The 72,089-nt window shown below is 40.7% G+C and overlaps 1 protein-coding gene across 3 annotated transcripts; it reads left to right on the forward strand.

The window, feature by feature from the left end:
- The first annotated feature begins 29,634 nt into the window (after window positions 1-29,634).
- LOC147431656 (cytochrome P450 724B1-like) lies at window positions 29,635-60,525 on the forward strand. Of its 3 annotated transcripts, XM_086494173.1 has the most exons (9): window positions 29,639-30,028; window positions 30,135-30,456; window positions 30,525-30,677; window positions 44,492-44,743; window positions 44,911-45,000; window positions 45,190-45,268; window positions 59,069-59,175; window positions 59,359-59,495; window positions 59,924-60,525. In XM_086494173.1, the coding sequence occupies exons 1-9, from the start codon at window positions 29,751-29,753 to the stop codon at window positions 60,027-60,029; spliced, it is 1,524 nt and encodes a 507-aa protein (XP_086350299.1). In that variant the 5' UTR covers window positions 29,639-29,750; the 3' UTR covers window positions 60,030-60,525. The 3 variants fall into 3 exon arrangements, with proteins under 3 accessions (XP_086350300.1, XP_086350301.1, XP_086350299.1); XM_086494175.1 differs by lacking the exon at window positions 59,359-59,495 and having other exon boundaries at window positions 29,637-30,028; XM_086494174.1 differs by lacking the exons at window positions 59,069-59,175; window positions 59,359-59,495; window positions 59,924-60,525 and adding an exon at window positions 58,656-59,037 and having other exon boundaries at window positions 29,635-30,028.
- The last annotated feature ends 11,564 nt before the right edge of the window (window positions 60,526-72,089 follow it).

Below are 72,089 nucleotides of genomic sequence, written 5' to 3' on the forward strand. Positions count from 1 at the left end.
AGTACTATGCTAAGTTAGCAAAAAGGTACTATGGTCCCTTCCAGATTCTTAGGCCAATCAATGAGATGGCCTATCAACTCAAGTTGCCCAACCATTGGCTCATACACAATGCTTTTCGTGTGAGCCTATTAAAGCCTTACAAAGGAGAGCCACCTCAAGAACCAGCTATTGAAGACCCACCGGAGATCGAGGACCAAGAAGAGGTGCTGCAACCCGAGTCCATTCTCCAACATGAAGACAAGGTACTAATAGGCGGTAAGACTATCTGACGGTATCTTATTAAGTTTAAGAATTATCCTTTTGAAGATGCTAGATGGATGCAAGGCATAGAATCAAAGGATAACCTAAACCTTGTCAATGCTTACAATGCTTCTGTTACCATATACATGTGGTAGTGATGTGTGTGAACACACTAGGACCGCCGGGGCATTTTTTCCCTCTTTAGGAGGTTTTTTCCCCCGTGCATTGTATATACGCCCATCACTCTAGGGCTATCTATCTTTCCATTGCACACTAAGGAATACACTCTCCATTGTGTACCTTGAGCTTCCTTCGTCTTCTCCAAGCTGTGTGTGTTTCTCTGCAACCCTAATTCCAACAATTGGTATCAGAGCAGGTCACGTCCTCCCGGGCTTAGTCGCCAGCTGCTCCAGCACACGCCTGCTCACTTTCTCCGATTTCAATGAGCTTTGGCGAGCGTTCGCAGGTCGATAAATATTTTGGGCGAGCTCGGTCTGCTCAGAATTTTGATTTGGGCTCATTTCGGCCTCCGTTTCCACTACGGGCAGTACTGCACAGGCTATTTCGTCATTTTGTGCAGATTTTCTGTCAGTGCCGTTTTCTGCATAACAGGTGCCTTATAGTCTTCTACGGTTTGTGCTATATAGCACAAGTTGTTCCCGCTCCATTTCTCCTATTTTCGGGCAGTTTTCACATCAGGTGCAGCATTTACCATGGCTGACAACAACAACACAGATGTGTTCAAGATGTTTGCTGCTGAGGACAGGTTGGATGGGGACAACTACCCTATGTGGGCTTATATGATGCAACACGTTCTTGTGTCAAAAGGTGTCTGGAACATTGTGCAGGGCATTGATGTACGTCCTGGTTCTGAAGATGTAGGCGATATTGAGGATGTTGCAGGTCTTGCTGCAAGGATTGCGGCTGTTAGAGTTGTTTTGCCTACAGCAGAACAAGCTCGTTGGGATGTTAAGGATGCGCAGGCTCATGCATTGATTGCGTTGTCTGTGAAGCGCACCATTATTCCTCACATCCGTTCAGCAAAATCTGCAAAACAGGCTTGGGATATTCTAGCAGGTCTTTATGCAAGCCGCAATGAGGCTAAAATTGCTTTGCTGCGTAAAGAGCTAGAGTCGAAGATTATGCATGAGGAAGATGATATGGACACTTTCCTTGCTAGTGTCAAGGATATCAATGAGCAACTCATTTCTGCAGGTGAAGTCATTTCTGACAGTTCCCTTGTGCAGACTGTTCTTGATGCCTTACCAGATTCCTACCAGACTTTTGCTAGTACTTGGAGACTGATGACCCAAGGAAATCCTGAAGTTGTCAAGTTTGATGCATTATGCACATTGCTGTTGCAAGAGTCACTTTCTAGAAAAAACAGGACTAGGCAGCGTGCAGTTGAACAGGCTTTTATTGCTTCTCAAAGAAAGGGTGGTAACAGTAATGCAGCCACTTCTTATGGTTCTGCTGCGAGTGGCAAAAATTTTGTTCCTAATGCTTCTGCTGGCAGCACTTCGTCTGGCAATTCTGGTGATAAGGGCAAAAAGAAGATGCGTTGCCATTATTGTAAAGCCAATGATCACTTGATCAAGTCGTGTCCTAAGTTGAAGGCCAAAGAGGCTAAGAAGAAAGAGGGTGGTTCCACTGCAAATGCTGGTTCCACTACAAATGCAGCCATTGTTGAGTCTTCTGTGAAAGGAGATTGTGATGCTGATGTTGATGCAGAATGGGCTTTTAGCGCAGAGTGCACTTACAATCCTGCTGTCCATGATGCATGCTTGTCAGTTGCTGCAGATTCACATGTGTGGTATTTCGACAGTGGTGCTACAAAGCACATTACCTCACATCGTGAATTGTTTACCTCTCTCGAGTCTGTCCCTCATGGGAATTCAGTCACTTGTGCCAACAACGCCTCTTATCCAGTTCAGGGAGTTGGAAAGATTGTGCTCACTGCTGCTAATGGCAGTTCCTTCACACTTGTTAATGCACTTTATGTACCTGGGATCAAGAAGAATCTCTTGTCTGTATCCGCACTTGCTAGACTTGGACTTGTAGTCAAATTTGTGGATGACAGATGTACAGTTCATGATCTCAGTTTTGGTGATGAAATTGTTGCATCTGGGCTTTTGTGCCGTGGGCTGTATAAGCTCACTTTGTATGACAAGTGTGGACAAAATTTTGCAAATGCTGTTGCAGATTCAAGGGCTATTTCAGATGCAAAACTTTGGCATGCACGTTTTGGTCATCTGAATTTTGCCAGTTTGCTGCGTTTGCAGAAATCTGATATGGTTGCTTCTTTGCCGCCTCTTGAAGCACCTATCAAACATGTTTGTGAAGGCTGTATTCTGGGTAAAATGCAGCGTTCTAAGTTTCCAAAGGATGGTTCAGTTAGGGCCACATGCAGGTTGCAGCTTGTGCATAGTGACGTTTGTGGGCCCATGCAAACTCCGTCCTTGGGCAATTACCTGTACTTCGTGACTTTCATTGATGATTACTCCAGGCATGCGTGGGTATTTCCGCTTAAAGCGAAGTCCGAAGTTTTTATGTGCTTCAAACAATTTTTGGCTATGGCTGAAAATGTCTCAAAATGTACTATGGGCACCCTCCGTTCCGATCGAGGGGGGGAGTATATGTCTCATGAATTTAATGCATTTCTGGCTAGTCGTGGGATAAAACACCAATGTACAGTGCCTTATACACCTCAGAAAAATGGTGTTGCTGAGAGGAAAAACAGGTCACTAACGGAAATGGCACGATGTATGGTCAAAAGTCAAGCTTTGCCGCATTCTTTTTGGCTTGAGGCCATCATGTGTGCCACTTATGTACTTAACAGGTGTCCTACGAAAGCTTTGCAGTCTATTACTCCATATGAAGCATGGCATGATAGAAAACCTTCTATTGAGCACATGCGTGTTTTTGGCTGTTTGGCATATGCTTTGGTGCCACAAGTGCAGCGCAGAAAATTGGATGATAAGGCTGTCAAATGTATTTTTGTTGGTTATAGTGCTGAAAGCAAAGGTTACAGGTTGTATCATCCGCAAACAAAACGTATTTTGGTTTCACGGGATGTAGTGTTTGTGGAAGATTCTGTTCAACCCTTGCTGTCATGTACTAGAGACAGTAATGTAAGCTCACAGGACATTTATGACACTTTGTTGCCTCTTTTCAGTGGTGGAAATACGAATGTAAGTTCCAATGAGGCAAATGTACAGCCTATGGGGGTTTCTGAAAATGTTTTAGAACAGCCTATTACTGATGCAGATGTACATGATGTACTTGATGAGGAAAGGGCTGAAAATGAGCAGGCTAGAGGTATGCCAAAATGGCTGGTGCACACTTTACGTGATAGTAAATTGGATGCACCTTTATCTAGTCGTACTCGTTCAGGCTCTCGCCATGCATCTTATGCATCAGATTGTTATGCTTTGGCTGTGTCTAGTTTACATGATGTTGAGGAGCCTCTGTCTTTTGATGAAGCACAGAATTCAGAAAATTGGATTGCTGCCATGAAATCAGAATATGATGCACTTATAGAGAATGACACATGGACTTTATGTGATTTGCCTCCTGGCAAAAAGGCCATTGGTACGAAGTGGGTTTACAAGTTGAAACGCAAGCCGGATGGTGAGATCGATCGCCATAAGGCTCGACTTGTTGCAAAGGGTTATGCACAACAAAAAGGCATAGATTATGAAGAGACTTTTGCTCCCACTTGTCGTATGACTACTGTGCGCTTTCTATGTGCATTGGCAGCTCATTTTGGTTGGGATGTACATCAATCAGACATTGTTACTGCTTTCTTGAATGGTGACATATTTGAGGAAGTTTATGTAACGCAGCCTCGCGGTTTTGTCATAAAAGGACAAGAGGACAAAGTGTGCAAATGTAAGAAGGCTTTGTATGGGTTGAAGCAATCTCCTCGTGCTTGGTATGAGAAAGCTGACACTCATTTGGTTAAACGACGCTTTCGTAACAGTCCAACAGAAAGCACATTGTATGTAAAGCGTGAGGATGATGTATTTCTCATTGTGGTTCTTTATGTTGATGATTTGCTGATCACTGGACCAAATGAGAGACATATTGCTGAATTTAAGGCTGATTTGAATGCTACTTTCAAGATGAAAGATTTGGGGCTGTTGCATCATTACTTGGGTATACAGTTTAAGCAGTGTGATGGTGGTATTGCCTTGTGTCAGAAAAGTTACATAGAGACATTGCTATGTAAGTTTGGACTTGAGGATTGCAAACCTATTGCCACTCCCATGGAAACAGGTTTGAAGTTGAGTCTACATGATGCTGGCGATCCTGCTGATGTCACTCTTTACCAAACTGCTGTTGGCTGCCTCATTTATGTATGCAACACGAGGCCAGATATTCAGTTTGCAGTCTCGCAGGTCAGCAGATTTATGCATAGCCCAGGGTCTAAGCATTGGCAGGCTGTCAAGAGGATTTTCCCCTACCTTAGTGGCACTTTACATCTTGGCTTGTTTTATCCCAAGGGGGGATCATTGCCGCCAGACTTACATGCTTTTTCGGACTCAGATTGGGCTGGTTGTTTTGACACGCGAGTGTCCACAAGTGGTTTTTGTTTCATGCTTGGCAGTTCATGTATATCATGGTTGAGCAAGAAGCAACCTACTGTGGCCACTTCGAGTTGTGAGGCTGAGTACAGGGCAGTCTTCACAGCTACGGTTGAGTGTGTATGGCTCAGACGCCTTATGGCTGACTTGGGTGTTGGACAGGACACTGCCAACACTATCTACACTGACAGTCAGAGCGCATTGGCAGTTGCGAGGAACCCAGTTTTTCATGCTCGCACAAAGCACATTGAGGTGCATTACCACTATGTCAGGGAGAGGCTCTCAGCAGGAGAGATCAGCTTGGCTTATGTGCCAACACAGGACAACCTTGCAGATCTTTTCACAAAGGCATTGTCTCGTGAGAAGCTTGAAGCTTTCCGCAAAGCTTTGGGCTTACTCCCCTTTGTGGACTGATCCTGTCCTCAGGGCTGGCACTTCCCTTTACTCATGTGCCAGCTCTCGTTCACCGCATCACTCCAGGGGGGATTTGTTACCATATACATGTGGTAGTGATGTGTGTGAACACACTAGGACCGCCGGGGCATTTTTTCCCTCTTTAGGAGGTTTTTTCCCCCGTGCATTGTATATACGCCCATCACTCTAGGGCTATCTATCTTTCCATTGCACACTAAGGAATACACTCTCCATTGTGTACCTTGAGCTTCCTTCGTCTTCTCCAAGCTGTGTGTGTTTCTCTGCAACCCTAATTCCAACAGCTTCCCTACAGGAAGCAAATGTACAAATGTTTAAAATGAACAAAGTTTTTGTCTTATAAGACTCTCTTTTTCTTTATTGTGCACAAAAATGAAGTAGTATGCAAGGCAAACAATCAAAGGATAACCTAAACCTTGTCAATGCTTACAATGCTTCCCTAGAGGAAGCAAATGTACAAATGTTTGAAATGAACAAAGTTTTTGTCTTATAAGACTCTCTTTTTCTTTATTGTGCACAAAAATGAAATAGTATGCATGCTTAGATCAAGTTTGTCACTCTACTATGGAAGACTGATAGGACTAATGTGTAGACGTGCTTGCGGCACCTTAGGCTCTCAAACGCCAAATGGACTAGTCATCCATTCTCGAATGATGTCGTAGGGTAACATAGGAATCCTCTACCCGCTACGAAAACGACTAATGAATCTGCTTTATCTTATCTACCCCATAGTCGAGGACGACTATGATTTCAAGAGAGAGGTAATGTCATAATAATCAATATCTAAATGTCCTAAATGATTTTCTCATGTTAAACTGATCATTTAATATGGGGAAGTGCGAGGGGAGAAAACGCTAGAATATTGGTTAACCTAGCAGACCGGCCATAGTAGGGATCCAAAGGAGGGAAAATAGGGATCCAAAGGGGGGGCCATCTGCAAAAGAGCTATGTGCAACAATGGGCTCAAAAGAACCTAAGGTTCAGCCCATTAAGACTTCCAAAATGCTAAGGTTCCAAAATTCAAAGGTTGTGTCCAAAGGTCAAACATTAGGGGAATTGGATGCTTGTATGTGTCCCAAAAATTCTTTGTCAAGCCCTACATAGGAGGAGCGAGCCCAAGAAGTAGGTGATGAGAGAGAAACACCCACACACACTCACAAGTTTCATTTGTACATAAGGGGAAAGAGGGACACATGTTAGCTCCCTAGGCCAGATGCCCACAAGGTGTACTCAAATCCTATTGGATGGCGTTGGAGTTGGACCAATGAGAATTAGGATAGAGTAAATATAGTTTAATTACTTTAAAAACACTTAGCAAAAGAACCAATAGGAATTAAGCTCTCTAGAAGACTATTGGACAGTCTCCCAAGGGGACCAATGAGCATTCAACAGCCCAATGGCTTTCTTGATTCCTATTGGCCAAGAGGCAAAGTGGTCCAATGAGAGTTTAGTTGAATTAAATAATTACCTAAAGCTCTCACAAAAGGGGAAAGGGGGACACATGTCAGAAGGCTATCACTTATGTTGCTCAATTTCCATTGGCTTAGGCCGGGGAGGTCCAATAGGGATGTAGCATGAGTGATTAGCAAGGGGGGTCGACAAGAGAGAGAGAGGGGGATGAATTTTGCAAGGCATTATCACACACACACACTCACACAATCTCATGTGTGAAGCAAAGAAGACTCTCTCTCCTTCTCAAGCTTTAATGAAAAGCTTACCACCTACTCCAAGCTTGTGAGAAGGGAGGCCTACACCAACAACTCTTGGCTTTGTGATGCAAATCCAACCAAGAGCCAAGCTTCAATGCATTCTCATCTCCTCTACCATGATAATTACTAAGCTAAGATATGCTAATATGAGTGATTATGTGAGGAGGTGTACATCTTTCTCGTAAGAATACTCCTTCTTCCTCTCAATCTACTCTCATACCCCGCTAGCTCTCACCATCTTCGAAGGTGTGTGAGGTCTTGGGTCTGAGACCGTGAGGGAATTGATGTTGTGTTTGATAAGTTTTTTGCTTAGTGCATGAAGTTTCCATCTTCATTGCACTAGCTAGTATTGAAGGAACACAAAGAATTGTATTGTAAAATGTCTCTCTTGATGGGAGAAACCATAATACAAAGCCTTTTGGAGGGGGGACCGGCTCCATAAAAATATGGTCCTCAACTATTGTCAATTGCTTAATTTCTCTCTCTTTTGAAGTATTGTTCATGATATCTAAATAGGTGTTATGCTTTTTGTTACAATATTTTTCCACTATCCAGATTTCATTGTGAAAGTTATCCTTAGGTTTACAAGTAGAGGTTTTCTTACTCATTTAGATTTGGTTCACTTTTTGCACTCTCAAGTAATTGGGTAGCACTTTCCAGACCCCATTATTAGTTTGTGATGACCATTGTAGACAACTTTAGACTGGGGTCATGCACATCAAGCCACTTCACTGGGATATTTCATTGTATTGATGCATATGCCTAAAGTTTCTTTTCTCTTTGCAAACAACAAACTTCCTCCTATGAAACCCTTTTCTTTGGAAACTAGGGACCATTGAGACCTTGTTATGATGTGTATCCACAAAGTATGTATGATGTATCCTAACTGTGGAAGGTACAAACAAGACGATAGAGTTTGTGGGGTTATTTTTATAAAAGGGTCATCGATGTATGATAGTGTAGGGAGTTTGGATTTTATTACAGTTATTGTATATTACCAATTGAAACTCAACTAAAGCATCCTTTGCCACTAACTATTTTGTTTGTTTCCTAAAAGTTTTGACATTTTGCATGGAGTGGACAATGTAAATCATAAATAAAATCTTTAGGTGTTTGAAGGTTTATTGGTATTGCATTTGGAGTTATTTATTTTCAAAAAAGGCATCAAAATCTCAAAACTAAGTGTTGCCTCTGTTTTAAGTTGTTGCATATGTGCAATATTTTTCATGTTTTTTCATCTCATTATGTGAAAATGTTGAAATTTTATGGCTTATGTACACATAAACGAGTAGACTTGTGCGGCTCTTTATGCATGTCTACGAGTGATCAAGAACTAAGATTTTGTTACAAATTTAAGAGTTTCAATGGTATTAATAGTGTGCTCTTTTGGTTTGCACCAACATATAGATCACATACTATAGTTGCTATGTTGATTCAATTCCCTATACACTTCGATTGTCATGAAAAGCTGATGTTATGATGTTTCTTGGATGGGGTTAAAATATTGTATCAATAGATTTCATGTCAAAGAAGGCATCGGACAATATCTACGTTTAGCTGGATGCTTCACCATCCATTGTTCCTTATCTATGGTAGGATCTAAGTATATCCTTTGTAAAATTTTCAACTTGATGTTAAAACTAAAAATTTCCTCATTTAGATCCACCTGGTTGGAGAGGCCCACTTAGTACGCATGATGTAGTACACATTACTGAAAGCTTTGAAGTTGTTAGGTAAGGAACATCAGTGATTATATGTTTTTTATTGAACTTATTGTAATTAGCCAGTTGGCTTGCATGAATCACTATTATCGTGATAACATTTTAATGGAAGTGCGTGAGTTTTTCGGAGGACTCCAAGGATACTTTCATATCAGTGTGGATTTGAATCGTAATATAGGTTCAACTTGCATATGGTTTTGCGAGCTCAGAGATCGCTTGCCGGCCAATGCAGAATACTCTTATAGGGATAGATATGAAATTGGAGGATTGTATTGCACCCTGTATGAGGGGCGTCGTTGTTTTGGTGGGAGCGTTCTTTGTGTGGGTCCATGGGTTCTATGAGTATCAAATGCAACATCCCACAGGCTGTTTTTTTGAAGTTGCAGTTATTTTGTTAGAGTTAAGATTTAGTGGCTTTCAAAAAACTTTTTCTTTAGAGACGAATATTAGGTTATGATTACAAAGACTACTTACAGTAATGGAAGTGGATTGTTGTTTTTCTTTTAGTCTTCCTTCCCCGTCTCTCTCTCTCTCTCTCTCTCTCTCTCTCTCTAAAGTTTAAAAAACCATGTTCTTATTCTACTCTCCCTCTCTCTCTCTCTCTCTCTCTCTCTCTCTCTCTCTCTCTCTCCCCCCCATGTGTAGCCTTTTAAGTTTATGTTCTACAGTTGTTATGTTCATTCAATTCTCTATGCACTTTCTATTCTCGCATAAAGTCAATGTGATTTAAGTTGATAACATAAAGCATTATTGCACATAATAAAGCATTTAAGATATAGTTGTCCTACCTTGAATTGGATACATAAAGAATACTTACACATGTTATCGTAGAAGGGGAGAGGGGGGGTTACACAAAATTGAATGATATATATATATATATATATATATATATATATATATATATATATATATATGTATGTATGTATGTATGTATGTATGTATAGAATTTACTAGAATTATGCAAGGTGGAGCTTCACTTTACTATTCTAAAAGAATAGAATCCAAGAGAAGTCAAGCCATGCAAGGATGTGAAATGAAAGGTGAAATAACAAGTGAAAGGGTTACGACGGCTTTCTAAAACAATAATAAAGTGATAAAATCATTAGGTTAAGTTCAACTGGAAATTTAGTGTTCGGGAAAGGAATGCCTCAGCATAGCCTTGAGCCAATTGAAATTCGAGACTAGCTGGTTGCAAACCATGGTAAAAGGAAGAAAAACCTATGAAATATGTGAGAAAATAGTTTGAAACAATAATGCAAATTTGAAAATTTTGACAGTATTTCCAGTTTGCTTCTTTGTGAGGAGGAAACTCGACCAATGGCCGTTTAATAAAAGGGACTTTCCCAAATATTGACTAGAATTTAGTTATAGAATGTAAGAAAAGTCAAGCCATGTGAGCACTACAAGACGTCGCGCAAAAATCGGTGCAGGTACCGACGAAATAAAGTTACTTTTTAAACTAAAAAGCGCTGAAGTAGGCCTTGAAAGAGACGCCGGTATCGTAGCGTGGGTATGACCATCGGTATATGTCTCCTCGAAATAAACCTTGAAATAAACGTCGGAGTAGACAACATAATACACACCGGTATTTGTATAGTATATTTCGACGCTCATATCGTTGCCCCCACTGATGCTCATACCGTTGCCTGTACCAAGGACCAAACCAACAAATTTCTTTTAGGCAGAGAGGGCTGGGAACTAATGCTGCATGTACTCCAGCAAAAGAAAACATCCCTCTTTGCCCAAAGGAAGAGTGCACAAGCAACCGCACTCCACCTACAAGCTTCCACTAAAGAGCGAGTGTATGGCAATTAGCAAAATTATAAGAATAACATAACCTATTAACATAATTAAAACATGAGTTGAAAACTATAAAACCATAAACATAACATGTTTACCATACCATAACCATTACCATAACTTGCTTGTCATATCATAACCATAACAGCAATACCATTATTGCACAACCATAACCATAACCATAACCATAACCATCAAATGATTGTTATACCATCATAGCAAAACCATAATCTTAAGTTGACTGTCAAACCTTAACCATAACATCTGTGCCATACCATAAACATAACCATAAACCATAAACATAAGCACTACAAAAGTGTACATATGCAAACAATCACTGAGTGAGAAGACCCTCATGGTAATGCCTCCCAATCGACATCCTCTCCCTCCTCCTGCAGCAGCTGGGTCAAAATGGCCACAAGTCCATGCTTATACCCATACTTCTCCTCTTGGCGTGTCGAAAAGCGCTTCACGACAACTTCTTGCAAAATTATGGTTTAATCATTAGATAAATCTTTAAATAACATATATATTATCAATAACTTAAAGCATACATATAATACTTATAGATTCATGTCGAAGCATATCGTAGCCTCCACTCCCAAGATGTGACGCTCCAGCAGACTCCAAACGTGCTCTGGCTGCATCTCTCTGCTGCTGCTGAAATCTATCAGGATTGTCTTGTGTCTCTCGTGCAATCCTCGTCCACTCCTCTACGTCCAACCATGCCGGCTTGGGACTGCCCTCATCGTACCTGTCTCTCACCTCTAACCGGTGTGACATTGTGGACTTCGCCACGCTCAAAATCCAGTTGTTCGAGACTTGATCGTACCCCTCTGCCGGCCTGTACTCTCTCTAAATGGCGTTGACGATATAATTCTTTCTCTCAGCATTGAGGCTATCCCAAATCTCCATCTCACAGAGTAACCAAACTGAATCGTATAGAGCTGTCGAATCCTCTGTTGCATGGCCTTTCTGACCCTATCTGCCACAATAGCCCATCCCTTCTCCTAGGATCATGCTCGTGTGATCCCCAAGGTGTACGTGGTGTGCCCATTGGTGAACTATCTACTAAAGAGAGTGGTGGACTCTCTCTTGGTGGTGTGGACGTATCAGTAGAATCGCTACCACAGCAACCACCGCCTCCAGAACGACGCCTACCTCATCTCGAGGATAAACCATCCGTCGGTGTATGGGGCACACGAGTCCTAGGCGTAGGGGGCACACTAGACTGAGGTGTGGGGTGGCTTGGTGTAGGGACCACACTAGTCCCGGGTGTAGGGTAGGCTGTAGTAGGTCTAGAGGGACCTGCACCCCAAAGGTGCTGTGCCATCACGATCTGCTCTGGTGTGAATTGAGACAAAAACGAGCCCATGTGCTCCGGTTACATGCTGGCTCATCGTCATCGGCCATGGCTAATCATACACAAACAACACCCACAAAATACGTTAGTTGTCGTAAGAAATGCTTAATTAATACAAATAGCAAATCTATGAAATTGCTCGTTTGAAAATCGTCTTCTCTGGGATGAAGTTGGAGCAATATCTACTTGTGGACTTTGACCTTCAATTTCTAGACCATGAGATTGATAACGCAGGTCTTGTACTTGCTCTATCGGAAAGAGACCGTGATTACGTATGTGTCGGTCGCAGATTTTTTGTTTTCAAAAGATCTGATGCTTGCAATGTGCACAAGGACACGCCATCCTATCGTCCATACTTTATCTACCAATGATGCAACAAATAATTAAAACACTCTAGTTATTATAACTACACACTACTTAGTACATGACAAGCTTTAACAACCTCACATTCTCTAGCCAGGCCCGATCCCGGCACACCTCCGTCTACAGGTGCATGGAGATTAGGACCACAGGGTAATAATCTCGTCTTTATTGGTCAATGATTATATATTAAAGTTATTGAAGTCTGTGTGCACTTTTGAAGTCCGATTGAATTTTTTAAACTGTTTTCTGCTAGCTCTAACAACCTCACATTATCTAGCCAGGCCTGATCCCCGCACACCTCGGTCTAGAGAGGTGCACAGAGATTAGGACCACAGGGTAATAATCTCGTCTTTCTTGGTCAATGACTATATATTAAGGTTCTTGAAGTCTGTGTGCACTTTTGAAGTCCGATTGCATTTTTTCTACTATTAATTTGACACTAGCTCTAACATAACCTATAATCTAACATAACCTATAACATAAACCTAACCTAACTTATAACCTAAACCTAACATATAACCTAACCTAACCGAAGTCCGTTTGCGTTTTTAAAAGTATACGAGTCATCTTCGAAGTTCAATTGCATTTTCTTTGCTAATAATTTGACGCTAGCTCTAACCTAACCTATAATCGTTATGCCTAATCTATAATCTAACCTAACCTGAAACCTATACCTAACCTAACTTAATGTAACTTAACTTATAACCTAAACCTAACCGAAGTCTGTTTGCATTTTTAGAAGTACACGAGTCATCTTGTGTGTCTGTTTGTATTTTTTTGACTGTTATGCCGTCGATAGCTCTAACCTAACCTATAATCTCACCTAACCTATAACCTAAACCTAACCTAACTTAACATAAAAACAGCACAATGGTGAGGCATTTAGCAAAATGACAAGCCATACAGCTTTCCCACAATGCATACGCGACGTGAGCAAGGTATATGGCTTGCCAATTTGACAAACGGCTCACCATTGTGTTGTTTTTAGAGTTGCAAAGCGATTTTATGGCTTGAAAACCGCTCGCAGACATATAGACAACACAATGGCGAGTCGTTGGTAATATTGCACGCCATAGAGCTTGCCCACAATAAATATGACTTGTGGGAAAGCTTTATGGCTTGCCGTATTGCCAAACGGATCTCCAATGTGTTGTTTTTAGGGGCACGAGGAAATTTTAGCGCTTGAAAATTGCTCGCAAAACATATAGACAAGACAATGGCCAACCGTTGGCAAGACGACAAGCCATAGAGTTTTCCACAATGTATATGCATTGTGGGCAAGCTCTATGGCTTTCTGTTTTGCCAAACTGATCTCTATTGTGTTGTTTTTAGGGTTGCTTAGCTATTTTAGGACTTGAAAACCGCTTGCAGTCCTAAAAACAACACAAAGGCAAGCTTTTTGGCAATACGGAAAGCCACAGAGCTTTCCGTCAATGCATATGCCTTGTGGGTAAGCTTTATGGCTTGCCGTGCCAAACGGATTGCCATTGTGTTGTTTTTAAGGACACGAAGCAATTTTAGCGCTTGAAAATTGCTTGCAAACACATAGACAACACCATGGCGAGTTGTTTGGAAATATGGCAAGCCATAAAGATTGCCCACAATGCATATGCATTGTAAGCAAGATCTATGGCTTGCCGTATTGCCAAAAGGCTTGCCATTGTGTTGTTTTTAGGACCGCTTAGCTATTTTAGGATTTGAAAACCGCTTGCAGACATATAGAAAACACAATGGCGAGCCGTTTGGCAATTAGTACGTCAAGTCATAGAGCTTGCCCACAATGCATATGCATTGTGGGCAAGCTCTATGGCTTGCCGTATTGCCAAACGGCTCGCCATGGTGTTATTTTCAGGATCGCTTAGCTATTCTAGGACTTGAAAACCGCTTGTGGACTATATATAAACAACACAATGGGGAGCCGTTCGCAATATGGAAAGCCATAGAACTTGCCCACAATGCTTATGTGTTGTGGGTAAGCTTTATGGCTTGCCGTATTGAAGAACGGATCGCCATGGTGTTGTTTTTAATATGCGCTGTGGGTAAGCTTTATGGCTTGTCGTATTGTTGAACTAGCTTAACCTAACCTAACCTATTAATGTAGCTTAACCTAACGTAGATTAACTTAACCTAACCTAACATATAAGATAACCTAACCTAACTTAACGTAGCTTAACCTAACATAACCTAATACAACTTAACATAACGTAGCTTAACTTAATCTAACCTAACGTATAAGATAACCTAACCTAACCTAACGTATAACCTAACCTAACAATGTAGCATAGCTTAACTTAACCAAACGTATAAGATAACCTAACCCAACCTAATCTAGCTTAACTTATAACCTAAAATTAACTTAAAACATAAACCCCATTAACTGCATAATTTCAAAAACGACATAATTCAATACAGAATTTCTTCAAAGCAAGATTTTTTCATAAATCAAAATAAATTTTTTTCATAATTTAAAATGAAATCTCACATCACAAACCATAATTTCTTTTAAAGAATTGAAAGTTTAATGCATTCAAAGTTCAAAGCATGAAATTTTCTTTTCTTAATATACAAAGTAATTTAAATAAATTTAATATGCATTTAAAGGTTTGACACTCACATTCGTCCTATTTGAGCAATGAAAGTTGTTGTAAAAGTCTTCGAACCTACAAAAATGCACACACAAACACAAAGTTAAACCCTAAATCCTAAATTTACAAGTAAACATGAAAACAATCTCACCTTAGTGTTATGCGCTAACCCACAAGCAAGATTAGCACTTCCGACGGCTTCTTTCGCACCAGATCTATGAGGGATGGGGAAGAAGTGAGCTTGAGAAAACGTGCAAGAACAACAGAAATGTGTAGAGAAAGGTCGCGGCTTTGATTTTTGCAGGTGCCATCAGTACAGATATTAGTACGAACGTCGGTACAACCGTCGAGATAGGGGTCGGAATGTCAATTTGCGCTGTCGTCGGAATAGACTCTGAAGAAGTGTCGAAAATTTGAAAATCAATTTAAAAAAAAAGCTTAGCTCCCTCCATAAATACACACACATATACCGACGCTCGTCTGTGACACCGGTAATGTGGCGTCAAAATTCAAGTGACCTTTTGTAGTGGAGGCTGTGGAATGAAATGTGAAATAAAAACAACTCATCATTATATATATGTGTGTGTGTGAATATAGATATATGTGTGTGTGTGTGTGTGTGTGAATGTATATATAATTTACTAGAATTATGCAAGGTGAAGCTTCACTTTAACATTCTAAAACAATAAAACTCAAGAAAAGTCAAGACATGTTTGATGTGAAATGAAAGGTGAAATAAAAATATCCACTTATTATTTTATAACTAAAATAGCATTTAAGGTAAGTCACAATCATCACCGAAAACATTGAAAGTATGCCTAACCTAACTCCCTCTAAGGCTTCTTTTAAAAAGCCAAGAAAAGAGGTTGACTCTACTATTTGCTTTTGAAGGAAACTTTACTTTTCTTTTTGAAAGCCAATTGAAGGCTTCTTTTACAAAGCTAAACAAGGTGAAAATTCACTATGGCCTGCGTAAGGCTATCGATAAGAAATTCCTAATAAAAATCTTCTTTGAGAAAAATAAAAAGTGACGCTATTATTTTTAAACATGTAGTGTCACAATACAATATTATGTTTTTTTCAAAAAATGTGCAACAATGAACTATTTACATTACAATATATTTCAAAGGCATAGAAAATAATATTTGACACAAAACGCAATGCTCCTCTTTAAAAACAGAGGTACACAAATGTCAACATTCTCTCAAAACGTCCTATAAAAAATAATTTAAAATTATCACTAGCTTATCATGTGGCATTAATCGACAAGCTTTCTCCAATGGTCCAGATTTGCACCAAAAAATCCACCCTCACTAAGGACTCCTTGTGTAGTTTAAACAAGTAAAAGGGTCACGACGGCTTTCCAAAACAATAAGAAAGTGATAAAATTATTAGGTTGAACTAAACTGGTATCAGTGTTTCGGAAAGGATTGCCTCAGCTTAGTCTTGAGCCGATTGAACATCGAGACTAGCTAATTGGAAACCATGGTAAACGGAAGAAAAACCGATGAAATATGTAAGAAAGTCGTCCAAAAATTTTACAAATCTCAAAGTTTCTGCTAGTATTTTTTATTTTCTCCTTTGTAAGGAAGAAACTCGATTAACAGCCGCTTAATAAAAGAGACTTTTTCGAACGTTAACACTGACTGAAATCAAGCTATAAAATGCAAGAAATGTAAATCTATGTGAAGTTGTGAAATAAAAATAACTAATTAATATATATACTAGTATGTGACCCGCGCGTTGCTACGGCCATGAAACATCACCTCTATTCTTATAGGGCTATTTTCTCTTCCAAGTGGAACACTATATATATATATATATATATATATATATATATATATATAGAGAGAGAGAGAGAGAGAGAGAGAGAGAGAGAGAGAGAGAGAGAGATTCTTCCTTTTGGTGTACCTCGATCTAGAAATGCTACCAAGTTTGATTATAGAGTTAAGATAAGTTATCATGGTGTGAAGAGATGAATGCTAAGAGAAGTCAATGTAATAATAAAACTTTTTTTTAAAATGGAGTAAGTTCTAGAATTGGTTTCAATGATAGGAACACAATTGGATTCATTGTCTCTGTTTCACTCTCTTACTTGCTTCTATCTTTTCATCTTTCTTATGAGCAAGGCATGGTAGTAGTGCACATCATAACTACTTAGGGTTGACGAAAGTGCTACCAAGTCGAGGAGTACAAATTGGGTAAGCTAGCAAGCTTTTAAAGATGAGGGCCCATAATTGCTACTACAATGTGTAGTTATAAAACTTTTCATATCTACTAGTAGAGTTATGAAAAGATTAGGGCTCAAACTTTCCAATGTACCAAGAAAGCTTCCAGTTTCAAAGAGATGAGTTGGATTTTTTGAAATATTAAGAATGTGATTGACCCTTCGAGTCTATGTTGCTCTCTAGATGCCTTGCTTGCATCTCTATCTATGTTTTGTGCACAAGCATAGAAATGTTTTACATTTTCACATAATACAATAATGTATAAGTACCTTAGTACAATAAGATGCACACTAATTGTTCATGTTGCGAGAGTTTTGGCCATTATGCTAAAATGAAGGATGTGGTGCAAAATTGAGGTTGTGACCTTAAATCATCCATGTCATTGATCTCTATCTTCCTCTCTCCCCAAATTATAAAAGCATGTTCCTTGTTGAGAGAGAAGATTGTATTCAATCATTTACATGCTTGAGCATATTACCTTATACACAATCTATATCATACCAATCATTTGGCTTAGCTCTTGCTACCTTAAATGTGAGTGCATACATTGAGGCAGTGTAGGAGAGCCTCTTCTCGTATACACATTATGTCCCTTGAAAATTTGAGAGTATAGATACCATACCTACTTGAGTGCTCAGTTTTTTATCACATGAAATTTCTTATCTTAAATTTTAGCATGGATCATGGCCTACATTTCTTTGTCTCCGAGAAACTTTATGGATTTAATTTGTTAGTTTCCACCATTATATCCACGGTCTTCAAGCATGCTACCTAGAGTATTTGGTCCCATAGGTCAATCTAACGTTTAAGAACGATGACTCTCTCTCTCTCCCCCAAACTTTGAGGTCATTGTGTTTGTTTCTACAATATTACAAATCTCACCCCCTCTCCCTCCTTGAGAAAGTATGCAATCATGTTAGCACTTGCATTCAAGAATCGAGACTCGTTAACTATATTTTTTAGGCCTCTTTTCCTCTTCTTCTTCTTCTTCTTCTTCTTCTCTCTCTCTCTCTCTCTCTCTCTCTCTCTCTCTCTCAAAACTCATTTGATACTCAATTATTTTTTTTGGTGGTGTTAAACATTTTGTGTGTATTTGTGTTTGTGTTTGTGTGTGTGCGTGCACGTGTGTCATATTTAAGCTATGCAGTAGGATGACTCCTTGTCATGAGTGTTTGGAGAAGGTTTGACTAAGTTAGCTGTTGAGAGTCTAGATTAACGGGTCTCAAACCACGTTAATAGGAAGTAAAACGGGTAATAATAGTCAAAAAATGCTCTAAAATTGTAGATTTAGAGATTATTAGTACTTTTGGTTTGCATATTAATGGAAAGGAGATGTGCATTGTAGATACATCAACAAAGTTAAGGCCATTTTGGCTACAAAAGGACAGGTGCCAAAAGGTTCTTGAGGACTTGAGAGAGAGAGAGAGAGAGAGAGAGAGAGAGAGAGAGGTAGGCATGTCGCCTAGTCAAGAGAGACACACATGTGTCCACTGCTATTTGTTGATACACTGGTTTGCGAGCATCTTCTTTGATTGACACTATGCAAGGGTAGAAGGGAAGGGTTACGTGTGGAGAAGTCAAGAGTTTAGAGAAAAAATTATATAAATAAAGAAGTTATCGAATATTCTAACATCATAGAAAAAATCTCAAATTATTTCAAAGATTTGAAGCATCTGATAAAATTGGAATGACACAGAGATGACTCACATAAGTTAAGCTCTCTCTCTCTCTCTCTTTCTCTCTCTCTCTCTCTCTCTCTCTCTCTCTCTCTCTCTCTATATATATATATATATATATATATATATATATATATATATATGTGTGTGTGTGTGTGTGTGTGTGTGTGTGTGTGTGTGTGTGTATACATGCTTACTCGCTTACACACACGCACACATACATATATGTGTGTGTGTGCATGCACATACATAACATTTAAGGAGAATCTCTCTCTCTCTCTCTCTCTCTCTCTCTCTCTCTCTCTCTCTCTCTCAAATTTTGAAGTAATTGTGATTGTTTCTACGATATTAAAAATTTCACCCCCTCTCCCTCCTTGAGAAAGTATGCGAGCATGTAAACACTTGCCTTCAAGAATCAAGACTCTTTGGCTATATTTTTTAGGTCTCTCTCTTGTTCTTCTTCTTCTCTCTCTTTCTCTCTGTCATCTTTCCCTCTCAAAACGCATTTGATAGTATTTGTCACTCGATTATTTATTTTGGTGATGTTGAAAATTGTGTGTGTGTGTGTGTGGGCGTGCGTCTGTGTCTTATTTAAGCTATGCAACATGATAGATTCTTGCAAGCAGTGTTTGTAGAAGGTTTTCCGCAGCTTAGGGGTTGAGAGTCTATATGAAGCAGTTTTAACCGTGTTAATAGGGAGTAGACTGGGTATAAATAGTCAAAAAATGCTCTAAAATTGTAAATTTTAGAGAGTATTAGTACTTTTGGTGTATGGAAAGGAGTTGTGCATTGTAGATACATCAACAAAGTGAAGTCTATTATGGTTGCAAAAGGGAAGGCGCCAAAAGGTTCTCGAGGGCTTGGGGGAGGGAGGGAGAGAGAGAGAGAGGGGGGGGGGGGGGGGGGGGGGGACACATTGCCTAATCAAGGGAGACACACATGGGCCATTGCTACTTGTTGATACACTAGATTACGAGCTTCTTCTGTGAGCCGACGCCCTTCCAAGCGGGTATGGCATTTCCTAGGGGAAAATCGTCGGGTTTCAAAGGCAGTTTAGTGAGGTGAGCGATAAGTTACCTGGAGGAGGCAACTCCAAAGGGAGGACTGAAGCAAGTCCCGCAGTACCTGGGCCTCAGAACAGAGGTACTTGGTCGCTGTCACGCCCACCTAAATGGGTCTCTCAAGGGAAAAGTCATCGCCCTAAGAGTGTAGATAATTCTGGCCTCCCGAGTCCAGAGGAAACTAGTGACAAAAGCGTCTGCCTTCGGTTTCTCGGGGCATAGTCCTGGTCATTCTTCTTGTTCACTTTTTACGGTGGACAAGGGGAGCGGCCGGGCTTGCCTCGCCCGAATCCGAAAACAAAAAATTACGAGCTTCTTCTCTCATCAAAACTATGCAAGGGTAGAGGGGGAGGGTTACGTGTGGAGAATCCAAGAGTTTAGGAAACTTTTCATGTCAATAAATAACTTATAGAATATTTTGACATGATAGAAAAAGTCTCAAATTATTTCAAAGATTTGTAGCATCCGATAAAATTGGAATGATACAAAGATGACTCACATAAGTTGCTCTCTCTCTCTCTCTCTCTCTCTCTCTCTCTCTACTCCTCCTCCCTATAGATATTCACTTTTGTTGAAGACTTGTTTTGTAACTTTTAATGTCTCTTTAGATTGTTCCTACACCCTTGAACATTTTGTTCTCTCTTTCTCTCTCCTCCTAAGTCATTTGTTGGGCACTAAAAATTTGTCCTCCCTCTCTCTCTCTCTCTCTCTCTCTCTCTCTCTCTCTTTGATTTTTGATTGGTACCCTTGCCTACCAAAGTTTAAAGAATTTATAGATTTTTAAGATAGCCCACATGCTCTCTTAAAAATAAAAAGAACAAAATCCAAGATTGGTAAAAGGTCCATCAACTGGGCAATGAGGGTTGGTCTTTGTCGGGCATTTAATCCATTTTCTACAGGTGAAAAACTTTAGTTACACTTTTAAAAATACAATAATGCCACAAATAATATCTTGAAAATTTGAAGGGTGCTTGAGCTCAACAGTAAAATCTTTTTCTCCCTCTCCCTCTCTCTCTCTCTCTCTCTCTCTCTCTCTCTCTCTTATGTATGTGCACGTGTATGCACACACATGCAATGTGATGGTCTCTCTCTCTCTCTCTCTCTCTCTCTCTCTCTCTCTCTCTCTCATGGTCAATAACGTGGATAATGACCCCTACATTTGCATGTCATGCATATCCTTAAAGTGAGACAGCCCAAGTCGACATTAGGCAAGCTTTTTCTTTTTCTCATCTCTTTAAAGAAATACACAATTCCAAAAAAATATCAATATTGGTCTTGGAAAAAGCCCCTTAAAAATACATTAATGCCAAAAAAATAATATCTTGAAAATTTGAAGGGCGCATAAGCTCAACCGTAAAATCTTTCTTCCTCTCTCTCAAGTGTGGTAGATTGGTTATGCCATTTTTCTCTTGAATAACATGTCTTGAGTTCAACTCCTCGTCGGCTAGATCTTTAAGGTCTCTTGGGATAGTTTCCTACGACGTTAAAACTCTCTTCTTCTCGGGTGTGTGGGTGTGTGTGTGTGTGTGTGCTAATAAAAAGAGGAAAATGGTATAACCTTTCTATCACCCAAGTGTGGTAGATTGGTTATGCCATTTTTCTCTTGAATAACATGTCTTGAGTTCAACTCCTCGTCGGCTAGATCTTTAAGGTCTCTTGGGATAGTTTCCTACAACGTTAAAACACTCTTCTTCTCGGGTGTGTGGGTGTGTGTGTGCTAATAAAAAAGAAAATGGTATAACCTTTCTATCACCCAAGTGTGGTAGATTGGTTATGCCATTTTTCTCTTGAATAACATGTCTTGAGTTGAACTCCTCGTCGGCTAGATCTTTAAGGTCTCTTAGGATAGTTTCCTACGACGTTAAAATTCTCTTCTTCTTCTTCTTCTTCTTCTTCTTCTTCTGTGTGTATGTGTGTGTGTGTGTGTGTGAATAACTTGGATAACGACCCTTGCATTTGCATGTCATGCATGTCCTCAAAGCGAGACAGTCTCAAGTTATGCGAGCTTTTTTCTTTTTCTCAAGCTATTTAAAGAAATACATACTTCCAAATTTTTTTTAAAATATCAATATTGGTCTTGGAAAAAGCTCCTTGGAAAAGATAAAGCCAAATATATCTTCAAAAATTACATTTTCATTAAATAGCAAAATTTTCACTAAAATTCCTCCTTTTATATTATATCTTCAAAAAGTAAATGCGCATAAAGTAACAAAACCTAAACTAAAGTTATCCCTTTTTTGTTATCTGCAATCAAACCAAAAGATTCATTTTATGTAGAATAGAAAGTCTTTTGACTTCTATACATATATAATGGAGCTTAAATTTTTTGAGGATGGAGAAGGCCTCCACGTGTCAAGTGTAGACGAGAGAGCAGTTTTTGAATTTGATTCCATCATCATTCCACGAGTCGGCGACCTCTGGAATCTGTGCTTGAACTTCCTTACCTGCAGCAGCTACTCCTGCGCGTGTCCGTGCTATGTGTAAAAGAGAGAGAGAGAGAGAGCGCATCTACTGTTGCTGCGCTGCAGGCAAGGTGGTGCAAGTATTCACGCGGCACTTTCATCTTCCCCGATGCACAGCCGTTTCCCTACACGTCATTCGATGTGTGTGTGTGTGTGTGTGTGTGTGTGTGTGTGTGTGTGTGAGAGAGAGAGAGAGAGAGAGAGAGAGAGAGAGAGAGAGAGAGAGAGAGAATGTGTGGGACTGTCTGTGTGTCACAGTGTGTGTATGCGAACCTCCAGACACACAGACAGTCCCACACGTTGTCGAGAAATTTGCGGTCTTGCTAGGAAAGCACCGGGCTTATGGCTGTGAGAGTTTGTGAGAGAACTCGACAAAAACTATATGAAGGAGTTAAACCATAGATGCCATGAAGACTAGGGTTTGGAAAGAAGTACAATCAAAGAAGCCCACCCATTCTCTCTTGCACTCACACGCACAAAGAAAGAACACAAAAGAAAATGTCAAAATAACACAAAGATGAAAACATCAAGGCTATGGTCATATCGTATCATGGGTAATATGAAAGGGTTAACAGATGAGTTAATGGCATTCAATCTTGGCTGCCCAAATAGGCTACGAATTGTTCTTTGGAATTGTAGTTTTGTGCTTACCATAATATATATGTTTTGTCTAGTGATTGGGATTAATTGTGTGTACAAATCCTCTTGGTTCATAGCAAGATAACTACGCTTACGTCAAAAGAAAAGTTATAGTCTATGAGAGGAAGTATGATGGGATCCGGTGATAGAAGTATTTCATTGAGCCTTTCTGGGCCAAAGAGAAACACTATATGTTATTGAAAGTGTATTTTACGGCTAATCCATACGTTAATTCTAATAGATTGTACAGAGTGAAAGCGATAGAAATTATCATCATGTGGGTTATTCAGTATGTGAGAAATGTAGATATGAGAGAAGTGAAGAGATGAGAAGTTTCCCTCCCAAGCCCTATTCTTGCCCGTAAGCAATAAGGATACTGCGGGGAGAGATGTACCTGTAGCAAAGAGAACCTAGAGAGGATGAATTACTAAGAATGAGAGAGATAGGTTTGGTTAAGGAGATGAGATTAGATACATATATATATGTTGGATTAGAGATGAAAATGAAAACAACAAGAAATCAAGAAAACATCAATGTAGAACACATCTTACTTGAAACCCTTCGGCACCATTATTGATGGGAGAGAGAAGAAGAGGGGAGAATTCAACGTTGATTGATACGCCAAGTACAACACCTTCTTTGATTAGAGTTGATCCTCCAAGGATGGTGTACAAGAATGGCTAGTTTTCCTCTAGGAGAAAGTGTAGGCTTGGGCTTATGTTAATGGGGCTAAGTACAATTAGGCATTACTACTCACTCCCTCAAGAATTCCTCTCATCAATGGCTTGAATGCTTGAGTTCCTTCCAAGGAAGAAGAGGTCCCCTTTTATAGGTGAAGGGAACCCACAAGGGTTTACACAAGAAGAGAGGAGCCAGTGTGAACAGGAATTGGAAAAGTTGGAAATGAGCTGTCCCTGCATGATGTGGGCAGACTGGGGTCCAGTATTTTGATCATATCTCCTCAACCATAGCTCCAAATAAAAAAGTAAAAATATGGGCAGAAACTTCAGCTCATTAGCTACGATATTCATTTTAAAATCATTTTCCAATTCGGATTGGAACCTTGTGTAAAAAATTCATCAAAATAGGGTCCATTTCTGGCAGCAAAAGTCTTCATGTGGTCCCCTTAGCGTAGACTTTCATTTGATTCCAAAGGACACCTCATGCCATATGAAAGCATGACATTGCTCCTTGACAAAATTTTGTAATCATGCTTGCAATAATGTATTAAAATAAGTGTATCTTTGAAATCATGCCACCTAGTGTCCCACTAGGATTTGATTCCCTCTTAGTAGCTATTTAAAAAGAAATATAAGAAAAATATGAAAAATACATAGAATATATATAGATTGGAAATTACTCTAGATATAGGATCTAGATAGGGTGTGAGATAATAATGAGATGGTAGAAAGAAAGAATCAATGCTTTTTGCCCCAAGTTAAAGAGGTGGAGCTATTGACACTTTTCCCATAGTATTTTTTGATGGTAAAGTAAGAATACATTACCCTTGAGATAAATAATAAGATGAGATAGAAAGCTTATTTTTATACTTACATATGCATATGTACATTATAGGAAATATAATTATGTATCTAAAAAGTTACAAGATAACTCTTGTAGCATGTGTTCCCACTATGTACATGTCACAGCACGACAACGTGCATGTCCGTTTGTGTCTGTGTTTGTGTCTGTGTGTGTTTGAACTGCGTCATTATTAAGTGTTTTAAGCGAGCTTGACAGGAGTCAAGTCTGCAGAGCTGTCCGTCGGCGTGTCCATTGTGTCAAAGAGAGAAGCGACTGGCCACTGCACACACACACACACACAAACACACACACAGAGAATCCACTTGGTTACTCATTAATCATTATCCACCGCACCCTGACAGTGTGAGAAAGAGAGTATTCGACTCTTCGAAGGCTGTGTGTGTGAGTGTGTATGAGAGAGAGAGAGAGAGAGAGAGAGAGAGAGAGAGAGAGAGAGAGAGAGAGAGACTTCTGACTCTGGATCTATTATATTATAGGGAAAATTACCAAAATATCCCTCTAATTTGTTGAAATTTCCAAAATACCCCTCAAATTTGAAAATTTCTCAAAATATCCCCCATATTTTGTCATAATTTCCCAAAATGCCCTTCAAATTTTCCAAAATTCCCAAAATACCTCTGGTTGTGAGATTAAATATCTCCAAAGCTTCAAAAAATGATGGAGCTCTCATCTGTACTATATATAATGGAGCTTAAAAATTTAGAGGAAGAAGAAGGTCTCCACTTGTTGGCTCTCACAAATTTGCACCTTCGAATGGAATAGGAACTTGCACTGAGTTATTTTGGATACAGACTTTTCACATGGCATACAGGCTACAGCATTCGCCCACACGTGTGTGTGTGTGTGTGTGTGTGTGTGTGTGTGTGAGAGAGAGAGAGAGAGAGAGAGAGAGAGAGAGAGAGAGACCCACAACGAGACTGGCGCCTCTGTGTGTGTGAGAAAAGACATGCGTTGCAGACATGCACCAACTACCTGCAATTTGAGAGAGAGAGAGAGAGAGAGAGAGAGAGAGAGAGAGAGAGAGAGAGAGAGAGAGAGAGAGAGAGAGAGAGAGTATGTCTGAGAGAGGGAGCCAGGTGCGAAAACAAAGCACCGAGCATTGGACAGGGAGAGCCAAAAAATTTGGGCACTGCTATTGGATAGACACGCATGCAAGGCTAGAAGCCGTTAGTAGAGTAGTAGGTAAGTCCAGCTAGCAGGATCGGACAGACACAGTGCTCGATTTTTTTATTTTTTTTAAACAAAAACTTGGCAAATCTACATATGAGAAATAGTAGAGATAAATTGACTAAATTTGAAGGTTTTTACACTAAATCACACAAAAGGGCAATACAAGGACCGAGCTGGGTTGTATGACCCTCCAAGTGGTGGCAGCCGGTCTGACTATGAAGACTGCTATTGAGAACAAGGGACAACCAAGGCTTAATTGGTGTCAAGACACTTAGAATGAGGTAGCTTCTTACTTAGTTGCACCTTTAGCAAGAGCAACAACTAGCTCACAAATTTGCTTCTTTATTGAGCAATGTTTACTATTTGATAAGTTATATATGAATATTATGTTTCTAGGGTCATGTTTTGAGTGGCATAAGGAACAATCCCAACAGACCTCACAATACTTGAACTCAAGACATGATACTGTAGAGAGAGAGAGAGAGAGAGAGAGAGAGAGAGAGAGAGAGAGAGAGGTATAATCCCAAGAGATCTCACAAGTCTTGAACTCAAGACCTGATACTAAAGAAAATCAATATCATGTGTCTTGCTCTCCTTGCACTGTGAGAATTTATGACATGCGACCAAAACATGCACCAATAGACATCAAGAGGTACCAGTGTTCCTTGCGGGCAAGCACATACCACACACACACACACACACACACACAGTCCATGCTCTACAAAATGGGGATTTGGGAAAGCAAAGCTAATTGAGAGAGAGAGAGAGAGCATGGTCACCACAAAATCCTAAGAGACATCAAAGATCTATATGATGAGTCTTGAACTCAAAGATCGCATTCCAAATGTTGAAGCGGATGTCATAGCAACTCCACTCTTCATCGAAGCTTTATTGGTTGTACTGATAGGGGCTATAGACCCTTATCTCCTCGGACCATGTTGACTTATGAAGTTGACCTCTCTTTGTAGGTTATGTGATGATGTGTACCACTACTATCGATCTTGCATACCAAAAGGAGGATGAGATGCAAGAAATCAGGAGAGAAAAGGAAAGACTCCAAAGCCAATTGTATTTTAAATATTGAAACCAATATCAAAGCCAAAGATATGAATTTGGGTCAATGGATGGGGTCTTGAGAGAGAGAGAGAGAGAGAGAGAGAGAGAGAGAGAGGGGAAGCAGGGTCACTCTTTATCAATGGTGTCCCTATGGTGCACATGAGTGCATCAAATGATTCATAGGTCCTTACTTGCTGTGAAGGTGTTACTATAAGTCGTTCGATGGATAGACTTGCTAAGCTATAAGATAAATATTTTAATACACAATAATGGAGCATGGTGTTACATACTTAAGGCACAAAACAATTATCGAAGACCATGCCTTTATGGCCGTAGCAAGACAACAATGGAGCTTTGATTTTATGACTGGTGTTACATTCTTAAGCACCAAAAAAAGCATTGAAGACCCTGTCTTTATGGCCGCAACAATGCGCGGGTTACATACTAGTTACATTTGAAAAGGTTTGTCATTTTTTATATTATGCAAATGATGTCTTTTTTTACAATCTTACCTTTCACTTTTGTATTTTAGATTAGATATTTTGTAAGGTTTTTTTGAAGTGAACCGAGGAGGAGTGACACATGGAGGCCCTCTTCTTCCTTGAAAATTTTAAGCTGCTTCATATATAGTATAGATGTGTGTATAGAATTTATTAGAACTATGCAAAGTGAAGCTTCACTTTAGCATTCTAAAACAATAGAATGCAAAAAGAACATTTGTGTGTATGTATGTAAAATTTACTAAAATTTATGCAAAGTGAAGGTTCACTTTAACCTTCTAAAACAATAGAATTCAAGAAAAGTAAAGACATGTCATGATATGAAATGAAAGGTAAGTCTCCATCATACACAGTGAAAACAATAGAATTCAAGAAAAGTAAAGACATGTAGGATGTAGGATGTGAAATAAAAGGTAATGGAAACACAGTGAAAACAATAGAATTCAAGAAAAGTAAAGACATGTAGGATGTAGGATGTGAAATAAAAGGTAAGTTTCCATGTGTCATGTAGGGATTTAGGATGTGAAATGAAAGGAGTCTCCCTAATTCAACACAACACCAAGGGTTTCTTTCAAAAAGCCAAAAAGAGGTTGAGTATACTATTTCCTTTTGAAGGCAACTTTACTTTTCCTTTTGACAACCAATTGAAGGGTGGTTCCACTTTTTCTTTGAAGGCCAATGGCCAAGGGACATAAGAATTTAAGATTATGTACATTAGTAAAATTTTATCGGTTTACTTCAAAGCAAACTTGGAGTCTATCTAGGATTTTGAAACTTTAGCCCGTTAAAATATGTTACAACCCAATTTTTATCGAACATGGATCTCGAATAGCCCCAGAATGGAAGGGCACTTGTGTGTGTGTGTATGAGAGAGAGAGAGAGAGAGAGAGAGAGAGAGAGAGAGAGAGGGTCTCAAAGAGGGTGCCTTTTTTCTTTTGTTGGTCGAAATAATGGGCACACTAAAAACTCTTTAGGTAAAGCTTTGAACCTATCAAGGATTTTACAATGTAAGCTCGTCAGAAATATAATAAACCTCGGTTTTTTGCAAACACTATTGAATAACCCCAAAATGGAAGGGGATAATAGATGTAGAAAAGTTGGACTCTTAGTATATCAAGGATCACTCTCCCCACCTCGGGGACATGCTTTGTAAAGAGAGGAGAGGTACACCTGTCAAAAATTTATTACATCTCACATGGGGCACCGACATGTGTGTGTGTGTGTGTGTGTGTGTGTGTGTGTGAGAGAGAGAGAGAGAGAGAGAGAGAGAGAGAGAGAGAGAGAGTTTTCCCAACAACCTGTCAGCCAATCAAAAGAAATCACATATTGTTTCAAGAAAAAGAGAGTCAATTCTATGATAAAAAATGCTTCATCTACTTATACTAGCAGTGGTGGCCATGAAACTGCGACCACACATCTACTTATACTAGTAGTGGTGGCCATGGAACTGCAACTCTGGTCGCTTCTTCTTCCATTATCGGCATTATCATTATCTTTTTCTTCACCATTATCAGGGTCGGCTCTTCTGATTGTAGCTACATGCATCCGCTTTGCCCACTTTGCGGGGATTTTGTGTTGCTGCTTGTTGAATTCACGTCACTTGCTTTGCGAGCACAAGTTGCCCCCGGTAGCCTGGGCTTGCCTCTGCTTGGTGAGACGCTACTGTTGCTCTTCTGAGAGCTCCCATCGATACGCTACTTTCATTCTTCTCTTCTCGTATGCAAAGGTTGTCTCTCTCTCTCTCTCTCTCTCTCTCTCTCTCTCTCTCACACACACACACACACACACACACACACACACACACACACACAATTACCCTAGATGTTGACATAAATTCCAATTGTTTGACTAGTTACTCTTAAAATACAGCCTAAACAAGAAAATGGTCGTTTTCAAGCAACGGCTTCATGTGCGAGAACTTTCAACACAAGTGTCGAGGGTTGCATTGAACGATGTGCTTGCCACATCACAAAATCTCACTATAGTTCCAGCTTTTAGCAACCATGATGCATCATGTACGAGGTCTCTCAACAAAAATGTGGCGCCAAGGTTGACTTTTTACAAGCATTTTACCCGGTGCTGGCCTGGCCTATATCTCACATGGGCATGGGAGGAGATGGGATCTACGGTGGGATGATTGCGGACCGTAGATCTTGGGCTTCCGTGGACAATGTAAACTCGGGTACTCGAGTTTACTTTGCCCCTCCCTCCCCGCCCCCGGGATTGAACCCACAACCTAAGGTTTGAGGGTCATGTGGCCTATCCACCACGTTCGCGCACGTCACTGTGGAATGTACACGTTTTCATGGAGTTTTGACGTGTAAAAATATCGGAGCGAGCAAAAGTAAACTCAGGTATTTTTGTAAATTCGAGTTTACAAAAATACTCGAGTTTACTTTTGCGACAAGATCTAAACGGGCGCCTAATGTCGGGGCCCAAAAGTGATGGGAGCATTTGATCCCATCTCACATGACCGTGTTAGATATAGGTGAGGGCCAAGGTTGGAGTTTGAGAAGATTGTTCAAAATAAAAAAGTGAAATCCTTGGATTGAGAAGTGCAAGGAAATCAACCCTGCCCCCCACGGAAGGAGCGCAAGGAAGCGAGCGGGTGGCCATGGAACTGCAACTGTGGTCGCTGCTTCTTCCATTATCGGCATTATCATCATCTTCTTCTTCACCATTATCGGGGGCGTCTCTTCTAATTGCGGCTACCTGCATCTGCTTTGTGGGGATTCTGTGCTGCTGCTTGCTGCACTCGCGTCACTTGCTTTGCAAGCACAAGCTGCCTCCCGGTAGCCTGGGCTTGCCTCTGCTTGGCGAGACGCTGCAGTTTGCTCTTCTCAGATCTCCCATCGGCACGCCGCTTCCGTTCTTCTCTTCTCGTATGCAGAGGTTGTCTCTCTCTCTCTCTCTCTCTCTCTCTCTCTCTCTCACACACACACACACACACACAGTCTCCCTCTCTGTCTCTCATGTCACATATCATATGTACGATCAGATTTGGCAGCGTGTTCAAGACGCATGTGCTGGGACGGCCGACAGTGGTGTCGATGGATCCTGAGCTAACCAAGTTTCTACTGAGCAACGACGGAAAGCTAGTGCAGGGCTACTTCCCGGTGGTGTTCAGGAGGATCCTGGGGCCAGTCCTCACCCTGCAAGGGGACAGCCATCGTGCGCTGCGCGAGCTGACCAATCTCATTGCCAGCTCTAGCGCGGTGCAAAAGCTGCATGTGGAAACAGTTCAAGAGCATTTCTTGACTTGTCTCGAGTCCTGGCGAAATCAAGCTGATGTGCTCGATGCCCAGCGCGATTGCAAGGAGGTACTTTTGCTCGATTGCGATTGTAGTCCGGGGTTCGATTACGTTTAAACCTTGTGTTGTCTATGCAGTGGGTTTTTAGCTACTCCATAAAGATTTCTCTTGGTCTGGCCGCCGATGACCCAACCGCCGAGTTGCTCATGCGGGATTTCTTCACGTTATCGTCCGGTTACTCGTCAGTTCCTATCAATCTACCAGGCACCCGATTCAACAAGGTTCTCAAGGTAAAAGAAATTAATTAGCTGGTTTTTCTCTTAGGTCATACTCCTCACATGGAGACTCATGTGACATGCTTTGTCTCACGCAACTCCACCCTTACTTGCTATTGTTTTTGTCTCTTTATCTACTTACTCACCTCTGGCGGCCTCTCTCTCTCTCTCTCTCTCTCTCTCTCTCTCTCTCTCTCTCTCTATATATATATATATATATACACACACACACACACACACACACACACACACACACACACACATACTAAGCTCGCTATATTGTACAATACAGCAGAGTAGTTGACTATGTCGGCATAAAGAAAGAAAGCATTAAAAGTAAACAACACTTCTCATAGCATATATGATTTGGTTTGAATCAAGTGTGTGTGTTTGTGATGATTATTTGTGATCACATTTTGGTGCAACCGCGGTACCTCCGGTGGTGCTATGTACATATGCTGAGTGAGACTCCGGCAAAGGAGCCACCAAGGCAACAAAAAAAAAAGAGAACTTTCCCAAAAGCTATTAGTAAAACACAATAAATTCTTTCATATCCCTCAATTATTTCAATTATAGTCCTTCAATAAGAGACAACCAAAATAGAATGACAAAGACCCAAAAAAACATGTGGAATATCGTGGCCACGGTCCAATTTTGTGTCATCTACTGTATATAATTTTAGTAACCATCCGTCACAACCAAAATTGAGGACACAGCATTTAAAGGTCTATGTTGTCCCATCTCTCTCTCAGAAACATGTCCTAGCCCTGTTTGCTCGTCCCAATATATATTGAACTATAGATCGATTTTCCATTATCATTGATAGCTTCTGTTGAGAAAATACACAGACAAATATAACAATAACATGATCTAATACAATGTCTGGTTACAAAATAAACTGAAGTAAATTAAAAGGTAAAATTTGATGTCGAGACGCTGGCCCTGGGCAGAGCAGGCATCGGAGGTGACCTTGGGAGTGGTGTAGGCGGGCAGGAGGTTGAGGAGGGCAGAGAAAGCCACGGCGCAGGTGGAGGGAGCTCTTGCATCGATGCACCGCATCATCGACATCACCAATAGCCCTTGGCCACCGCCCATTACCTCTTCAGTTTATTTTATAACCAGACATTGTATTGGGTTATAATCAAAACAATAGGAAAAAATAACATGAATTTTTTTTGTATCAAACCTTATATATTTGTTAGTTGTAAAACCTCTTTGTACACAATGTTTTGAGCGTAAACCATTGGTGGATCTGGGGATTCACTTATATTCGATCTTTGAGCATCATCAAGAACTATTTTGATGGTAGATGAAGATCTCACACGGGACATTGCAACATATAGCCGACCATGAGTGAAAACTGGTGTAGCTAGATACAAACCCAAAACTTCGAGTGTTTGACCTTGTGCCTTGTTGATTGTCATTCCAAATGCAAGTCTCACAGGAAATTGTCTATGCTTCATTTCAAAAGGTAGTCCATAAGAAGCCCCTATAATAAAGTCTATTCTGGGTATGAATACCCTTTCTCCACCATGTGACCCGGTGATTACTTCTACATCGATAATCATGTGGTGAAACTGCTTACATATCAACCTTGTACCATTGCACAAACCTTGTCAAGGATCCAAGTTGCGAAGAAGCATAATTGGGGCATTCTCTTTGAATTGAAAAGAGTGTTGTGGAAAACCTCCCCCAAGCTCAAGAGAATTCAAAAATTCAGTTGTATAAAGAATACTGCTGCAATCAGATGGACATATTGAGTTTGCACTCACATATTCCTTGAATATTCCTCTCATTTTACCCATGGCCAAGTCTTTAATGGCATCAACCTCCTTATTGCAAGGAGCAAGTATACCTCTATCCTTAAAAAACCTCTTGTAATCTTGAATGTGTTGCATATCTCCATATATACAATCAATGAGCCCTTCAAGACTATTTCCTAGAAGAAGCATGTTATTTGGCAATGGGACATGGTCATTCAAATCTCCATGACCATCACCAATGCGAAGTATACAATTTGCAAATTCTCTTGCAAGTGCATTATTTGAGCCTTGAAACACACGAATATTGTCTGTTAGCCGCAAAACCTTTATATATTTCCATATGTGTGAGTGACACAAAGCTACACTCACAATATCTGCACGACTTCCTTTGCGGACAACAGGCAAGATTTGTCTACAATCGCCCCCAAACAAAAACACTTTTCCTCCAAACAATACATTATTTTGCATCACATCCCTTAACGTTCGATCTAGTGCCTCATAAGCATATTGATGGGTCATGGGAGCTTCATCCCTAATGATCAAGGCAGCTCTCTTCAAAAGTTCAGCAAGCTGACTGTTCACTTTGATACTACATGTTGATTCTGATGAATGCAACTCTAATGGTATTTTAAACCTTGAGTGAGCGGTCCTTCCATTGCTAAGAAGTAAAGCTGCAATGTCGGATGATGCACATGCCAAAGAAACCTTTTGTTGACCACGGATGCGAGAAAGCAAGGCATTATAAAGATACGTTTTTCCAGTTCCACCCGGTCCATCTACAAAATAAATACTACCTTCTGCCTTTTCAACTGTCTCCATGACTTCATTATATGCAATGTGTTGCTCTTGATTCAAAGAACTCTCCATTTTATATGCCAAATCATTTTGTTCATGTGCATTGAATATTGTCTCCTCACTTAGCAATCCATCACTACGCTGGAATAAACGTGCTTGATCTATGCTAGGCATTCCAGAAAAGTCAGCAAGTCGTTTGTCATATTGTTGAAGCATATAATTTAGGGTAGATAATGCTTGGTTCTTTTCTATTTCATGACGAACATGCTCATCAAGCGTATGTGTGCGCAAAGCATAAAAAAAGTCCTCAGAAAGATCATTGGAGAAATTATTCCATAGAGTACCTGGACATAAAGGCTCACAAAACACCAAAATGATCACAAATAATTGTCGCAATTGTGGTCCCAATCGTTGCAAGGATGCCTCCTGCACACACATTGACCATTCAACATCATTTTGTAGTAGGCCCCTAGCATTGCAAGCTTCCTTAAAGGTAGGGTAAGTGAGCCCACTAAAATTTCGAAGGTTCTCAAAGTTCCGTGAACCCTTGCACTCGTTAAGCAGCAGTCGAAGGTAATAAACCTCCCCAGCTGTAGAAACAATGTTGTACATTCTTCCGATGGTGTTGCCCTTTTGTCTGTGAGTCCATACTTTTTTGCGTGCACTCCAAACCCATTGAAGTGTGTGTAGAGCAAATTATTTGCTTCTGGATACCTTTGATTTGCCACAAACCACTTTGTCAATGTTGTCTTTCTATTTGCATCATTATTGACTACTCCCGCCAAATCTGTAGCATCTTCAAAAGCTACCATATTTTGTAAAGGAAGATGAATTTGTAGCCGCATTATATCGGGCTTCTCATCATGTAGGTCAAATCCATATATCCTCTAAATTGCCTCAGATGCTGATACATAACGTGCCTCTAGATAGCTCTTAATTTCATCAAGAACACCTTCACCATCTTGCAGCAAGACTGTGGCTCTATCATGGCCCTTATACACATATTTGTAAAGATATTTTACAGCTCTGATAGTTGAGCATATCTCAACATTGATGTGAGCTTTATATCTCAATGAAAGAAGTGGATTATATGGCACAACCCATCGATTATCCAGATTCATTTGTTTTGATAGCACATAATTTTCGTCATCTCATCGCATGTATGTTAGATATCCATCACCATCAATGCAAGTTTCTGCACAAAACTTGCGTGGATATTTAAATCTACACCTCCCTTCTACCATGCATGGTGCATTTTGATTCAAGACACCACATGGACCGTGAATGCTACAATGTGTTATAACATTGTGCAAATCAGGGAACCTGTCTTTGTCTGGTAGCTTAGCACAAACCATTTTATCATAGTGTGAAACATCAGTGGGCTTGTACTGAGATGCAAGTATCAATAAAATATGAGCATGAGGAAGTCCTCTTTTTTGGAATTCTATCACATTGACATGCCCAATGAAATCTCCAAAAATAGAACCCTGTATAAGAAAATGCATCAAGTCTTTAAACTTATGATAAAAGACTCGTGCTGTCAAATCAGGACGATCAGAAGCACTTTTCCTTGGCAATAAGGCATCATCAATCTCTTTCCAGCGTGGATTGCATGTGAAAGTTATAAATATGTCTGGCTTCCCATGCTTGCGCAGGATTTCCATGGCATCTTGATAGAGCTGATACATATGTCGTGGGCCACCCATAAAAGATGAAGGCAAAACAATCCTTTGTCCAACACTAATACCTCTCACTCCTTCCACCACATCCCTAGCTGCCATCATGTCTACAAGGCCTTGATAAGCTTCAACAGGAAGTTCCTTTTGATGGTTTCTCAACCATAGTAGCCTAGACTCTTCCATTGTAGTATAAGCATCAACAATGTATTGCTGCAATAACCTACCCCCTCATAAAAGACACTCTGTGGTGTCACTCCTTACTTGTATCCTAAATGTATAATACTGCTTTTGAGTCATAAAGTGTGTTCTCCTTTCAGTATTCCCACCGGCATCATCATCGGAGTTAGCATTATTATTGATATAGAGAAGAGGTATGTACGGGTGCCAACCATCTTCTCCTCTTGGAAACAACAAAACATATAGTAAAGGCATATAGGAGCGATGCAAGGAAGAAATATTTTTAAGGCCTCCTGTACGATATTGTATCAGGATGCCCCACATTTATTTCATCTCCATGCCCAGGTGTGATTGCTTCAACTTTGGAACCATGGGGTGCTAGGTACTGCCAACCATTTGAACGTGCTTCAGTAATCACCATCTGGACCTCAGGTACTCTTGAATCTTGCATCATTATAGCGGCATGACGAAAGGCATTTGCATATGGGTTCTCACGATGCATCATCGTTTGCAAACTTTACAAAACATCTCTATCCACATTTGGTACATGGCGTACTCAATTATTCAACTCATTCTCTGTGTCAAAAAAGTACAATTTTACAAAGCGAGGGATTTGATCTGTTGTTTCCCCTGGAGTGATAGGCCCAATATTATGGTACACAGATCTATGAACTTTAAAAGTGTATATACTTCTCCCTCGAGCGAATTGCTCATCTACATGGGCCCCCAATGATGCAAAAGCTAATGCATTATTATATGCCCTTATGTTTTTGAGAAATATTTTACTTATAGGAGTAGTCCCCTGCATCAATTCTTTAAGCTCCATCGGTGGATCACTTAAAGCAAGCAAAGACACTTTACCTGATGAGCAAAAATACTTTCCCACAAATGTTTGTATCAACCTCGCTTCTACCTTCCAAGAAAAAGCACCACAGATAGAACATCTAAATTCCAAGATGCCCAAGATTTGTAGTACACATTTACCATGGTAAAGAGGAATCATGGAGCTATGCTTTAAGACCAAGGTATCTGGATACACTGTACGAAAAGAAAAGCTATATTTCTCAACTTTGGAGAAGTCACCCTTTCTAAGAGCATTGTGAGGATTTGTGTGGACATTATGCAAGGTTCTATGAGTTTCAGTATCGTAGAGATTATTTTCGGAGTTAGCAGCAGAGCTGGTCCTTGCTCATTGATAGAAACCCTTGATGAATAGGGGTCATTCGAAATATCAACCCTTGATGAAGAGGGGGCATTGATATAGACCATTGATGAAGAGGGGTCATTTGAAATCAACCCCATGCAGAGATCTTCGAGCCCTAGACCGTGCAACTTCCTGTCTTGCTTTTCCAGTAGCATCACATAATCTGCTATGTCTTGCATGTCTAGGAGTAAAAAAAAGTGGTCGAGAAGACACTATCTGTTTCTGTTTCAAATAGAGGTTGAACTATTCTCATAAAAGTAAAATTAACACATAGGTACTTTATATAGATCACATTACATTACAAATGAATAACGTACATCATCATCATAGTTTAGAAAGAAATTAAAAACAATTGTTCTTAACATCAAAACATCATAAGTATCATATCTTAGCACTCAATAAGAGCTTACATATTGGGTGCATTACTTGGTGCACCTGTGTTACCATATACATGTGGTAGTGATGTGTGTGAACACACTAGGACCGCCGGGGCATTTTTTCCCTCTTTAGGAGGTTTTTTCCCCCGTGCATTGTATATACGCCCATCACTCTAGGGCTATCTATCTTTCCATTGCACACTAAGTAACACACTCTCTATTGTGTACCTTGAGATTCCTTCGTCTTCTCCAAGCTGTGTGTGTTTCTCTGCAACCCTAATTCCAACAATTGGTACCAGAGCAGGTCACGTCCTCCCGGGCTTAGTCGCCAGCTGCTCCAGCACACGCCTGCTCACTTTCTCCGATTTCAGTGAGCTTTGGCGAGCGTTCGCAGGTCGACAAATATTTTGGGCAAGCTCAGAGAGCTTGGTCTGCTCAGAATTTTGATTTGGGCTCATTTCGGCCTCCGTTTCCACTACGGGCAGTACTGCACAGGCTATTTCGTCATTTTGCACAGATTTTCTGTCAGTGCCGTTTTCTGCATAACAGGTGCCTTATAGTCTTCTACGGTTTGTGCTATATAGCACAAGTTGTTCCCGCTCCATTTCTCCTATTTCCGGGCAGTTTTCACATCAGGTGCATCATTTACCATGGCTGACAACAACAACACAGATGTGTTCAAGATGTTTGCTGTTGAGGACAGGTTGGATGGGGACAGCTACCCTATGTGGGCTTATATGATGCAACATGTTCTTGTGTCAAAAGGTGTCTGGAACATTGTGCAGGGCATTGATGTACGTCCTGGTTCTGAAGATGTAGGCGATGTTGAGGATGTTGCAGGTCTTGCTGCAAGGATTGCAGCTGTTAGAGTTGTTTTGCCTACGGCAGAACAAGCTCGTTGGGATGTTAAGGATGCGCAGGCTCATGCATTGATTGCGTTGTCTGTGAAGCGCACAATTATTCCTCACATCCGTTCAGCAAAATCTGCAAAACAGGCTTGGGATATTCTAGCAGGTCTTTATGCAAGCCGCAATGAGGCTAAAATTGCTTTGCTGCGTAAAGAGCTAGAGTCGAAGATTATGCATGAGGAAGATGATATGGACACTTTCCTTGCTAGTGTCAAGGATGTCAATGAGCAACTCATTTCTGCAGGTGAAGTCATTTCGGACAGTTCCCTTGTGCAGACTGTTCTTGATGCCTTACCAGATTCCTACCAAACTTTTGCTAGTACTTGGAGACTCATGACCCAAGGAAATCCTGAAGTTGTCAAGTTTGATGCATTATGCACATTGCTGTTGCAAGAGTCACTTTCTAGAAAAAACAGGACTAGGCAGCGTGCAGTTGAACAGGCTTTTATTGCTTCTCAAAGAAAGGGTGGTAACAGTAATGCAGCCACTTCTTATGGTTCTGCTGCGAGTGGCAAAAATTCTGTTGCTAATGCTTCTGCTGGCAGCACTTCGTCTGGCAATTCTGGTGATAAGGGCAAAAAGAAGATGCGTTGCCATTATTGTAAAGCCAATGATCACTTGATCAAGTCGTGTCCTAAGTTGAAGGCCAAAGAGGCTAAGAAGAAAGAGGGTGGTTCCACTGCAAATGCTGGTTCCACTACAAATGCAGCCATTGTTGAGTCTTCTGTGAAAGGAGATTGTGATGCTGATGTTGATGCAGAATGGGCTTTTAGCGCAGAGTGCACTTACAATCCTGCTGTCCATGATGCATGTTTGTCAGTTGCTGCAGATTCACATGTGTGGTATTTCGACAGTGGTGCTACAAAGCACATTACCTCACATCGTGAATTGTTTACCTCTCTCGAGTCTGTCCCTCATGGGAATTCAGTCACTTGTGCCAACAACGCCTCTTATCCAGTTCAGGGAGTTGGAAAGATTGTGCTCACTGCTGCTAATGGCAGTTCCTTCACACTTGTTGATGCACTTTATGTACCTGGGATCAAGAAGAATCTCTTGTCTGTATCCGCACTTGCTAGACTTGGACTTGTAGTCAAATTTGTGGATGACAGATGTACAGTTCATGATCTCAGTTTTGGTGATGAAATTGTTGCATCTGGGCTTTTATGCCGTGGGCTGTATAAGCTCACTTTGTATGACAAGTGTGGACAAAATTTTGCAAATGTTGTTGCAGATTCAAGGGCTATTTCAGATGCAAAACTTTGGCATGCACGTTTTGGTCATCTGAATTTTGCCAGTTTGCTGCGTTTGCAGAAATCTGATATGGTTGCTTCTTTGCCGCCTCTTGAAGCACCTGTCAAACATGTTTGTGAAGGCTGTATTCTGGGTAAAATGCAGCGTTCTAAGTTTCCAAAGGATGGTTCAGTTAGGGCCAGATGCAGGTTGCAGCTTGTGCATAGTGATGTTTGTGGGCCCATGCAAACTCCGTCCTTGGGCAATTACCTGTACTTCGTGACTTTCATTGATGATTACTCCAGGCATGCATGGGTATTTCCGCTTAAAGCGAAGTCCGAAGTTTTTATGTGCTTCAAACAATTTTTGGCTATGGCTGAAAATGTCTCAAAATGTACTATGGGCACCCTCCGTTCCGATCGAGGGGGGGAGTATATGTCTCATGAATTTAATGCATTTCTGGCTAGTCGTGGGATAAAACACCAATGTACAGTGCCTTATACACCTCAGCAAAATGGTGTTGCTGAGAGGAAAAACAGGTCACTAACGGAAATGGCACGATGTATGGTCAAAAGTCAAGCTTTGCCGCATTCTTTTTGGCTTGAGGCCATCATGTGTGCCACTTATGTACTTAACAGGTGTCCTACGAAAGCTTTGCAGTCTATTACTCCATATGAAGCATGGCATGATAGAAAGCCTTCTATTGAGCACATGCGTGTTTTTGGCTGTTTGGCATATGCTTTGGTGCCACAAGTGCAGCGCAGAAAATTGGATGATAAGGCTGTCAAATGTATTTTTGTTGGTTATAGTGCTGAAAGCAAAGGTTACAGGTTGTATCATCCGCAAACAAAACATATTCTGGTTTCACGGGATGTAGTGTTTGTGGAAGATTCTGTTCAGCCCTTGCTGTCATGTACTAGAGACAGTAATGTAAGCTCACAGGACATTTATGACACTTTGTTGCCTCTTTTCAGTGGTGGAAATACGAATGTAAGTTCCAATGAGGCAAATGTACAGCCTATGGGGGTTTCTGAAAATGTTTTAGAACAGCCTATTACTGATGCAGATGTACATGATGTACTTGATGAGGAAAGGGCTGAAAATGAGCAGGCTAGAGGTATGCCAAAATGGCTGGTGCACACATTGCGTGACAGTAAATTGGATGCACCTTTATCTAGTCGTACTCGTTCAGGCTCTCGCCATGCATCTTATGCATCAGATTGTTATGCTTTGGCTGTGTCTAGTTTACATGATGTTGAGGAGCCTCTCTCTTTTGATGAAGCACAGAATTCAGAAAATTGGATTGCTGCCATGAAATCAGAATATGATGCACTTATAGAGAATGACACATGGACTTTATGTGATTTGCCTCCTGGCAAAAAGGCCATTGGTACGAAGTGGGTTTACAAGTTGAAACGCAAGCCGGATGGTGAGATCGATCGCCATAAGGCTCGACTTGTTGCAAAGGGTTATGCACAACAAAAAGGCATAGATTATGAAGAGACTTTTGCTCCCACTTGTCGTATGACTACTGTGCATTTTCTATGTGGATTGGCAGCTCATTTTGGTTGGGATGTACATCAATCAGACATTGTTACTGCTTTCTTGAATGGTGACATATTTGAGGAAGTTTATGTAACGCAGCCTCGCGGTTTTGTCATAAAAGGACAAGAGGACAAAGTGTGCAAATGTAAGAAGGCTTTGTATGGGTTGAAGCAATCTCCTCGTGCTTGGTATGAGAAAGCTGACACTCATTTGGTTAAACGAGGCTTTCGTAACAGTCCAACAGAAAGCACATTGTATGTAAAGCGTGAGGATGATGTATTTCTCATTATGGTTCTTTATGTTGATGATTTACTGATCACTGGACCAAATGAGAGACATATTGCTGAATTTAAGGCTGATTTGAATGCTACTTTCAAGATGAAAGATTTGGGGCTGTTGCATCATTACTTGGGTATACAGTTTAAGCAGTGTGATGGTGGTATTGCCTTGTGTCAGAAAAGTTACATAGAGACATTGCTATGTAAGTTTGGACTTGAGGATTGCAAACCTATTGCCACTCCCATGGAAACAGGTTTGAAGTTGAGTCTACATGATGCTGGCGATCCTGCTGATGTCACTCTTTACCAAACTGCTGTTGGCTGCCTCATTTATGTATGCAACACGAGGCCAGATATTCAGTTTGCAGTCTCGCAGGTCAGCAGATTTATGCATAGCCCAGGGTCTAAGCATTGGCAGGCTGTCAAGAGGATTTTCCGCTACCTTAGTGGCACTTTACATCTTGGCTTGTTTTATCCCAAGGGGGATCATTGCCGCCAGACTTACATGCTTTTTTCGGACTCAGATTGGGCTGGTTGTTTTGACACGCGAGTGTCCACAAGTGGTTTTTGTTTCATGCTTGGCAGTTCATGTATATCATGGTTGAGCAAGAAGCAACCTACTGTGGCCACTTCGAGTTGTGAGGCTGAGTACAGGGCAGTCTTCACAGCTACGGTTGAGTGTGTATGGCTCAGACGCCTTATGGCTGACTTGGGTGTTGGACAGGACACTGCCAACACTATCTACACTGACAGTCAGAGCGCATTGGCAGTTGCGAGGAACCCAGTTTTTCATGCTCGCACAAAGCACATTGAGGTGCATTACCACTATGTCAGGGAGAGGCTCTCAGCAGGAGAGATCAGCTTGGCTTATGTGCCAACACAGGACAACCTTGCAGATCTTTTCACTAAGGCATTGTCTCGTGAGAAGCTTGAAGCTTTCCGCAAAGCTTTGGGCTTACTCCCCTTTGTGGACTGATCCTGTCCTCAGGGCATGGCACTTAGCTTTACTCATGTGGCAGCTCTCGTTCACCGCATCACTCCAGGGGGGATTTGTTACCATATACATGTGGTAGTGATGTGTGTGAACACACTAGGACCGCCGGGGCATTTTTTCCCTCTTTAGGAGGTTTTTTCCCCCGTGCATTGTATATACGCCCATCACTTTAGGGCTATCTATCTTTCCATTGCACACTAAGTAACACACTCTCTATTGTGTGCCTTGAGATTCCTTCGTCTTCTCCAAGCTGTGTGTGTTTCTCTGCAACCCTAATTCCAACAACCTGGACCACTTGGCATAACTATACGACTAATCCTTTTGTCAATAGCATTCAAATGACTAATAGATACTTTTAAGGATTGAACTTCATTCCCTAGTTTGGTTACTTGCTCTTTCAAGGCTTCAACTTGCTCCTTGTGCTCTTTAAAGAGTAAAGAGAGTTTCTCCATGACCTCATACTGAAAGGTTTCAGTAAACCTATAGAGCTCATGTTGATTGAGCTCCAAACGTCTCATTGTTGAGATGAACTCTTCTCGAAAAGTCTCTTGGTCACTTTCACTTGTGCAGGTGCTTGAACCTCTTTCCAATTTTTACATTAATATTCATTGGACTCGTGTTGATTAGCTTCATTACGTTCACAAATTCCTTGAATAATGTGTAAACACTTTGAAGAACCTTCATCATCCCCATAACCTCTTGATCTAGAAAGTTTCTATGTAGCTCGTAGGCTATTACGATCTGGAGGTGTAGGCATGATAACCTCATCAACACCATGTCCTCCTATAGCAACAATTGGAGAACCACTGGAAGGGCTATCCATCACTGCACAGACATATGAACATGAGTTATTTGAAAAAGGAACATTTATATTTATCATAGACTTTTTTTTTCTTTTAACTACCTCTTTTTCTATTTAAAACTAAACTCATTTTTCTCTATTTATCCCATTCTTTCTTTATTTTTGCATCAAGTTTGATTTTTTTTAATTTTATTTTTTGCAATTTATACACTTTTTTACACTTACAGTTCGGGATCCTTGCGTTTTTAGCAACCCTCAGCAATGCAACCAGCTGGGCCTCAACATGGACCTGCTTTTTTCATAGCACGTTGCAACCACCACTGAAGCAGCCCCTAAATTAGCGCTCTCTCTGTCTCTCATTCTCTTGGCTTGCATGCTACAGTATCTGAGAGAGAGAGAGAGAGAGAGAGAGAAGAGAGAAGAAGAAGAAGAAGAAGAAGAAGAAGAAAAGAATTTTTACATCATAGTAAGCCGCTAGGATGAGAGAGAGAGAGAGAGAGAGAGAGAGAGAGAGAGATGCACCGCGCCAGTTGGATGTGTGTGTGTGTGAGAGATAGAGAGAGAGAGAGAGAGAGTTAAAGACAATGCGTCGGGCTTGCATTTTTTTGGTGTCCTCCTACATCTTGCTTTGCGCCAAGATGTGTGAGAGAGAGAGATAGAGAGAAGAAGAAGAAGAAGAAAAGAATTTATACGTCGTAGGAAACTACCCGAGAGAGAGAGAGAGAGAGAGAGAGAGACTTCAATTGCAAGTTAACATTCATTAAAGACAACGGGCCTCTTAGTTTCCGAGTTTGAGAGAGAGAGAGAGAGAGAGAGTTAACCTTCATTAAAGACAGCGGGCTGTGTTTTTTTGGCGTTCTCTTGTAGGCTACAACTTACTTTGCGCCAGTTGGATGTGCCACTGTGTGTGTGTGTGTGTGTGTGTGAGAGAGAGAGAGAGAGAGAGAGAGAGAGCTTACTGCATAATAGTCCTGCAATAGTCGCAAAAAAAATCCTTGCGTTAGCGAGCTTGCCTCATGTAATCGATTGCCTGGGAAAAAAATTAGACAAACAGAGTGTTAGCAAGCTCAGACCAGCGACAGAGGCGGACTCCCTCTCTCTCTCTCTCTCTCTCTCTCACTCACACACACACACACACACACACCGTTGCATTTACGTGAGCCGTTGTTTCGCTTTGCACCTGGAAAGAAACCTCAAATGAGGTGTGGCTTTTTATAGCTGCACCATATTGCAGCCCGACGTACTGCTCGTAGCCTGATTATCCTTGCCTACAGCTTGATGCAACTAGCTTGCATGTCCCGCAGCCGACGCAAGCACTCCACGTAGCAAGCAGCCCTGTCTTGATTGATGCAACCTTGGCGATGTTGCGGTGAGACAGAGGGCTGTCATTGGAAATTGTCTCGCGAGTCGCATGGCTTAGAGAGAGAGAGAGAGAGAGAGAGAGAGAGAGAGAGAGAGAGGGCGCAACGCAAGGAGGAGGAGAGTGCATGCTATTCTGCAGTCAAGTCGGGCTTGCCTACTGCTCGAGGCGCAATCAAAAGATTTTCCCGCTACTCGAGGAGCTCCTTGAAGTGGCCTGGCACAATGCTTGACGTGGCCGAAGCAGTCAGAAGCAGAAGATAGAAGATGACGTGGCCTGGCGCAGTGCAGCCAAGGCCGAAGCAGTCAGACTGGCGCAGTGCTTAACGTGGCCGAAGCATTCAGAAGCAGAAGACATGAGAAGACGTGGCCTGTCAATCAAAAGCAGAAGCAAGCCTTAGATCCAGCCACGTGGATATGAGGCTTGGCTAATATAGATATAGATAGATCATTTATGTCATGTACACACCTTGCTAGCAAACAACTAAATGGGTGCATTTACTTTAATCAAGCATTACTTGATTTATTAATGATAGCCTTAGAATATAGATGAAGACAAAATTGAGTTTAAGTGTAGCTCCCTTTTAGTCATTTAGTGTTTATGTGTCGGAGGTAAAGTCCTTCATTAACTAATTATTGCAGCAAATTGAAGTCGATTGTTGATTTGTTTAGTTGGTGCCTCTATTGATTTATCAGATCTTCTCTTGATTTATGGTAGGCACGGCAAAGAATCCTTGCAACGATCACAAAGCTTGCAAGATTAAGGAAACACCAAGGTGATGAAGAGCCGAAGGATATTCTTGATGTGGTATTGAAGAGGTGTGATGAAAGCAGGGAACGATATTGCGGATTAGATGTTACAGATTGGATTTTTTTCTTTGTGGTGGGAGCTTTTGAGAACACATTCTTGCTTCTAGTCAATGTGTTGAGGTTCCTCTCGGAGAATGCCCATGTGGTAAACCAGCTCAAAGTTAGTGTCAACTTCTCTCACTTATTTCTCTACATAGATTTGCTTATCTATGTTCATGAACTTGGTTCTTTTGTGGCTGACTAGTTTTTAGGTCTAAGAATAAATATTTATTTCTCTTTGTGTAGAAGTATGAGTGAGATATTGCTTACCTTAACCTTTTTTTCCAGAGGGAGAATGTGGCTCTCCAAAGGACAAAAAAATACAAAGAGAAGCTTACATGGGATGACTACTTGCAAAAAATGCACTTTACTAGAAGTGTAAGAACTTTTATGCTTTATGCCTTGATGATTTAATAACAACCCCCCCACAGCCAGCCAGAGCCCCCCCCCCCCCCCCCCCCCCCCCCCCCCCCCCCCCCCCCCCCCCCCACCAAAAACCTCCTTTTTTTCTCTTTTTCCTCAACATATTGAAGCGCTTACTTGGTGAAATGTGTTGCATGATGGAAGGTGGTGAGAGAGACTCTTAGACTAACAAATATTGCACCCTATCTTATGAAAGAATCAACAGAAGATATTCTCTTCAAAGGTAATCCTGTATCTTTGACCTTTTCTTTGTGTGTGTGTGTGAGAGAGAGAGAGAGAGAGAGAGAAGATTGGGGTTTGTGAAAAGCAACACAATGGCAAATATTGGAAACCATTTCTTTTATGGAGACGAAAAAGTGATACGCTTCTACTTTTAACACCTTAAGAGAGTTATCACTTAAAGAGAGAGTGCTTAGTCTCCCTAATCTCAAAAAAGTAAAAATAATTAAGTGCATAAGTGAAGGGTGAGTTTACTAAATGAAAAAGACACACTACGGTGGAAAGTCAAAAGACATATGAAGATATAAAGTCAAAATACTTTTTGTGTCTCTATAAATAGGTGTTTTCTTTCTCTTTTATTTTTTCTTTAGCGTTTTTCTCTTTTTAAAGAGTCCTTGCTCTCTCTCTATCTCTCTCTCTCTCTCTCTCACACACACACACACAAAATCAATATTGTACCCGTCCTTCTCAAATAATACTATTGTAAATTTACGTGCTTTGTCATTATTTGTTGCTATGTGCTATAGACTAGTGCATCTTTTTTGTTATTGTAGAGGGAATCTTTGGATTAGAAATATTTTTTTAGCCATTAGGAATATCTTTTAAAGAGAGAGTGATGGTATTTAATTTAATTTAAATTAAATAGAAATTAAAAGTTTTTGGGTTGCATATGATGCGTGTAGAGAGAGAGAGAGAGAGAGAGAGAGAGAGAGAGAGAGGAAGCGATTGTATTTTCATGCGTCAAGAGGTACCGCAAGAGAGAGAGACTTTTTTCTTTTGTGTGCGCATGCTGCAACAACAAAGTAGAGCTGCATCCTTTGCAAGTGAATGCACCTTGGTCCTCTCTCTCTCTCTCTCTCTCTCCACGCATGGAAGTGCTAGCGCGGATGGTAGCCATCGCAATGGTGTGCGGACAAAGAGAAAGATTTTTTTTTCTCTAGCTTCATGGGACACATCCTCGTGATGGTGTGGTGAATGCATTACAATAGGCACCTCCGATGTATGGGTGAAGGGAAGCCAAGATAAAATGTAATGAAAGACTGAGGGAGGAGAGAGATATCAAAGGCAGAGAGAGAGAGAGAGAGAGAGAGAGAGAGAGAGAGAGAGAGAGAGAGAGAGAGAGAGGTTTGAGCTTTCCTTGCAGCTCTGCAATTAGAAGGTGCCTGCTCGCTTGCATGAAGGTACGAGTAAGAAAATGGCAAACCCACGTACGAAACATAGAGTACATGGATCTGTTTTTATGACCTTTTAGCATGAAAAGGCTGTTCTTGTGGACTAGCCAAGAACTATTACCAAATACTGTAGTGTACCCAAGGTCATCCAATTGTCCTATAAAAATCAAGCTCTTTGTAAGCTTGGACACATGTTTAACATTTTGCAATATAAAAGTAGTGTCGTTATGCATCTGAAGCTTCATATCACCAATGTCAATAATGTCAAGCTCATAGGAATCACCAAGCTTGACTATTCCCTGCATGAACACATAACAGGAAAACCAATCTCTATGTGGTGTGACATGAAAACTTGCACCAGAATCTAGAATCCAATTTTGCACATAACCCTCATCCTGTCCAACCAAAGCATCCGGAGTGAGATCCGAAGTGAAAGCGAGAACATATCAGGATTCGTTGTTACCCATGAATGAATCAATGATTGAATAACATTCATCACTGAAGGAGGAGCATTCTCTACTATAGTGGTAGGTATGGGAGATTCAATTTCAATAGGTATGGGAGATTCAATGTCAGGACAAGGGTCCTACGGGGCAAGGCCCAACCTAGGGGGTCAGGGACCTAGGCCAAGGGCCTGGACTGGACTAGTGTGGACTGAGGATCCGCTTAGGGCAAGAGCTAGGAGCTAGGCCTATATAAAGGGTGGTAGGGAGGAGGATCCTAGGTCTTAGTCCCCTAGGTCTTACATTGGTATCAGAGCTATGGAGGAGGGGAGAGCTATGGAGGAAGGGGAAGGACTCTCTCTCTCTCTTGGTTTCTCTCTCTCTCGATCTCAGTATGGCCTCCACCTCTTAGGATTTTTCTCTCTTTTCAACTTCTTGGGGACAGGGCGTGCATGTCTCGCATGCAACCGTGGTGTGCAAGGAGGCTAAGTCGGCGGTCGAGCAGATTTTGGTAGCGGCCGTGTGTAGGCGCTCTTGGAGCGGGAGAGAACCTGTTTTCGACCTGGTCCAAATCCTGCACAAATGACTTCAACGGGATCGCGGCTCCGAGGGGAGAAACTCTTGACCTTGCGACGCCTCATAAAGAGCAACACAGCGCCATGCGCTGTTTCTTCTTCCTCGCGCTGCTCTACAGCAAGCCACCGCCATATTATTCCTTGTTTTTACACTTGGGGGCTACCCATGGTCACAGAGTGGCCAATTTGTAAGGTTTTAAGGGTGCATGCCCACCAAGGCACACACCTAGCAACCGCAAGCGACTGCTATGGATGTAGAAGGGCTACAAGGTGCACCAAGGCACAAACCCAGCAGCCGCAAGCGACTGCTATGGATGCAGAAGGGCTAAAAGGTGCATGTTTTTGAGAGATGCAACATGTGAAATTGTAATAACACAGAAAGAGTCTAACGAGGACACGCGGGTTCAAGAAGCAGGGAGGATCGAACACACCAATCATGAAAGGGGTTTGAATGGAGCAAGGTTTCAAGAAGAGCACCATGATTCATGCTTAGCAACAGTACAACGGTGACAATGAATGTCGATACACATAATGGATTATTTGTTGATTACTAATACGCCTTTCATCAAGGATCTTGGTATAGCATGCAAGGCATACAGAAAGATGTTGCCAATTGAACGGTATCCTCGGCGTGTTGACAAGGTCGCTGATACAAAGATTTATTTAGATCTAACTTGCTTTTGAGTTTATTTTGCAGAATGCTTTTATGAAATTGAAGAAGATAGTACAACTATCTTTCCTACGTCTCTGAACATTATGTCTAATTGGGACAAAGGAGCGAGGCTATATCCAAAGATGCTCATGGTCACGGTTTGTGTAACCCAACTAGACCATTGATGTTTTCACAAGCTCTCAATTCAGTTGCAAATCGGGCAAGGCCCTCGACATCAGGAAGTAGATCATCCTTTGCACCAAGCAAAAGTCTCTAGAGAGTCATTTCTTGGTTTTCTTTTTGCTTGCAAGTCATTCAATTTTCGCGTGGGCAAGATTTGTTGGCAGGTGTACTTATTGAGGTAAGCAATTGATTTTGTTTATTGACCTTCTGCTTGCTAGCTATGATATGCAACAGACGTGCATACATTTTAGGCACACAAAGCACAAGCAGGGCTTGTAAAAATTATTGTAAGCACCAAAAATTTGATTGGTCTAAAGAATGGAGTCAAGCTTGGCTTCAGTACCAACCGCCTTGCTCCACAACATAGCTTCTCAGCGGTTTCATTCTAATGCAAAAGCATAGCAAATTGGCACTATTTTGGAATCTCAAGGAGATTGGCACATTCTATTGCTTGAATTGATGAAGGGGGCACATTGTTCGGCATGGGTGACTCCTTCTTACTGTGTCTTGAATCTGACAAAGGATGCTTACCACATAAAACTGGTTAATTTCAATTGAAATTGCTCGACATGATCGATTATTTTTGTCATGATATCTGCCGCCACATCCGTTGGCTCTCGGCACAAACATATTTATGTGAACCAAGGCTTCAGTTTATGACTCTTACATTGAGATTTTTTCTGTACGGGGTATGTTGTGAGCACACGCCTTTGGGGAATTTCTCCATATGCCTGCAAGATATTTCACGCCATCTTTCTCTCACGCAACGGAGATGGTTGTGATCTTCATTTGAGCGAGCTTTTCTTCCGACATCTCCAGACAACTGGTTATAGCAGGATGACCAAGATAGACGAGGTTCAGTATTGTTTATTGTTCCATGTTTATACATTTACATTGGAAACTAATGCTTTTGTGCAAAGAAAAGTTTTTTGACAATTTGACATGAAGCAAGGCTTCTCCCTTGTGCCAAGGTCTTGCCCAATGACTTGGCATCACGGACAGTGGCACACAAGTTTGGGGAATTGGAAAACTGGGGAATATCACTCCCTACCAGTACATCTGTGCAAGGCACTTATGGTTTTGGCTCTCACATTTGAGGCCATCACTTTTGTCAAGGGCTTAAATTTATGAATACACAACATGCTAGCTAGGTAGATTCAATTCTACCGCCTTATGCAACCCAGGCATAAGATGCACACGAGCACAGGGATTGTGTACGCACTACATTAGGTTAAGAAACCTTCCTCAACCCGCATGCTCTTTTTCTCCCTCTTTTTTGTTTCTCTCAAAGAATAATGAAAATTTTCTAAGAAGCTTTTGAATTTGGGAGTCAGCCTAAGCCAAGGTGCTCTAACTCTCAGCTAGAAATAGGGCAAGATGCCATCTGCATTAGTCTTCATCGGTTCGTTAATTGAACACTAAGGGACATAAGGGCTATGAGCCACACACGCTGGCTAAGAGTCATTGTCAGATCTCGGGTACGATCCAACTGTTTGCATTCCTTGGGTGATTGTTCTTAAGATCAAACAGATCTGCCTAGTGGAGTACACATCAAACACATCAATGTTAATGGACAAGCACAAGTCTTGTCATTACGAAGGTTTAGGGTGTCATTGTTGCACTATATGTTTTTTGTGCGACGCTCAAGTTGAGTTTTTTATAATCCTAAACTCACATCAGCTAATCTATACCACAGAATCTAGAGACAGCATGGCTGTTCATAAGAGCTAGGCATCTCACTTCTGTGGATTTATTGCTCTCTCTATAGCACTATGAGTGTCTATGGCATCACAGTTTTGGGGTAGGACCCAACGGGTGTTTACTAAATCACCCCATAGGCATTCACGATCACAATTTGATCTATCCCAGTTGTACTTTCAAGGACAGAAGTCCGCAATCTACCAGGGGATAGTGGACAACTTCAACTTTTCATGTTGATTCTCATCATTCTGTACACGGTTAACTATGTTGGTTATCGTTACCTGCTAGTTGAGCAATTTCTACAAAGGGTCTTATGAAGGGATTTGACTATGTAGATTCTACCCAATGGTCTTGGATTGCAAAGGAAATGGGTTCCCAATGCAATGCTGTTTGTTTTTCAGGTAGGGGACGTACTGCTCTCCATTTGAATACGGGTAAGTGAACATTGCATTCAAATCTCCAGGTACGCATCTATTGGTTTGGTGTTATTCCATTTTTAGTATGCTTTGATTGGTATTTCAAGACATATAAGTACGCTTGAATGTTACAGAGCCATGCCAAGGGAATGTCGGCACAAAGTATTTTGGGCCAAGTTTCCAATCTATCTTTCTGCCTTATGCTGTTATGAGCCTACTTGTAGGGTTCAATTTGGCACACGTTGTCACATGGGATACAACATGGTCTAGGAACTCAAGGAGTTCGGTTTAGCCAGTGTGGAGAAATGAATGAGGGTCCCTCTCACTCTTTTCGCAGAGTGTTTAGAGTTACCTCCACACACAAGTACATCTTGTACTTGAAGGATGTTCTTTTTTCAGACATCCTTAGTTGAGACATATTCCACATGTGGCGAATATGAGTCTCTGGGACTGACACTGGCACCCCCTATTTCAAATACGTGTCACAACAAAGTCCCTATCTATTGGTCAAATCTGTTTTCTAGACCATTTTTTAGCACAACGTATCCGGAGCAATTTCAGTGGCCAGAAATGTTGGATACTTTGAATGACTTGTTCAGCTACAAGTATTGCTAAACAACATTACAGATAGTTGTTTATACATATAGCAAGGCTATAAGTTGTTAATGAAAAAGTTTCATTATCTATACCAAGAAGTGATCAATGTTTCACCTTCTATTGTGATTCAGACATTTCAACAAGGCTTGCAAGAGATTGCAACTGAAAGTATTTACTTTCTTTTCAGAACTATTTACATTCCTTTTTAATGTGTGCTAGGTTCGGATCTGTTTCTTGCTAAATACATGCACACTAGGTGTTATGGGCCCTAGTGTTTAGCAAAGGCTGATTTGGAACGGCATGCATATTCCTCAAGTTGTTGCTTATGAAGCATTTTTCACTCTATGTGCACTATCTCTATGAGATTCCTTTGGGGTCTATTAATCACCAATAGAGGTCATGGCTCGGTTTGGGGGTTTGTGGATTTTTCAAGTTAACCACGAGGCTATTCGGACATTGTTGATTCCTCCACAATGTTATACGCTACTGTGATTCCCCATTTACCAGTCACCTAGGAAGACTGTCTATAAACCGTGGGGAAAACACACCTCAGTACTGTCAATATCCAAGGGGATTGACAGATTACAAAGTGTAACCTTGGGTTAAAGGATATGCAAAGTGCGTACATTAGCAACAAGCAATCCAATCAATAAGCATTTATTGCTCTTCTTGGAGTTTACTTACTATCAGTTAACGCATGTTGTGACTAGGTAGTCTCTTCATGTATAAATCAGGTTCTCAACCTTGAACACTCGTTAGGGTGGGGTTGTTTACTCATGATGAAAATTGGGAACAAGTCAAGGACTTAAACCTGTGGCTGATGAGTTACGTCAGCAAGTCACTTTCATGGAAAGTGAAAAAAGTTACACACTTTAGACTGGAACATGTGTTTTCTATTATGATCTAATGTGTTACCTAAGTAAATGAATGCTATCCATCTATGATGATTCATGCATTATTGTATTCTACAGGCTAGGATAAAGGTTTGTTATTGCATGCACGCTAGGTGTTATGGGCCCTAGTGTTAAACACTCTTTTGTCCAAGGTGGCATGAAATTACATCTCCAGTTGTTTCAAGGATGAAACCTCTCTTTCGAAGGGAAGGAGTAAATCATCAATCATTCCTGTAACTTAAGTTCTGAGCATGTTATAAACAAAGGTTTATATTCTGCAACTTAAGAAAGGAGAATAGACATGCTAAGAGCATAAACTTGCTACGAGCATAAAATATAGGTGACTACACCATTCAGAGGTGCTAAGAGCATATATTTAGGATATGCTAAATAGCATATGCACGTTACAACTCTTGATATGATTCTTATGGTACGGTTTAAAGATGATTTGACTAGTCTACAGTCAAGTCTATTCCTTTACAACTTTTTTGAAAACTTATTCTTTTCACTTTAGTTTTCGAGGACGAAAACTCTTCCTTAAGGGGGGGAGTAATGTCAGGACAAGGGTCCTACGGGGCAAGGCCCAACCTAGGGGGTCAGGGACCTAGGCCAAGGGCCTGGACTAGACCAGTGTGGACTGGGGATCCGCTTAGGGCAAGATCTAGGAGCTAGGCCTATATAAAGGATGGTAGGGAGGAGGATCCTAGGTCTTAGTCCCCTATGTCTTACATTCAACCACGTTGATCCCCTCAATCTTTACCATACTTTTGGCTTTGCCAGAATTATCTTTTTGAATGTTTTTCTGCTCTCTTAGAAAGCTGCAAAAATCCTTTTTGTAATGACCCTTTGCATGGAAATGGTAACACTTGACATTTTTGGCACTGTCTTCTGTACTAGAGTTCCTGTTTTTTCTTGGACTACAAGGATTTTTCTCTCTACTTTTGCTTTTGTTCATGTTCTTGTCACGGTCTCTTTGCTTCATTGAACTACCAGTCACATATGCATCTCCATGGCTAGCACCTTCAAGAGATTTACGCCAAATCTCTTCAGTGAGCAACACATTTGTGACATCATTGAACACTAACTTTCCATTCGGAGCTAAATTGCTAATTGTTGTGCAAAATATGTCCCATGAACTAGGTAGAGAGTATAACAAGAATATAGACTTCAGTTGATTGTTGAACTCACTAAAGCCCTGAGATGTCATCTTCTTAAAGAAGGAGTTGAACTCATTTAAGTGTCTGAAACTATGCTACCTTCTTTCATGCTAAGCTTCATAAGGATTTTCATGAGAAAAACTTTGTTGGATGCACTTTTGCTCTCCCATGCTGAACATAAGCTATCCCATAGATCCTTGGCTGTCGTCTTCCCTATGATAGCAAAGAACACTGACTCGGCTAGATGTAGATGTATTGTATCCATGGCTTTTGCATCTAAAAGCTCCCATTGAGCCTGCGTATATATCCATCACCCTCTGCACACTCTCTCAATGATTCTGATAGACCTTTGTTAGTCAAAATATCTATTTCCACATGGTAAAGCTACTGCCACCAAAGTTGCAGATGAAATTGTCCTCCTTTTCTGAAGAAGAAGCTATCACCACTGACAAGAGGGTTTGAGAGGTGCCAAACTATGGCAAGAAGCAACATAAATTTGGGTAGTGTAACCTTTGTATCGAGAGAAAAATCTCAACCAAAATAGGCTCAGAAGTGCCAATAATGAAAGTCACGACTGACAGGAAAAATCAAGTAGAGTCTCCTTTGTATGAGGAGTCAAAACTCAACTAAAAAAACCTCATAGAATTTGCCAACTCCACTACCGGGGCATCAAATAACTGACACTGTCACTACAAATAGACTGCCATACACGACGTCAAGTATAAAATTCGACCATATATATATATATCCTATGGCGAGGGTACTGTAATGGGAAACTCTAGCTACATGTATCACCGAAGGTAAAATTCGAGAATACCCCATCTCAAAGAAAACCTCACGTTGGTCCCTGCAATAGGCTGCGTATACTCAAAGACACCAGCCATAGTCTCAGGAAGGGCTATTTCGGAGCCGAGTCTCAGAAATGATCGGGTAAAGTGCCAAGGCTAGCCAAATATGGCTTCACAAAAGACGTGCATAGTCAATATCCACAACATGCGTACATAGACTCGCAAGAAATAATCCTTGCTGGGTTTTGGTTCTCAAAAGAGCGAAAAACATAAAAACTGTAACCACTATGAACAAACCACATGTATGGCCATAGCCCTAGTCTATGCCTCAATCGAAAAAGTTCGTCGATTGGGTCTTCAACACGTATACCACATGTAACATCAATGCTAACAACTCTGCCTCCGAGCATTGTGCTTGGGAAAAGCATCTCTCAAGAGACCCCAAAAAAGAGGTTGTGAGTGCTCTCTCTATGTTGGAGAAACTGGTCGATGTTGCCTTTCGCCACAGGATGAAAGTATGCTAGTTGAATAGCCGCCAAAATCCTCGAAGCCGATGCCAGGTGTCACTCCTATATGGTAGAGGCATCTCACCCATGCAGGTCATGGCATCCGCAAGAAAGTGGTCGTCCGTGAGAAAACTGGCGTTGGGTAGGATGTCGAGAATCCGTCGGATTATGAGAGGTGTCAAAAAATAACGTTGATGTCGATGTAGGTCACTTGTCAAGATCAAGTCCTGCTGTCATCTACTTACCAAAAAACCTTGCTTCTCCTCAACTTTGCAAGCTCAATGCTGTCCGATTCAGCTCAGTGCTCGATTCCGACGAAATTGGACTCGTTGCAGCTCCGACTCCTGAGTCTGTGTGTGTGTGTTTGTGTGTGTATACACTACCACACACATTCAATTTCAGCTCGTGAATATGTTTTGATTTCTATCTCACGACCACTTGTGGAAACAAGTGTTTGCACACACTATAGTGTGTCAAACAAATAACCGAAAGTCAAATTCAAGAAAAATTCTACAACTGCCTACTGCAAAGAAATGTTGACTGTGTGTGTGGGGCAGAAAGCGGCGAGGTGGGAGGAGGGTGTGAGGGAAAATTGGGGAAGAAGGAGAAGCATAGACAATTTCTTGGGTTAGTGGAGTAGAAAGTGAGAGTGTAAGTCAACTCTCACTTTTTCTCCCTATATTCATTATAGAGAAAATGAAGTTAGGGGTGGTTCCCATGATCACCTGGCCCACACCCCAACACTGTTCTAGGGACCCACCACGCACAGGTCCATCATATCCCATTTCTCATAGAGACCCAGCCACTTAGTTTCTTTTAGAACATGTCAATAGACTGGTTGAGCCTGTTTTTTCCTTGCTCTTCTCCACCATATTAAAGTCACCAATCAAAATCCACTCACCTTCAATAGGGGAATCCCTAAGGTCCATCCACACTTTGGCTTCATCCTTTGAATTGTAGGGGCCATATATGTTGACTATAATGATAGGCTGATCTGCCCACTTGACTCTCACTCCCATGGCTCTCCCAGAGGGGAACTAAGGACCACTTTGGGCTCTAGGTCCTTGTCCACAATAGAGAGGATGCCATTGAACCCATCAACTCCATCTCCATAAAACACCAACTTCTTTCTCAATGCCTGCTTTCTTTTGCTGCGAGCATCAAGATGATGCTCTTGGATGGCCCAGCAATGAACAACCTTCTTCTTTCTAACTTCCTCCCAGAAAAGGGCATGCTTCATTTGGGTTTTCAATCCTTTCACATTCCATGATTGAATAGCCAGGTCTTCTATCATTGAGAGAGAAGAACTAATTATTCAACAGCTGAACCTTGCTTGATCTTCGCATCTGTGGCCCCGACAGAGTACAAAGGAGCCTCCAGGTCAGGGGAATTCTTTTCTTGTAGCGCTTCAAAGGGATTGTGAAGTGGGATGATATCATTCACCCCTTTTGATTGGGCGGGGGTGTAGAGGAGCCTTTCCCTTTCACAATCCCATTAGACTCTAGTAAAATAGATTCCCTTGACACTACCTTCACCCTTTTGGCCCTATTCAGTCCTAGAATTCTCACAATCAAGGCAATTGTTATTGTCATAAACTTAAGTGCCGATGCAGGATGAATCGATGTAGTTTCTTTGTGGGGCATTGGAGGGTTTGCATTGTGGAGCCTTGCACCGCACCATTTTTCTCTTGCAATTTAGTGACTTCATTGTCACAAACCATAGACTCTTTTTCCTCCCCTATTCTTGTTTCTTCACAGCTCTTAGCCTGTTTTTGACTACCTTCCGCAATTGTTTCCTTGGCAGGAACAAGATTGACCTCTCCTAAACCGAAGGCCTTGGCTCTGGGCTCAAAGTTCATTTTAGTCCTCATGAAGCAATCCTTGGGAGGGTGCCCAAGTTTGTTGCACTCAAAGGACGCCCCAAAGGTGGTCGCGAAATTGAATGAAACAGTAACAAGTCTAGCGCCCACATTGATCACCATGCTTTTTGGTGGTGTCTTAGACATACTCCATCCTATACAAACCCGATTAGAAGACCTTCCAAGACCCCTCTTGTTTGGAACAAACAAGGGGGTGTCCAGTTGACTCACAAGCATCCTGATATTATCCCAAAGCAAACGAGGCAAGCCCATAAACTCGACCCAAATAGGATTAATCTCCTGGAAGGACTTTGCTGAGTCGAACACTGGCTCCCATGGTACAACACAGACAATAGTGCTATTAAATGTAAGGGGACCTTTGTCAAGGATGTTTGAAACGTTGGATACCTCCTTGAATCTAACTGAGCAGACACCCTTGGCTAGGTAAGTAGTATTTTCAATTGCTCCCCCATGCCCAAGGATTTGTGGCCCTTGAATCCATTGCATCAGCTCACATCTATTTGCGATTCTCCCATTGAAGCCAAACACCAATGTCAGTTTAGTTTGCATGGCTAGCTGCTTCTTAATGAGAGCTGATGGAATTGCGATAGAAATAGCTGGCGTAGTCTGAACCTATTGTGGTGGAGACTTCTTAAGATCACTAAAGGCTTGATCCGCGAGCCCATCTTCAAATTACCCACTATCTTGTGCCTGTGAGCAGGTTGTTTTTTTACTCTTAGGGTCACTACCTAGCTACCTGTTAACTTCCATTAGCTCTTGTTCAAGACGAGTCTTCACGATCTTCAGATTTTCATGGCCTGCAACACTTAAGGTCTTAGCAGTTGTGGCTTTAAGGCCATCCTTAGCTTCAAAACCCTTCAAGATGCTTGCAAAGGAAACTCCTAGTCTGAGACTTGTAGAAACCGCCACCACCTTGTTTCCATCCGTACAAATCGCGCCCTGTGGCTCGCCTACCTTAAGGGTTTTCACCTCGAAGCTACATCTTGTAGCATTTTGGTATGCCATTCTTCCTTTTTCTTCAGCGGCACGGACCGTTCCAGTTGGCCACGCTTTATCAAACACCTGGGTCAGACTCGTTGTCGAAGACACACCCCTTATCAAGGCTCTGTAAGCACATCAATCCATCAATCAAGACACACCTCCCATTCACAAAGAATGACCAAACCATAAGCGCACTTAGCTCAGGTGCTAGGTAGGGCTCTCCTTAGCTTACGAAATCAACACTTCTCCCACTCTATCACTCGGGCTCCATCTCTGAAAATCAGCACAAGGAACATAGAGAACAAAAAATCCATTTACGAAGCGTTTCACATTGCTTTTTTCATTGGTGAATGTTAACATGTTTTTCAAAGCATCGGGAGGTATTTACCCATTGAGGTATCTTTGTACGTTATTTTGATGAATACAATACTTACACTCACTATTGAAAAAAAGAAAGAAAAAGAAAAACATGTTAACAATGAGAAATAATGTCTTTTAAAGAAATCATCTAGGCATTTTTATAAATGTTTGAGAAAAAAACTTAAAATTTTGATAAAATTCCGAACTTGAAACTATTCATTATTTTCATAGTATAAAATCTATGTTGCCGTAGAAAAAGTTTCATCACCTAATTATACACCTCATCGCTGTTTACGTAAAATAAACCTAAAAAATTTGGTGAGAAAATAGGACACTTAAACAATGTCCAATTATAGGGTAAGGGGGCCAACTTTAGGCCACCTAAGCCACGAGGGGGCTCCTGATTTGTGTGTTGCACGGAATACATTGCTGAGGGGCGCATTTGAAAGAGCACCACTATTGCTATCTCCAGAAAAAATATGGTGATGAAGCGATCTCTGCAGAGAAAGTATGGCGCCGACAAACATTTCCTTTGTAGCAAAAGTGGGTGTGAGAGGGAAGCCACTCCCAAGGGGAGTAATGAGCCAAAGCGGCCAGCAAGGCTTAATCACAGATCCAACGACCCAAACCCCCTAGACAGACGTGCTAGCCAAGTTGTGACCCATTATTGGAGAAAAGTTTTCTTAAACTTGGGGAGTCCAGGGTCCCACTGCAGGGCCAGTTTTTTATTGGCCCCTTTACCCTAGAACTAGTTTTAAATTGTTTAAGAGTACTCTCCTTGTTTCAATTGGAGGGTACTTTACATGTTTTCTTAAGGCAAGCTTTAAATCTAGCCACAGTACTCCAAGTGATATAGCTAGTAAAAAGATTGTTATTTGAAGCAAATAGGTGTCCCCAATTTCGGAAGTAGCGGCATTAAGGGGTATCTCGAGAGATCCTTAGGATAAGTTTGAAGTCAGAAAGGGAAAGGGAGCACGTGGAAAGAGGATGGAGTGGACACGTGGAGAGAGAGAGAGAGAGAGAGAGAGAGAGAGAGAGAGAGAGAGAGAGAGAGAGAGAGAGAGAGAGAGAGAGATGTCATTTCGCAGGTCGAAACGCATTTCCCATGGCCATGGGTCGGCAGGTGCGGGAGAGGGGACAACAAGAGAGATACGGAGGGAGCTCCTCTGAGCGATGTCCATGGGTGTGCAGGTCCGGCAGAGGCCAGAGTGGGAGAGACAGCGAGAGAGCTTTTTCAGCGAGAGAGAAAGCAGGTGATTAGAAGACAAGAGACGCAGATGGCTCGAGAACAACAGCGAGGTGGTCTGAGGGAGGCGGAGTCCGAGCTGCAAAGGGTGAGGCCATTGCTGCGTAGGTAGGGCAGAGGGAAGGGCATCGTGCAGAGGCGAGAAAGAGGAAGGGGAAGAGAGAGGGTATCTGGGTAGATTCCGTGTAATGGGGGCGTAGACCCAGTAGTATGTCATTGCATCATTTATAGTTTTTGGTACCTTTTGTTGTGCAGGCATGGTAATCCCAAGAGGTTGGATGGTTATCTTGAACTTCTCAATGGTGCATCTGAGTCCATGTTACTATCCAAACCCTCTTCAATTTGATCCTTGGAGGTGGATGGTAATTTATTTTTTTACAAGAATTCCATTTCATAAATTTAAGTTACTATCGAATATCTAATATTTTTTTCCATCCCTTATAAGTGCCTCATGTTTAGTATTGATATCATTTTTATAAAAGATTATTGCACAAGCTCAAACTTGTGTGCTTAAATTTTGGCATTGATTATGTTTGAACTATCAGAACCCTCAAAACGATAAAGAAAGTAACAATCCCGACTTCTTGATACCTTTTGGTGGGGGTTTACGGAGGTGCCCAGGATACCCACTAGCAATGTTCGAAGTATCCATTTTTATTCATTATCTTGTCACTCTTTACAAGTAAGTGGTATCACAAGAAGTTTTGGACAAATTCTCACAATAATTCCCACATTGTGACTTACCTCAACATCATGAGCTTTTGTGAAGGAGGCACCGCATACCTAGCTAGACACGATTGGGAGAGGGGACCGTCGGCCCAGTGGGGGGGCCGGGGGTCCCCTGCCCCCAATCGTACCTAGCTAGGTATCTCGTGCCTCTCAAGCAAAAGCTCATGATGTTATTCATTTTATGAAAAACACTGGAAAAGACTATGTTTCCTACATGAGAAAATTTCTAAATCTTCTTGTGCATAGTGTTATGTTATTTAGTTACGAAATAAAATAGGAATTAAGCTAAATTTAATAGCAGGTCATTTGGCTAGGGTATGTTCATCTGATAGTATTAACCAAAACATTGTGCAAACTTGGCATTGTTGATGCATGTGTCAGGTGGGAACGAGTATTTGGCAAAGATGCGCAACGTGATGAGGTAACTTGCCTGAGTTTCCCCTTGATGCGCAATGGCTTACCACTCAAATTGCAACCATTGGACTAAGATTATGATAGTGGTCATCAACTATTTATGGCATATATAGATAAGCTCATTGATGCTGATATCGACATTGATATTTACCTAATTTTTGTTACATAAATTAGATTTGATCATTTAGAATTGAGGTCCTCTGTGTGTGTGTGTGTGTGCGCGCGCGCATGTGCACACATGCACTCCTGTGCGTGCATGCTTTTTCAAAAAATCCATACAAACATTATTTATGTACATTTATATATAAAATTTTATGCATAACTCATCTTAAAAGCCGACAGAAGCTAGCTCGGTTGGTTGAGCATTCAAGTGCTGTGACCTAGGTCATGGGTTCAATTGCGACCAAGAAGGTGCACCTTTGTTTCTAATCGGGTGAGAATGCCCGGTCTTCTACGAAACAAATGCAAACTATGCAAAATTTCTCATTAGAAGGTCAATGATGCCAATTGTCTCGAGCGAATTGTCCATGTGTGAGCACAAAAATAAAAAAAGCATAGACCTTAGAATGCTTTGATATTTTTTGTCTGTGCTTGGATTATTAATAGCTCCTCGCAATGTTTTGATATGCTTTATTTGTGCTTGGATTATTCAGAGCTTTATGTAGCATGTATCCTTCCATTTAGTAACATGACCCTATCCATTTACTTTCCTCGACTTTCTTGTTGAAGGCACTAAAATTTTTTCTTGTGGGTCTGGACCCATGTCTTTTTAATAAGAATCTTGGTAGATCCTTTAGAACTTAAAGAGGAAAAGAAAAGCAAAAGAGAAGGAAACGGCACTAAGTTCAATCTTTTCTGGGAAAATTACCACCAAAATACTCCTCCAATTTGTGAAAATTCCCAAAATACCCCTCAAGTTTCTAAAATTCCCGAAATACCCTTTGTATCTATTTTGGCTGCATTGTTTAAGATTTTCTAATCTTTATTCTTTTATGACTATTGAGATACATTTTGTAGTGCTTAGCACGTAATTGTGACAAAATTACCTCGCAAAATAGGGCAATTATGTCTAAAAACAATGAAGCAATTCATCCTTAAAGCCTACATAACCAATTCAAATTCTACTTTTACCGTGTTGTATGGACAGACAATCAGTCTTCTTATGAGAAGCTACAATTTTTTTTTAAAGCTTTGGAGAAATTCAATCTAGAAACCAAGGGTGTTTTGGGACTTTGGGTAAATTGGACGTGCTCTGGAAGGTTCTCCAATAGGCGTCTCTCTCTCTCTCTCTCTCTCTCTCTCTCTCTCTCTCTAATCGGCGGTAATTCTATCTCTCTCTCTCTCTCTCTCTCTCTCTCTCTCTCTCGCGTAGAGGTAGGGTAGGATGCATTGCAGAGGATGTCTCCCTCTCTCTCGCTCAAAGCACAACAGGGCACATCCCTTTTCTAGTTGTCTTGCTGTAGGGGTCTCTCTCTAAATATTGGACTCTCAAGGATGTGGCACCCTTGAGAGTCGTCCAAGTGGCGTGAGTGTTGACTTGCTGGGCTAGTTCAGCAGGTCAAGTTTCGACACTTCAATTTTTTTTCCAAGCGCCTTGGTTTGCACAAAAGGCCAAATGCTCAATTCAAAAAGGTGATTGAACACCAATGAGGTTTGAACTCAAGCGCGTGCGGCAAGAGGCTGATGCTCAACCGCTAGCATAACCACCATGGTCTGTCCCCAACCCTTCTTCAAATGGATATGTTTTTTAAATGGGGGGGGGGAGGGGGGTGTTTAATCTTTTTAAAAGGAGCCAGTTGCCGGTGGATGGACCTCTCTGCCACGTTGACAGAGAGTCCGATATTTAGGACAAGCCGCTATAGGGTAGGGTGCAACCCTCAAGGTGCATCTTCTTCCCTCTCTTAACACGTCTTGTTTTTGTAGGGTATGGTAGGGCAACCCTCTTCTTCTTGCAGCGTACAGTAGGGTCAACATCTGTGACTGCAAAGCAAGGTCTCTAGGCATGAAATCGAGCATGATTCATGACATGACAATGTGTGTGAGCGCGAATTAGGTGTGCTAGTGGCTACACTTTGCTTGGGAAATTAGGAGGGGGAGGGAATGCTCTGAGAAGGACCGGGCAATCTCTCTCTCTCTCTCTCTCTCTCTCTCTCTCTCTCTCTCTCTCTCTCTCTTGCATGCTCTACCACGTGTTGGGAAGGATGTAAGATGCGAGTGCATGTCCTTGAGAGAATACACATTGCTCTTGATTTTTTGTAGGAGACGCCGTGTGTGGAGTTGTACCTAGAAGCACATGTAAATTGCACTCACTACATGTCTATGTGGTAGGGCATTGCATGAGAAACCTCACAGTGTTGTGGTGAAGCAAATCCATCACGATATCAAGGAATGGAAATTACAGGAGATAGAGTGAGGAAGAGATACCTAAGCCAAGGTGGTTGTGTGAGGGCAAACGCCGAGAGGGAGATCGAGCCGTGTAGAGAGAGAGAGAGAGAGAGAGAGAGAGAGAGAGAGAGAGAGAGAGAGAGAGAGAGAGAGAGAGAGAGAGAGAGAGAGAGAGAGAGAGAGAGAGAGAGAGAGACGTAATCCATCTTCCTCAGTGACCCGCCATGTCCTATCCTGCACCTCCACTAAAGGGTACTCTGTTTCTTTGCTACTTCCACCAAGGTTACTGGTCTCTACGTTTATCAGCTCTGACTTATTTTGAACCTCTATTGCAAGGCATTCTGTCTCTTTGCTTATCAACTGTGTCTTATTCTGAACCTCTTTAGCAAGGCATTATGTCTCTTTGCTTACCCCCCATGGTGCATCTCACTGTCTCATGTGGTCTTCTTTGTAGGCGGGTTGTAGTTTGAAGGAGACCTTGTCTCCCTGGGCACTCGTCTCCTGGTCCTTTTGATCACCAGGTTGTGATCAGCTTTTGCCTCAATGCAATTTCTAGCATAATGTTCAATTCTTCAACATTTGTAACAGACATTGGGAAACGAGGCAAAGGCCACCTCTTGACGGTAGGCACCACAATCTCCCATGTTTAAATTCAAATATTTGGGTATAGGCTTGCTCATGTACCACACAACATATACTTTAACATCCAAGCCATCCTAAATATTGTAACAATTGCCAGATATTCCATCCCCTTTTTTTTCTGCAATACTCATTCAACTGAGTGAATTAGAATAAAAAAGAAACCATAGATCATCCATGCTCACAAGGAGCTGTAGATTTCAAAAAATTACATCAGACCACATCCAACAAACTATCGAGGACAACGTTGCGGGGTTTTTACAAGAGTCCCCCAACCCAAATACATTAATACTATCAAAAGGAACAAGACATAGGCCTTAGAGGGGGCCTTTACCCAAGCAAAAAGGAGTTCACCCTAAATGAAGCCATAAAACAAAGCCATAGCAGACCATCGGTTGCCACAGAGGAGCTCCCACCTACCACATTTAGGATCATCCCCTGAGGTAAAGCCACCAATACTAACCATAGACAGGGCGGGCCCCAAGATCACTATCACCGGCCCAGATGGGCCATGAAGCCAACCACACCAACAAAATACGCCAACCAAAAATAACCGAACCAGTCCGAATACACCAAGCATCCACATATCGTGAGGAAAAGAGGCCAAAAGTTTCCACCAGACGAGTAGGTTGTGCCACTGCCACACACATCCCCCTTCGGCCCAACTCCCCACCCAACAATGCAATCACACTGAACTAAGCCGTTGTTGATGCCCCATGCAGGTCTTGGAGGGGCGGCCTCCACAAGCTCCAAAAAAAAGGGTTTGGCATGGATAGGCTATCAAAGTAGAGGCATGATCTACTGGGTGTCTCACTCCAGAGAATGCCGCCCTTCGCACGCTCTGCACCAGTGACCTCTAGCATGCACTCACCTAGCTCCGCCCTATAATAGTACCCTTCTTTCGCACCTCGACCAACAAGACCTCGCAGACAACAGAGCATCAAATGGAGATGCTCTAGAGAACATATATGCCATCCTAAATAATCAAATACAAAGTCTGCATAGCACTATGTCACCTACATGCAACAAAGATGGTGGGTTAAAAACTACACTTAAATAAGGTGAGACTGCACTCAGGCATGCTAAGTTAAGAGGGGAATGAGAGTTATGGAAACTAAGTTCAATATAAATTCCCACAGTCACATGGCATTTTTGTTGTCATAATGAAAAATTGTATTATCAATTATACATACATAATCACAAATAGTTTGTATGTGTCAAGGACCCCACTTGAACAATAGTTTGTATGTTGTCAAGGACCCCACTTAAACAATAAGGTGAAAGGTGCACCCTGCACATTAGCATTTTAAAACTAAACAAAATTAAAATAAAGAAAAATAAAAACAATAAAGTATTGAGACACACTCACAAATTAAAACAAAAAACTATTTTAATACTCTCATAAAAAAGATAGATTTAACAAGTATAGAAAATAATACAATAGTTTAATGAAATGAATCTTTATAAATTCCTTAAATAAAGGGGCTCTTTGTAAATTAAAATATTAAAAAAACTTCATTGAACCAATATAAATTGCTTAAATGAAAGGAGTCTTTGCAATTGTTTTATTTTATTTTGAAAGTTTTGAGCTACATCATGGAATCAAACTCCTATGAATGAATGCACTCTTTATATGTCAAAGAAGTGAATGGAGATTTTGGGATTATATCATTCTCTTCAAGACTTTTAAGGCCCCTTTGAAGGACACGTGTCAAACAACTACGGATAATCGACCTTCGCCTTTAGCAATCCAGGTAGCACATTGGAAAGGGAATTTTCAAGAGTCTAATCATAGCCACTTAGAGCGAGAAAAGTGGTCATCACATCATATATTGTGTCCCTCTCTCTCTATTAGCAACAAGCTAACACGGACACCACGGACACCATTTTTAGAGCTCTCATTGTAAAAACACTTATTATTTTGATAAAATGGGAATATTGTAACTCCTATTTTTTGGATAAACCTTGTAATTGATGACTTAGGGCTACAAGCTTTTAGATTGTATCAACTTGTCGTTGCCTGCCTTTAGTTGGAGATCCCAGATTATTAGTTTTGACCACCAAAAACCTTGGCTAAGGTATAAAAGCCAATTTTTGTAAGTAAATAAAAAGTTTTTGGATAAGGAAATACACAACGTGAGCTAACGACGCTCACTTCTCTCCTTCTCACGCTTCCTACTTCCTTCCTGATTGTCACATTGCAGTCATCTTTGTTGCATTGCAACCATAGGTAAGAGCTCTACACATTGACATAAACACATCACAGTATTTCGTAGCTTTTGGCGTCACCGACCCGCGGTCTAATTTCATCATAAGTAGCAATTTACACATCAAAATCCAAAACTAAGCATACACAGGGTATTGGGGCTCATTATTATGCATTTAGATGCGTTCTGAGTCGAAAACGGCTAGGTCAAAAATCCACTAATGTTAATAATGTAATTTTGGCACTTGACCTAACGTGGGGTTTGAGACCATAAGCATGTGTGCTTAGGTTTTACAAACTTGTCCTAGAAGTTTTGTTACATTTGGATTTCATTTGATGCTGTAACATATGTGATTTGTTTGCCGATGAGCGATTGGCTTTTAGTGATTTCAGTCACTTAAGTGTAGCTTGAGTTAGATGCGAGTTGTTAGTTGTTTTCCGAGAGATCGACAACCTCTTGTTGCCTTTATGAACTAGTCGAGTCAGCTTCGTCCCATGGATTGACAATTTGATCGTGGTTCTCGCTAAAACTACAACAAGATAGGATAGTGAGGTTAGATACGCGTCCCACATTTGGCACCGCTGTCGGGGATCGAAGAGACGTAAACTAGGAAAAAACACGAGCGTGTTGTGAAGTTATCCTCTAACTTCCTCTAGGATCTCCTAAAGTTAAAAACTTTCTTTTAGAAACCGCAAAGCCTAAGATTGTCGTCTTTTACTGTGTAGAGGTAGCTTGGAAGGACTATAGTACTTGTCGGAGTGCCTTTAGGACTATAGGATTGTAGAATTAGAGTAGGATTCTAAGGATGATTGATAGACGAGAAAAGTCCTAAGATCAATTCTTAAGAAACCTTAAAAAACAAGAAAATGAGTGTTTGTGAACACTTTTCACAACCCCATTGCATGAGAACCTAGAAGTAGGGTAAGTAGGATCCGAGGTGGATTTCAGAACATTGCTCTCTCTCAAATAATCAAGTGTGAGTTGTTGTTGGAAGTTACTGAATTTCAGATCTACGGCTAGAAATAGCAGGAAAAGACTCCAAACTACTCAATCTGACTGGAGAGTAAGCTTAAAAGTTGTCTGAACCAGTGGGTAAGCTCAAGGACACTTTGAGGTAAAAATTTCAAGAGTTGACAAAAACTCAAATTATTTACTTTTTCTGGACATTTTAGGCCAAATTAAGTTTTGACTTGATCTATAAGCTTAAAATAACTCATAAAAGGACTGTCCTTGAAAAAAGTGTTAAAATTGGTTCATTTTAAGCCTGAAGCTAATAATCATAATTATTAACTTTCAGCTCAGATTTGACCAAGGTTCATACCATTGACTCATTGTATGTGTACAAACAACTTTTGTAAAGGCATAAAAGATTTGGATCACCAAACTGGCAAAAATCTGGATAAAAACTAAAGTTTGTATTGACTTTCTGAATCTTGAGTGTAAATTGAGAAAAAATTTATCCAAACTTGATGAAATTTGATTCATAGGCTTATATTGATGTGATAAACATGTGTGCATGCTCACTTGACCAGAAAGATGCAAAAAGTTGCCAGTTGTAAATAATCGCGATTATTTATATCTGCTCCATTTTTCAAATTTTTTGATCAAGTTGGCATACCGTGCTAGCTTTACCATGTTGTAATAAGGCCATAAACCAAATTTGGTTTATGAAGATTTGGATCATTGGATTGGAAATTGTGACCAAATATGCAAAGTTAGTCGGCGGACAGAAAGCTGATGACCATTTGATCAAAACTTATCCAAACTTGTTGAAACTTGGCTAGAGACCTTAACTTGAGGTGCTTAACAAATCTGTGTCAAAGTTGGGACAAAAATTTACAAAAATACAGCTGGAGTAAATAATTGTGATTATTTACATCTGCTTCAAAGATTAATTTTTTTTCAAATTTGAGTATATCACAAGGTCAAGCATATCAAGTAGACCAAACAAATCAATTTTGGTGAAATCTGGATCACAAAAGTGAGACTTAAGCTAGATTCTTGAAATCAGAGTCTGCGGACACAAAACAGTTGATAAACTTGAACAGATTTTGTCCAAACTTGTTGAAACATGTCCAAGGACCTTAACAGGTTGTATACTTGGCAAACCAAGAAAAAAATTACAAAAAATTGGCAAAAGTAAATAATCCCGATTATTCACTACTGCTACACAGGGACAACATTTTTTATTTTTGAACTTGTACAGTGTTAGACCAACATAATACAAAGCCATCGGGCAATTTTGGGTTCAATCGAATCAAAATTGGTACATACTCACTCAGTTTCCAGGTTGCAGATTAATCCTTTGATTTTTGCCAAAGTCGAGTTTGAAAATTGCAATGGTTGACTTAATTAGCTCGATTTGTAGTGATACACATAGACCAATCACAACAGCTAGCAAAAACTATACTGTTTTTTATAGAAGAATAGTTAACTTGATCAAATTTGTACAAGAATCAGGTTGTAGACGAGAAATTGGTAGCTTGATAGGAAGTGCAATCCAGTCAAGTGGAAATTGACGTCAAGTCAATCCAAAGGTAAGTACTCTATCCAGGGCTTCGCAAGTCTTTATGAACCTAAGATCTAGTCGTGTACTAGGAAATCAAGGCATATTTGGAGAAACCTCCAGTAGAGTATCCACTGAAGAAAGCGTGAACCAAGGCAATTCCTTGCACACTATCCTTAAAGAAGTCTCAGACACTTTTTCAGATTCAACCTCTAAAATGTCTTTCTATTCGACTCACTCAAAGACCAGAACGACAGCGCGCTATAAGCATATACTCTCATTTTATAATACTAATTGCCATGGAGCTCAGTTTTACTTGGATCCTAACGAAGAATATGCTATATGCATTGATGACCATGGTATTGAGTTTGAAGAATAAATCAAGGCAAACAAACAAGGAAAAATGTACATGGACAAAAACGGAACTCAGTATTTACAAGTTGAAACCGTGACATGACAGACAAATGGGGGTTAGAAGTAAAAAGACCATATTAGGTAAAGTGGAAAAATCCCAATTCCCAGGTTGGACAACGTTCAATATATCATGTACAAAATATTGATATTTTGTCAAAAATTTGAGTTTTCTTAAGGTCTCATTCCACTTTATGCACATACAATACACAATGAAAACAACTAAAATTCCATGGTTTCAATCAATTGGATTATTATGAGATTAGTATATTGCATTCGTTATCGTTGTCTATGTTCTACTATCCTACCTACAAATTATCTCAACATGGAGAGTTTGGTTTCTAGGTCCACCACTTGTCACAGTTAATGTAAAAGTGACTCAAGGTTCACAACTTGTGAAAGCAAGGATCCATTGAGGAATACAATCCACTTGGTTATGTTTTCTTACTTTAATGCACGTGACATTCAAGCAAGGTCCAATTCTAATCTAGAACTTCTTAATTTGAGGCATGGGGCATACATAAAATATGTAGCATATGCTCTATTGCCTCATAGGAAGGTTGGTTTCAAGGTGCACTTATCGAAGATAGCCTATCTTGGAGAAATGATGGAGATTTCTTCTCTCCTTGTTTCAATGGAGACTAGCTTGGACAAGTGGTGGACTTTTTCTTCTCTCTATGTTTCAATAGAGTTAGCTTGGACAAGTGGTGGACCTTGGAACAAAACCCCCATGTAAAACATATCATGGGTATTCCAAGTGATTAGAAAAATTACCATTTAAGATATAACCTTATAGGTTGGACAACTGGAGCCTATCTTGGAGAAATGGTGGAGCTTGCTTCTGTTCAGGTTTCAATGGAGCCTAGCTTGGACAATTGGTGGACCTTTGCTTCTCTCTATGTTTCAATAAAGTTAGCTTAGACACGTGGTGGATCTTCAAACTAAATCAACTACTATCAATGTTTCCTAGCTTGGACAAGTGGTGGAGTGTTTCTCCTCTCCATGTTTCAATGGATCTTAGCTTGGACAAGTGTTGGACCTTAAAAGAGAAGCCCTATGTACAACATAACATGGATTTTCTATATTTGAATGGATTCTAGCTTTAACAAATAGTGGAGCTTGCCTTCATCCATGTTTCAATGAAACTAGCATTGACAAGTGGTGGACCTTGTAACAAACCCCCCCATGTACAACATATCATTCGTTTTCTAAGTGATGGGAAGGAATACCATTCAAGATATAAACTTATAGCTTGGATAAGTAGTTGACCTTAAAATCAAATCCATTATAAAACAATGAAATACAGGTCAGCCAATTCCATAATCTTGAGACCAAACCTCCCATGCTATTAGAGATAATATATTGGATAAGTCGTGGACCTTCTATTATTTTCCCATGCCTAGTTTAGATAATTGGTACACTTTGCAGCTCTAAAGGTTGGACGAGTGGTGGAGCCTTGTTTCTATCCATGTTTTAATGGATCCTAGCTTGAACAAGTGGTGAACCTTGGAGAAAAACTTCCATGTACAACATATATGAGGTTTTCCATGTTTAAATGGAACCTAGCTTGGACAAATGGTGAAGCTTGCTTCTCTCCATGTTGATTTTGGAACTACCTTAGACAAGTGGTGGAGCTTTGCTTTTCTACTCTTCATAATACAATGAAGTATAGGCTGGTTACATGGTGAATCTTAAGGCCAAACCTCCCATTTTATTAGAGATGATAAGTTGGAGGAGTGGATCAACCTTCTATCATTTCTCCATGCCTATATTAGACAATTAGTAGACCTAGCATCTCTCTATGTTGTCTAGAGATGAGCTTGGATAAGTGATGGACCCTGCTTCTCTCTTTCCTTGGTTTACTAGTTTGAAGGCTCATTATATATACTTTCTTAGATCTAGCTTGAACAAGTGGTGGACCTTGTATCCACAATCTTAATCCATTAAAAAAAAAGTATATGAAAAAATAACATAGGAATCTTGGTTTGAAGGTCAAGCAATTAGGTTCCAAATTCACATAATAATATATTTTTCACCCATAAGAAAAGAAATTTAAACATGTTATTTCATACCAAATTGACAAAGGTAACGTCCAAGAATTCTAGCTTTGCATCTTGTTAGATCTAAACCTTCATCAAGGCGACATGCATGTATACATCAACTTTCAAGCCATTCAATAATACATGCACTGCATTCCATAGTTTTTTTTTCAAAGTCTTTGAGGTTCTAAAACTCTTTTACATAAAGGATATAATGATAAAATTCTTGAAGCAAACATTTGTGCCCAAGAAAAAGATTCCTCTCACATATTTAAAGTCCATGGATTCTCTAATCCACACTTACAAGTTTTATTTTGACATCAAACATCAATTCTCTCCTAGTTACAAATAAATGCAACCTCGAGATGAATTGACAAAAAATGAATTTATTTCACTATAGGATCTAACATAGGTCCCAATCAAATAAAAAATGAGTCCCCAAAAATTTGGGTGCACTCTAGCAATACATCAGAGTCTCCTTACAATAGGATGCACTCCAATAGTACATTGAAGTCCCCTTAGATTAGGGTGCACTCCATTGAAGTGTTCATAAAATTGACACACCTTTGTTTTAAAAAAACATAGACTATATCATATTATACAAATGTTGAAAGATACACACTAGAATAAAGAAAGCATCTTATGGCCATATTTATTCAATGCTTTTGTGTTGACAAGTACACACCAAGGACATATTTTGTCTCAGAATCACTGTACTGATTTACAATTGTGTTATATGTATAGAATCTCTTATCTCTTGCATACAACCATCCTACCAAACCATGGAATTATTGTTCTCTGCAAGAAGTTTTGAAGTTTCTCGGAAGTTTGCCTCCACATCTTTGGAAATATAAGATATGTCCCTTGCATGTTCCACATCACCCTATATGGAGTGTCATCAAAAATTAAGGTATTGTTTGCATCCAAATACTCAAATATCTTCCAAATATCACTCAAATTTTTGTGATAAACCCTTGTAAATCCTAACATGATATTTGGATTTTGACAATTTTCGTTACTCATAAACACCTTGAGCTTGGTATTTTCTCAGGAAAACATTTTTGTGTGATGTGTTGCACCCTTGTTAAGTAATAGAAACTCCATATCCATAGCTCAAAGTATTTAACACAAAAATCCAAAAAACTCTCTGCGTCTGGTCGCACCACATGATAAACTTCATCTTTATCCTCCACAAGTCGCATGTGTTGAGCCCAATCTGGCATAGAATCTCCATGTTTCATTTCAATTGTCTTGAGGAGTAACCCCTCTAGATCCAAGATAAGTACTCTTTTGATGTCCTTGAAAGCAAGTGGTAGGTGATAAGGAGGTGGTTGATTCCTTGGACAAGGTCTTGGATGAGGTTGGATGGGTAATTCAATAGTTTTCTTCAATTTATGCCAGCATATAGCCAATCCATTTTTTTGTAATAGTTTTGAAATTAAAGAACAAGAACATTTAATGCAAACACAAAAATAGACATGAGTTTTACATTGTCTACCCTAAGGTTGTATTAGATACCAAAATCCATCTATGATCTACTCATTAATAGAAAGAAAGTCAAATTAAAAGCCTGACCTTTTTTATGCTACACTCTCTCTTAGTCTCAATACCATGGAGTTCAACTAGATTTAAGTCAACTAATGACTACTACTTGTTGTTAAAGGGTTGCATGAAGTGCATAAGGCTTAACCAATGCTCTAGTGTAGAATGGATATTTATGTCTCAAGGTCTACCACTTATCCAAGCAAAGATACATTTAGATATGGAAATCCAATTTTTCTTAATATAATGACATAGAGTGGACAAGTGGTGAATCCTGAGACCAAACCACTCATGCTACTAGGGATAATAGGTTGGACAAGTGGTGGACCTTGAATGTAAACCCCCCATTTACAAAATATAATGGGTTTTGGGTATTTCAATGGAGCCTAGCATCTTGGAGACAT

The sequence above is a fragment of the Adiantum capillus-veneris genome, chromosome 21, assembly GCF_014529385.1.
Source record: "Adiantum capillus-veneris isolate H3 chromosome 21, ASM1452938v2, whole genome shotgun sequence".
Lineage (NCBI taxonomy): Eukaryota > Viridiplantae > Streptophyta > Polypodiopsida > Polypodiales > Pteridaceae > Adiantum > Adiantum capillus-veneris.

Excerpts from the sequence above, each read along its gene's own strand:
- LOC147431656 (XM_086494173.1), top strand. The coding sequence starts at position 29,751 with ATGGAACTGCAACTGTGGTCGCTGCTTCTTCCATTATCGGCATTATCA. Across the intron at positions 45,269-59,068 it reads AGAAGATATTCTCTTCAAAG|GCATGGTAATCCCAAGAGGT; the intron begins GTAATCCTGTAT and ends TTTGTTGTGCAG. Across the intron at positions 59,176-59,358 it reads TTGATCCTTGGAGGTGGATG|AACCCTCAAAACGATAAAGA; the intron begins GTAATTTATTTT and ends TTGAACTATCAG.